The 72,089-nt window shown below is 42.5% G+C and overlaps 1 protein-coding gene and 1 long non-coding RNA gene across 3 annotated transcripts; one reads left to right on the forward strand and one right to left on the reverse strand.

Annotated features, from left to right (window-relative positions):
- Positions 1-2,635: 2,635 nt before the first annotated feature.
- On the reverse strand, positions 2,636-18,683 carry LOC143940313 (uncharacterized). Its single transcript, XR_013263849.1, has 3 exons — positions 18,513-18,683; positions 10,430-10,468; positions 2,636-2,774 (listed from the first exon to the last, which is right to left on the reverse strand). It is a non-coding gene; the product is annotated as an uncharacterized LOC143940313 (long non-coding RNA).
- Positions 17,383-39,144, forward strand: ADORA2A (adenosine A2a receptor). 2 transcript variants are annotated; one of them, XM_077461542.1, is made up of 3 exons: positions 17,383-17,528; positions 20,118-20,668; positions 38,188-39,144. In XM_077461542.1, the coding sequence occupies exons 2-3, from the start codon at positions 20,319-20,321 to the stop codon at positions 39,002-39,004; spliced, it is 1,167 nt and encodes a 388-aa protein (XP_077317668.1). In that variant the 5' UTR covers positions 17,383-17,528; positions 20,118-20,318; the 3' UTR covers positions 39,005-39,144. The 2 variants fall into 2 exon arrangements, with proteins under 2 accessions (XP_077317668.1, XP_077317669.1); XM_077461543.1 differs by having other exon boundaries at positions 17,429-17,592.
- The last annotated feature ends 32,945 nt before the right edge of the window (positions 39,145-72,089 follow it).

Consider the following 72,089-nt stretch of genomic DNA (forward strand, 5'->3'; position numbering starts at 1 on the left):
AAAAGGGAACTGCAAAGTACAGGGGAACTGTAATCATTACAGTCTGCTTTACAGTGCAGTCCCCTTTATATCCCAGTGCCCCATTACATTACAGTGCGGAGGACTGACTCTGTGATCATCCCGTCACCAACCGCCCTTGAGAATGGGCGGTTACTGGAAAATTGGCTGCTCAGTCTAAATTGCCTGGGCCTAATTTTTGTGCCAGTCCGGGCCTGGGCATAGTTGGCAATATGACGAGTGCCCGTGACTGGTTGGCTTTGTATAAAGTGAGGGAAAAAGTATTTGATCCCCTGATGATTTTGTACGTTTGCCCACTGACAAAGAAATTATAAATCTATAATTTTATTGGTAGGTTTATTTTAACAGTGAGAGACAGAAAAACCAACAACAATATATATAGAAAAATGCTTTTCAAAAAAGTTATGCATTGATTTGCATTTTAATGAGTGAAGTATTTGATCCCCTATCAATAAGCAAGATTTCTATCTCCCAGGTGTCTTCTATACAGGTAACAAACTGAGATTAGGAACACTCACTTAAAGGGAGTGCTTCTAATCTCTGCTTGTCATCTGTATAAAAGACACCTGTCCACAGAAGCAATCAATCAATCAGATTCCAATCTCTCCACCATGGCCAAGACCAAAGAGCTGTCCAAGGATGTCAGGGGCGAGATTGTAGACCTACACAACACTGGAATAGGCTACAAGACCATCTCCAAGCAACTTGGTGAGAGGATAACTTTCAATCTCTCTTGTTCTGGGGCTCCATGCAAGATCTCACCTCGTGGAGTTTCAATGATCATGAGAATGTTTATTTAAATTTATTTAATTTAAACGCACCCCGTCCTGCCGAGCTTGCGTGCAGAAGCGAACATATACATGAGTAGTGCCCGCACACGTGTGAGGTATCTCCGTGATCGGTAGAGCGAGAGCAATAATTCTAGCCCTAGATCTCCTCTGTAAACATGCAACCTGTATGATTTTTAAATGTCTCCTATGGAGATTTTTAAGGGTAAAAGTTTGTCGCCATTCCACGAGCGGGTGCAATTTTGAAGCATGACATGCTGGGTATCAATTTACTCGTAACATTATCTTTCACAATATAAAAAAAGAAAAATGAACTAACTTTACTGTTGTCTTATTTTTTAACTCAAATACATGTATTTTTTCCAAAAAAAAAGACCGCTACGCAAATACGGTGTGAATGAAAGTATTGCAACGACAGCCATTTTATTCTCTAGGGTGTTAGAACCCCCAACCATTATATATATTTTTTCTAGCAAAAGAAAAAAAAATGTTTTTAACTTGTAAACACCAAATCTCGGAAAGAGGCTTGGACCTTAAAGGGCCCTCCCAGCCAGGAAAATAAATAAATAAAAGTCAGCAGCTACAAACAATGTAGCTGCTGAATTTTAATAAGGACACTTACCTGTCCTGGGTGCCCGCGACGTCGGCCGCCCGATTCCGACCATCCCTCGGCTCTCGGGTCCCGGCGCCGCCATTCCAACTAAGGGACTGGCCATTTCCTACTGCACATACGTGAGTCGCGCAGTGCTATGTGAATGGGGCGCGCTGTGTTCTGGGACACACACAGTTCCCAGAACACACCGAGCCCCAGGGGGGAGAACACTGAAGATCACCGCGGAATAGGAAGAGGCAGATTAGGCCGATCTGCCTAGCAACAGGCATTTCTGGTAAGTTAATTTTTTTTTCCTCCAATTTTTTAGGAACATTTTTAGGCAATTTTTTTTTTTTTTTGAGTGGCCCTCATTTTTAAGTGGTTATGTTACAAAGGCAGCAGAAAGCGGTGATCACAAGCCTCAGGCATTATGCTTTGTTTCACATCTGTGGAAAAATCTATCCTCACTGCCATGTTCAGTGAGTAGTACTGCTGCTAAAAGACCTATTCAAGCAAATAGAGAAGCGACACAACTACTTTGCAACCGCATGCAATGTGGTGCAGCATTTACAGGGTTAAAACAAACAGTGAGGAAACCTCCTCATTCATGTCAAACGCAATTTAGCTACACATGTAAACTTTGCCTTAGTAATTCATCTTCACCAAGTTTTTTTAAATAGGCTACTATCAGCAAAGATACAAAGCTAATAATGAAAAGGAGACTAGAGCGCCCCCCGCTGGGGACACAAACGGAATGTAAAATATTGACATGCCAATATTTGATACTGACTGAAACATTTTACTTTGTTAGTAAGAAAATACTGTAGATAAAAAAAACATAATACTTTCCTTGTCTGTTGTTCTAATTCTGCTAAGTCTTCATATCCTTACTTCTGCTCTTACATTCTTTCTTTTTTCTTTTTTTTTTTTTTTTTGATATACCTCTTTACCCACTTCACTTTATTTATTTATTTTTTATTTATTTTTTGTGTTCCTCCACTTGTAAATAAAAACTTACCAATGCCTTGTAAGCAGAAGTTGCTTGATAGGAAGATAACCATATAAAGATATTCATTTTATGAGAATGAATTCAAATGTATCATTTACCATATTCTTCAAACCAGGCATTTGGTTATACACACACCAATATCCCATATTCCATGGCTCTTGGTTCTAGATGATCTGTCCCTGTTTCTGTTTAGAATAATAAATAAAAATAATGACACTAAAAAAGATCTTTCCATAAACATAAATGTTTATTTCCTGGGCAGACACCCATGTCTCAGACTTTAATTTAGGGAAACCAGATCAGTCGTTGGATAAATCCAGTTCAGATGATCGGTCTGTCCCCTGAGATCGTTCAGCAAAGGAGGGTACTGCAAAAAGATCATAGAGGGTTAAATAAGAGATCTTCCATAACTTAAGATAGACTTTTTTTTTTGTCAGATTGATTTTCGGAATGCAATCCAATGGGTAGCTGTAATATCCCTGATAACGGCAAGTGGTGTTCATAATTTCAAACATTGCATTATTTTTATTCTGCTCTGGTCTTGTCACGCGATCTGGCTTTCATGTGTTAGTCAGTGGCAGCCGTAGGGGAGAGGCAGGAGCGCCAGTCATGGCTGGGACATGGGAGCCTATGGGTAGCGGCACAGCTCCTGACATTCCCAGCTGTTGTCAAGCACTTTCTCTTCTCCCCTGCAGTCGCTGCTGACTAACACAGGGGATCATGTGACTGGACCTGAGCAGACTAAAAATAGGTAAACATACACATCTTACATATCCTCTTCTCCCCTGCAGCCGCCGCTGACTAACAAAGGGGATCATGTGACTGGACTCGAGCATACTAAAAATAGGTAAACATACATATCTGCACAAAGGTTAGGCAGGATAGGTAGCTAGAGGGTGGAGGAAGATTTTGAAGACTAGTTAGTGTAGGAACTCTACTTTAAGAGGGGGTAGTAAAAATTCAGCTCAACTGAGGCTTACTGCACTACTATCGCATGTGTAAACGAAGCCTTAGGCTGGGTTCACACAGAATTCGGATGCGGCTCACAGCAAGAGTCCGGCAGGTCCCTGTTTTCCATTTCAGGGACGAATTGGGCCCCAATTTTTGCATGAATTCAGAACTGAAACGGAGCCAAAGACGCACAGGACCCCTGTGCAATCCACTCCACAGCCACCCCGGAGATGTGTGAACCTGCTCCATTGAGAGCCAGTCACACTCCCCTGTCATGCAAATTGGATGCGGGGAAACCCACACCCAATTAGCATAAGTGTAAACTCCACCTAAAAGAATTCTATTATTAAAGCCTCACACACACAATTGGATTTTCCCAATTGGCCAGGAATTTGTCTTGCATACAAACGGCACATAACAAACACAAATGTAGTGACATACTTTTCAGCTCTTTAGCGCCACCCTTTGGGCACCTTCTGCTAATGTTGTGTTTGGTGAGCATTGATTCCGAGCATGCGTGTTTGTACTTTGGATTTTTGTCTCAGAGACTTGTGTACACACATTCGGAAAATCCGACAAGAGACGTTTGTCCACGGAAAATTTATAAGCCTGCCATCCAACATTTGTCTGCGAAAAATCTGACAATTGTCCGATGGAGCATACAAACGGTCGGATTTTTGGCCAACAGTCTGTCATCACACAATTCCCGCGGGAAAATCCAATCGTTTGTGCGAGGCTTTAGACTGCTCTATTCTTTAAGATTTATGAAGGAAGACAGAAGGAAATAATTGTTTGTATTAAATAATAACGATGTGAATGGAAAACTTAATGGAGCACATTTATTAATAGTGTCATAACTGTTGAATGCATTCGTTCTACGCAGACATTTGGCAGAAATTAAGAGGGAAATTTATGAAAGTCATGCAAATGAAGTGGTAAATATGGCACAGTGCAGACAAACAGATGCAATCCCTCCATTTTAGCTACCAGTAAACAAAAATGTGCAAACAGAACAGAGGAAAAACTGCCCACATATTAAATAAATAAATTTTACATCAATCTAAAGTGCTTAGTTTATGTTTGAAAATGAGTTTTCCTAAGAGTATTTCCCCAAAAAAGTGCAATTATAATTACTCCAATATAATACCCAGCTTTTATGCTGATCCCATTCAGACTTAAGACTTAAAAACAAAACTTTAACTTTAAAGTTGTGGAAATAATATAAAAAAAAAGTAGATGAAATTTAATGATGCCAACCTCTTTTTTTCTACTGAAATATAAAATGAAAATGTAAATGAGAAATTCCTCTTTTTTTTGTTTTATTAACTCAGAAATACTTTGCTATGGCATTTGGTTAATCAGAGAAGATTTTACTATTAATGCAATTATTCATATCAGAGGTTTGGGTGCTGAGAGATGCAGCAAGGCAAACACATTTTATTACATCAATTTATAAGTGATTGGGGTCATAATTTGCAAAAATTCTTTATGGCGTAAGTGTCCTTCGTAAACCAGAATAAATTACTGTAAAAAAAATAAAAAATAAAAAAAAAATAAAAAGAAGGTTCAATACTATTTTAATGCCTGGCTAGAAGTTTCATTTTCATTTTGGATAGGGTAAAGTAAATGTTTAAAATCCCTTACAGAATCACTATGCTGTCCTTGCCCTCTTGGTTGAAGTTTCCCTTCACTTCCTGTCTAAAAGACACAATAATATCTTAGAGGAAATTCCAAAGTGAGGGGAAATCCTCTTAAGCTGGCCATACATGGAATAAAATGTGGCTGGTTCAGCAGGAATCAGCCAAATTTCAATTCATCTATGGCTGTACCTGTTCATAGAAGTCAATCTACCGACTGACTTCCAATAAACAGTCCTATTGAAATTGTTCCATTCGATCAGTGCTTGCAGCTAGATAAATCGGTGGGGGAGTCCCACTGTCAGAATACAATGGCACAGTGGGAAGGATTCAGGCATTCACATGGAATGTATGGATGGAGGAATCAGCTCAGGTTTTTTTTTGCATTCATCCTGCTGGTTAAACGAAAAAACTGAACCACGTATGGCCTGCTTTAGAAAGTTATTACCACAACAGTTGTCCCCACTGGATGATTTCCCCTCACAACCTGCCCTGATGGCAACTGTAAAAATGTGAATTTTCCTTCTCTGCCACTTGGCAATGGACCCGAGACAAAAAGAGAATGTGGGTGTCCACAGCAGGTACAAAAACAGCTTTAGAAACCTCAAGTAGGCACTGGAGGTGCAAACAGTAAAGCAATAAAAGCAGAATGTATAAAACCCAAATTCAAATGTATTCAGGCTCTTACAAAAAAAAAACAGATCATGTGAGGTAAAAGAAGCAGAATATGTATTATTGCATCAATCAGTTAAAATAAATTATACAGAAATATTTTTTTTTATATAAAAAAAAAAATTATAAAGAATTTGTTTTATATAAATAAAAATTATTTATCATTTTTATTTTTTATATCATAAAAATCCAACACATTTCAGGGATTCAGAAGGTCCCCTTCATCTGGGTTAATAATGTACTGGATCGAGGGTTCCTGAGGGGTAATTAGTATGAAGACTAGATGCTTTTTTTTTTTTTTTTTTTTTTTGCAAAAGATGCAAATACAGAATTACAAAATACGGTCATTCTCAGGATCAGTTGAATAAAATACAACTGAACACAAAATATCATAGCATACTGTCTCACAACTGTAGAGAACAGTAAAACCGTAAATCAAACATAACAGTACCTTAAATTAGTGGCTACTTAAATATACATACACGGGGCTATAGCAATGTCAATAGCAAACACAGTATCCTGGAAGGAGAGAGATTGAATAGCTTTAAGTGGAGTTCTGCTCTTAAAAAAAAAAAAAAAAAAAAATTAAATACTCAGCAGTTACAAATACTGCATCTGCTGACTTTTAATAATCAGACATTTACCTGTCCCAGGGTCTAGCGATACGGGGGATCGAAGCCCCGCTCCTCTCCCCCTCCGTTTTGCAGCGCCGGCATTGTAACTGTGGGCGCCCGGCTGTGGCTTCACAGCCGGGCACCCACCGCACATGAGCACGCCGCTTGCCGTGACTGGCCGCGCAATCCTCTGGGACCTGTGACGTGTCACAGATGATTGCCTAGAGGGAGGGGGAGAGGTGATCTTCCTTAACGGCTCCGTGGGCGCACCAGAAGAAGTGGGAGCTGGAACCCTCTGAAAAGAGGGTATCTGCCCCCCCCCCAAACCCCCCCAAAAAAATGACACGCCAAATGTGGCATTTGAGGGTTATCTTCTCTTAAAGCGTGGAAGCGCGGAAGCAGATTTTTGGATTTAGATGCACTTTCATTTACTTTTACAAGTAGTGGGTTTAGCAGAGTCACTGCATTGAATTGTATTGGTTTTATTTGGATTGAATTGGTTTTCTATTTTTCGGTTTCAATCGTTTTTATTGGTTTTTCAAAAGAAAAATAACATAACATGTTTTATAGCAGAAAGTAAAAAAATACTTTTTTTTTTTTTTTTGTTTTGTTATGTGTTTGTTTATATAATAATAAAAAAAAAACCAGTGATGATCAAATACCACAAAAAGAAAGCTCTATTTTAGTGAAAAAAATATATAAATTGAATTTGAGTACAGTGTTGTATGCATGTCAAAGGAAAAGATCCATAAGCTGCACATCATGAAGCAGACCCATGTGCATGAAGTGAGAAGAATGGCAGCTTCAGCTGGGACTCCAGCCAGACCACGCCCCCAATACATTTTGCTCCACCCCTTGAAGCTTAATCATGGGGATCATCATCCCCATTATTAAGTTCTAAGGGGTGGGGCGAAACATGTTGGGGGTCTGGCCTGGCTGAAATCCACGCTGAGGCTGCCATTCATCTCACTTCATGCACATGGGTCTGCTTCATGATGTGCAGCTTATGGATCTTTGACATTGCTGCAGCTTGGAGCTAGGACGAGCTCCCTGGCCCTGCATGCAGTTACAGTGGTCTAGTTGGACTTTACTTCTATGTCTGAGTGGCACCTAAATTTGGTTATTTTTGCGTACAATGTTGCATGACTGTGCAATTGTCAGTTAAAGTAGAGCAGTGCTGAATAGCAGAATATTCCCTGGTCACGAAAGGGGTAAAATCTCAGGGAAAGCAAGCGGTAATGACAAGCTGTACACTGCAGCTGGGCTGCTTGGGTGGTGGTCGAAACGAGCAAAAGCCCTCATAGGATCAGCCCTGATCATTTTAGGGTCCGATTAAAGCAGGCAGGCCAAACTGATATTTTGGGACCGTATACAACCCTAGGCTGACTTAGGCCCCTTTCACACAGGCTTTCCGATTCTGTCCATGAAATCCAAACAGATGGTGACTCTATTTTCCATCTGTCTGTCGGATGGGAAGAGATCAAATAAAAACAGACATGTGATCCGTTTTCATCCGATCTCCCCATAGAGGAGAACGGGGCTCTGAGTGGTCTGTTTCAGCATATTGAGCAGAGATGGGCCTGTCATCCACCTGCTCAGCAGGGATCAGCAGATCGATCCCCCCGCTGATCAAGCGGACACCAGCCCGTGTAAAAGGACCCTTAAAGTCGCACTTAATGAAAAAAAAAAAACATGATCAAACAGGCAGGTGTTATAATATGATATGATATGCTATGCCTCTTCTGCATTAACCACTTGACATCCGTGCTATGGCCGAATGACGGCCACAGCGCGGATGTGAATTCCCGGGAGGCCGTCATATGACGGCCTCCCCTGTGCACGCTCCCTGCGCGTGCCCTGCAGGGAGCGCAAGGAGCACGGTTTGATCACCGAGTCACTGACACTCTGGTGATCATAAGATCCCTTACCATGTGATCAGCTGTCAGCGACAGCTGATCACATTATCAAAACAAAAGCTCAGTGATCTATTTTTTTTTCTCCTCACACTGACAGCGGAGGAGAAAAAAAAAGCTGATCATCGGCTCATCTTAAAGGGACATCAGTCCCGAAACGGAAGCGGCAATTATGCCATCTGAAAGTGCCCACAAGTGCCACCTATCAATGCCCACCAGTGGTGCCAATCAGTGCCACCTAGAAGTGCTGCCTATCAGTGTAACCGATCAGTGCCCATCACTGCATCCCATCAGTGCCGATCACTGCCACCTATCGGTGCCCATCAGTGCCGCCTCATCAGCGTACATCAATGACGGACAAAAATTACCCGTTTTAAAATTGTATAACAAAATAAAAAATCATTTTTTTTTTTTTTTTAAATGCTGTATTTTTACATTTTTTTTTAACAAAAAATAAAAATCGCACAGGTTATCAAATACCACCAATAGAAAGCTCTATTTGGGGGAAAAAATTCTAAAAATGTAATTTGGGTACAGGTTGTATGATCGCGCAAAGTCATTCAAAGTGCATCAGTGCTGAAAGCTGAAAATTGGTCTGGATAGGAGTGGGGTTTATGTGCCCAGTAAGCAAGTGGTTAAAGAGGAAGTAAACCCTGATGGGTTTACTTCCTCTTTTTTTCCCTGCAAAGGTAAAGCATAATGGACTACTATGCATCGCATAGTAGCTCATTATGTGTCACTTACCTGACACAGGAGCCAGCGAAGTCGCCGCTGATCCCTGTAGTCCGCCGCGTCCATCTTGCTGGTGGCGTCTCGCAGCTCCGACCAATGACAGCGGCGCAACCGCGATGACGTCACTCCCGCGCATGCGCACGGGAGTCGCGCCTCGCAGCTCCGTTGCTGTCATACGGCGAAGCCGCGATGACGTCACTCCCGCGCATGCGCATGGGAGTCGACAAATTTGGCAAATCCATTCTTGGATTTGCCGCATTTAGTGCGCCTGCGCGCCGCTGTCTACGGCGCATGCGCCGTAGACAGCGGTGCCCATTTTCGGGCAAATATCTCCTAAACCATATAGGTTTAGGAGATATTGCTTGGACCTACAGGTAAGCCTTAATCTAGGCTTACCTATAGGTCCAAGTTGTTTGGAAGGGTTTACTTCCTCTTTAAAGTTACTTACCTGCCTGTAAGCTTTGCTAAGTGGCACTGGACCCAGAACAACGCAAGCACCATTAGAGGGGAGATCAATGAGCCACAGCTCAAGGAAGGATTCCAGAGAACCCTGGCTGACCTACAGAAATTATTTATTGTCCTCTTTGGGGTTTTTTTTTGGGGGGGGGGGGGGGGGCAGGAGTGCTGTAACTGCAATTATTACTATATTTTAAATGTAAATAAATGGCTATGACTATTCAGTACACCTAATGTATCGATTCCCCCTCCCATCCACTCATTTTGGCCCCTGCTTCATGCCAGGTTGATCTGATTTATACCCGTGTTATCAAGCATTTGGCTGCATTAAATAGCAGGTAGATACATGAGCAAAAGTCCACTCCAATTAACGTATTACACTGAAAACAGCTCAGTGTAGTGCAGAGTTGCATTGACCCTAAACCCTCCTATTCAAGTGAACTAATTGGGGTCTTCTGTGCTATTTCATGCTCTTCTGGATTAAATGAGCCTTCAAAGTGTACACAATCTCCGATACCTATCAAAAGTAAATACATACAGCTAAAGCAAAATGTAACTATTTCCAATAATCAAACAATGTATTGTAAACGTCGCATACTGAAAATGGAAGTAAAGAATGACAATAGTGGGTGTATTAAAGAGCAAAATGTGCAGAACTGAGGATCATAATAACAAAAGTACATTTACAGTGATATCATTAATAGTTAACTAAAGCAGAAATCATTGCAAGCTTTCAAGGCAATCTGCCATATGAAGAGGACTTGTAACCTGAAAGCGTATAATGTTTTCCACCATAGTTAGTTATTAAAGGTAGACCCTTAAAGCAAACCTGCCATAAGAGCAATATGGGGGCTGCCATTGCTGATCTTCTTCTGAAAATACTAGTTGCCTGTTATAATCACCTGCTGATTTCAATGCTTGTAGTCACAAACCAAGAGCTATCATGCAGATTAGGGAAACAGAAGTGGAACTTAACTGTAACTGTATCTAAGCATCACAAACAGAAAATGCTATTTAATTCATTTTTAATATTCATCGCAAGCTCACCTATCCAGCCATGTCTCCAAGGGTTATTTTGTAGAATTTCTAAAAAAAGTTAAAAACAGTAATTATAATATACCTTTGTATCTAATTTCTAAGGTTAGCAGCAAGAGGATTCAAAATAATTCCACATTAAAGTGTATTACTAGGCAAAACAATTTTTTAGTGCGTGTCATGTTCTTTTTGCTCTTTGTGACTCCACTGGGGGGATTAACCCCAGTATTTGTACTGGCGACCATCTACAAAGGAAGTGAAATGAAAACCTACACCCACAATCCCCCTCACTTTTGGAGAATTTGGGAGCCTCCTGTTGTGTCTTTGGGACAGGAGGGAGTTTTCCCCCCAAAAAACAGCATAAAATAAACTGCCAGGCATTCTAACCCTTTTCTACGCTACCTACAGCACATCTTAAAAAAGGTAGACTTTTGTTTTAAAAGACAACATGTTAGCCAGACAACTAGAATTTTCAGAAGTTATAGATTTAGCAATAAATATTTTTCGATTTTCTCTCTGATATGAAAACAATTCTGTGCAATCTAATAATAATCAAATATGCATAAAATACATCAAATCAAACTAAAATATTAGTATTCATGTGTCCAATACATATATAAGTGAACCATAAACATATACATAAAAAATATAGGAGACCCTTTGAAAAAGTCATTATTGAATGACGAAACGCATCAGGGTGTGGCCGGATGATGTTATCCTATCAGGCGGAACTAGAAGTCAGCCATCTTGATATGGTATCTGAAGCCAAGGTTTATCTTTAAGGGGGAAACACATGTACTGTATTAGGCAATAGCTTTTATATTCACTAGGTAAAGTGCACTTATCTTGTAAGTGTCATTTCAACCCTGCTGCTTAATAAGTTTGGTTTGATGATATATTGCGCAATGAGGGCTATTTTCTTGAGCTGACTGATGATATGTTGCATGTGACAGGAGATAATATTGGGGTGAGGAGGAGTACTGGCCCTATTTCTAGGGCAAGGCGCAGATAAACCTCGCATTGCAGTGGGTCAATATCCTCAGGTAAGTAGTTTGTTTGGAAGGTGGCAGAGCACTTGTTTCTGGTGGTGATTAAATATTTATAACTTTAATAATAATAATCTGGCAATTGTTATGGTGCATGTGAAAGGAGATAATGTTCCTGGTGGTAATTCATTATTTATAACTTTATTAATAATCTGGCAATTCTTATGGTAGAGGGGCAACACGGTAATATATGAAGAATTGATATTCACAGAAGAAGTGATATTGGGACTTTTGAGTTAAATATTGTGACACTTGAGATTTTATATAATAATTATATAATATATATACATACATACATACATACATACATATACCATGGATGTGCAGTCAGGGGAGGCAGGTGCCTGTCAAGAACATACCTGCCGAGAACATAAAAAAAGTTTGAGGGTCGTAGCTCGGCAATCTAGGGGGAGGTAGCCGATGTCACCCCCCACCACTGGTCAAAAATTGGGGCTCCTAGCACCTATGGTTCCGGAGATACGGTCCTCCTTGCGCAGCCTGTCACACGCTAGATACAGCACAGCCAGTTTAAATACAAGCTGCCACATGCTGTTTGCAGCAGATGAGCTCACAGTGCCTCCCACTTCTTGTGAGAGGCACTGAGCTCAATGGACAGCTTGGAGCCTTGGACCAATGGTACAGCACTTTTGGTCTAAGTTGTCCAATAAAAATGCTGCAGTGGAGGCTCTAATCTCACTGCAGTGTCATAGAAGGGGCCATACTTCATATTCCCATTGCACACATTCCTGGATAAGCTCTCAAAGTTTGGGTGCTGGAGCAACAACCAGCTGGATACTGGTTCAAGTCACAAAGTAGATATTTGCCAGCACACCATGGTTTGACACAAAGTAGCGTCCAAACGGATTATTTATTGCATGATCACAACACAAGGAGAGTGCAACGTTTCAGAGTCACGCAGGACACCTTCGTCAAGCATGTCACGTGCCTGACAAAGGAGTCTTGCGTGACTGCAAAACGTTGCACTCTCCTTGTGTTGTGATCATGCAATAAATAATCTGTTTGGCTGCTACTTTGTGTCAATCCATGGTGTGCTGGCAAATATCTACTTTATAGAAGGGGGCTTTATAGAAGGGGTATAAGGTGTACCCATAATCCCATGTTTTTCTCCCACCGTTAAGAGGGAGAATCTGCTGCTGCTGAAAAGGTACTTTTTAAATCAAGCTAAATAATATATTATAATGCTATACGGTATGCTATAACATACCGTATTTATCGGGGTATAACACGCACCGGCTTATAATACGCACCCCAAGTTTAGGAGGGCATTTTAAGGAAAAAAGTTTTAGGAGGGAAGTTTAAGGGAAAAAAAACTTACATTTAAATGCCTGTCAATGCAGCCTTATCAGTGTGCATCTGCAGCCTTGTCCATCATTGCAGAATGATCAGTGTCATTTGCAGCTTGCCCAGCGCTGTTTGCAGCCTTGCAGAGTGTCATTTGCAGCTTGCCAGTGTCATTTCCAGTTTGCCCAGCGCCGTTTGCAGCCTTACCCATGTTTAAATATCCCACCGCCGAGACAGATCGAGCGAGCGCCACCAAAAAAGACCAAGCGCCGCTGAAAAAGACCGAGCCGTCTGCTACTGGGCGGGACTGCAAGCCGAGCCAAGCCGAGTACACAGTACAGTCGGCTCGGTCTTTTTCGGCAGCGCTCGCTCCAGAAACAGCAGGGAGGCGGGACTACGAGCGGAGCCCAGCAGACGGCTCGGTCTTTTTCAGCGTCGTTTGGTCTTTTAGACTCACAGACAGTGGGGATCGGCGTATAACACGCACCCACGACTTTCCCCCGATTTTAAGGGGGAAAAAGTGCGTGTTATACGCCGATAAATACGGTAATCATTTATTATTTATCTATTTACTGTGAAATTACTGGTTTTAAGTTATAACTTCAAATTTCAGTAATTTGTTCGTTAAGCCACCTACTTGAGTACAGTTTTCGAAAATATAGTAAATTACCTTAAAAAATTATTCATACCCCTTGAAATTTTACACATTTTGTCATGTTACCATCAAAAATGTAAATGTATTTTATTGGGATTTTATGTTATAGACCAACACAAAGTGGCACATAAATGTGAAGTGGAAAGAAAATGATAAACGGTTTTCCAGTTTTTTTACAAAGTGTGGCGTGCATGTGTTTTCATCTGGAAATAAAAAATGAAAAGAAAAGAAACACGTGAACACCCACAGGCTAATGCCTTGTACACATGATCGGACATTCCAACCACAAAATCCATCGGATTTTTTCCGACAGGTTTTATCCGAAACTGGTGTTGCATACACACAGTCAGACAAAGTTGTTGGAAAATCCAATCGTTCGGAACGTGGTGACATCCGTTGCGTATGACTATGTCCTTCAGAATTCTCTACAAATAATCTGAAAAAATCTGATCTGATTTTTTTGCCGGAAAATTTTAGATCCAGCTCTCAAATTTTTTTCTGTCGGAATTTCCGATGGAAAAAGTCCGATAGAGCCCACACACGATTGGATTTTCCGACAATATAATCCGATCGGACCTTTTGCGTCGGAATTTCCGACCGCGTGTACAGGGCATTACTCTCAAAATGAATTTATTAAAGAAACAGCATAGCGATGTGCATGTGGTGCATTATGGCCATCTCAATAAAGTGCACTGTCTTGCAATCTTGCCATAGTGATGTGTGTTTGAATCAGCTAATGAAGTACAGCTGGCTCCTTTTGCAGTTGCAAGGGGTATTTCACAGTCCCACTTCCCCTGATAAGGGCTTGCTAAGGGTTGTGCTGATACTGCTATCCAGCCAGTAGACACACGATCCTGGGACTGGAGGACTCCAATTCACATCTAGCCCTTATCGGAAGAAGCGGCACTGTGAAGACTATATCAATTGCAGACCGATCATATCGGCAGAAAAATTTGAGGTACCCGGTGTGCTGGGACCCAGCTGTGTACTGGCCAGGTCGGATACTTTTTTAACATCTTTAATATACAAATATTTCACCCACTGTGAGTTTTCAGCTTCAGCTTTTCAGTGACTGTGTGACTTGAAGTACTATGCCTTAATGATTGAATATCAGTGTTGATTTAGCCAGTGTGTGGACCGAGCTACCCAAATAGCAGTGTGTAGATATCTGATACCTCCAGAATGGCATAATCTATGCCCTGGTCTTCCATTGATATCCATATTTTGGGAAAGTCTGCATTATTCATATGGGAACAATTATACACATTGCCGACTGCCTTTCCCCTGGAAGACTTAGTACGGAGGTGCTCATTATATCCACCCATTGAGGTTCAGGATATAGAGCTCTCAGGGATCGGTTCATAGGGATACATGCTTCTGTTCCCATAATTAACTGGCCATTTTTTTTTCTGAATAATATGCATTGTGAATGCACCCTGCCCAAATGATGGGCGGCACTCCAATCTAAACAATATCAGATTCCCAGTTACATTTTTATTTTTATATGCATTTGTATTCAGCCCCCCAAGTCAATACTTTGTAGAACCACCTTTCACTGCAATTACAGCTGCCCTAAGATTGCCCTGTATTTGGCACCATCCATCTTCCTATCAACTCTGACCAGCTTCCCTGTCTCTGCTGAAGAAAAGTATCCCCGTTCCCCACAACATGATGCTGCCGCCACCATGTTTCACGGTGGGGATGGTGTGTTCAGGATGATGTGTAGTGTTAGTTTTTTCCGCCACACATAGCGTTTTGCTTTTAGGCCAAAAAGTTAAAGTGGAAGTAAACTCCCCTATCGTTTTCAGCCAAGGAAACTGCCATCTTTGCCTCTGTTTAATCTTTAACTGCTATGGTGCTGCACATGTGATTCGTTATGACACCAGCCATTGGATGGTTTGATAGTTTGGCTGAGAGCACAGCCAATGTGCAGTTAGCATTCCCGGCATGCCTTTTTTTTTTTTAACTGTTTTAAATCAATGGGTTAACTTTCACTTTAAATTTTGGTTTCATCTGACCTGAGCACCTTCTTTCACATGTTTGCTGTGTCCACCACAAGGCTTCTTGCCAAACTGAAAATGGGACTTCTTATGGCTTTCTTTAAACAATGGCTTTCTTCTTGCCACTCTTCCATAAAGGCCAGATTTGTGGAGTGCACAATTAATAGTTGTCCTGTGGTTAGAGTCTTCCACCTGAGCTGTGGATCTCTGCAGCTCCTCCAGATTTACCATGGGCCTCTTGGCTGGTGTGCTCTCCTGACCTGTCTGGTGTGTTCCTTGGCCTTCATGATGCGGTTTGCTCAATAAGGTTCTTTAACAAACCTCTGAGGGCTTCACAAAACAGCTGTATTCATACAGAAATTAAATTACACACAGGTGGACTCTATTTACTATTTAGGTGACTTCTGAGGGCAATTGGTTCCACTAGATTTTAGTTAGGGGTATCAGAGTAAGGGGGGCTGAATACAAATGCACGTCACACCTTTCAGATATTTATTTGTAAAACATTCGAAAAACCATTTAACATTTTGCTTCCACTTCACAATGAACTTTGTGTTAGTCTATCACATAATTTCCCAATAAAATACATTGACGTTTTTGGTTGTAACGTGACAAAATGTGGAAAATTTCAAGGGGTATAAATACTTTTTCAAGGCATTGTATAATAATTAATTAATAATAATTGTATAATAATTATTTGTATATTACTTACTTATGGTAATTAACCACTTGCCACCCAGGCCAATTCTGATACTTCTCTCCTACATGTAAAAATCATCATTTTATTTCCTAGAAAATTACTCAGAACCCCCAAACATTACATCTTCAAGGGACGGCATTTGTAAATATTTTTGGTGAATGAGTAGAACTGAAATCTCCTACATAATGATAATCAAATACGTAACTTGGGAAAATGTAACCTGTGTGTATCCGGCTCTGATACTAGCCAGTGCCTCACCAGCCACCAACCTCACCGCAGGTCCCTGGTATGTACAGACTCTCCTCATTTAATGACTTACCCGTTTAACGACTGCTCGGACTTACGACCAGCTCTTTTTGGGCACTGTACATAATTGTATTGTACAGTACAGGGTTTTTTGTGGTTTATATTTTTGTGTTCTGTACTTATGCAAATGAAAATTGAGCTGGAGTTTTGTGTTTAGACCTTTTTTTTCCAGAATACAGTACAGTAGTTGAATGCAGAATGCTTAAAGTATTGATTACTTGTGGCTCCTCGTTTAACGACCAATTTGTGTTTTCACAGTCAAAAACTTCAGTTTATTGTTGAAAAGAATATAGCACAACAATCAAGCTGATGGTCGTTGTTACAGTTCAATACCAGTTTGTGAACGACCAATTTGTTTAATGACCTAGTCGCTGGAACGGAACCTAGTCGTTAAGTGAGGAGAGCCTGTATATATAAAGTTTCATATATATTTTTATGTATATGCTTATGGTTCACTTATATATAAATTAGACACATAAGTACTATTATTTTGGTTTAATTTGATGTATTTTATGCATATTTGAGTATTATTAGATTGGTCGCGGAGTGTTTTTTAAAGATTTTAATTGGTGTGGGAATGCCCAACAGCAGCTGCTGCAACAAGATTGTATATATTTCAATTTGCACAGATCGTTTTACACACTTTTGGTAGCGCAGATGATTTATTTATTTTTTTGTTTTGTTTTCATATCCTTATATTTTCTTATGACACATTTCCTTATGCATTACTCAGTTTGGTGTATGACAGTCTGATAAAAAGGAAGTGTCTAATCAGAGCGCTAGTCTGCATCCGCTAGTAAAAATAAAGTTTTTAGAGAGAAGTATTGTATGTTTCGAAGGAAACCATGCATCTTCACAGTAATGAGAAACCCTGTCTGTGTGTATTACTATGAGAAACGAGGTGTGTGAGCGGGACTGGTAGGAGAGACAATGTCAACCAAGAGAGGGAGGGAGAAGAAAGGAGGAGGAGGAGAGACAGTCTCACACAGCAGTTTGGGGAAAGCAAAGCAGAGGGGACAACAGAACAGCCAAGTGCATGGGACTGATCACTACAGAGCGGAGCTGTCACATTGCTTGGAAAGAAGCAAGCTATAACTAGCAGGTGAGACACTGCTTGTTATTTCAAAGCAAACCTACCATCACAAGGGTCTGGAAATATTGGTTAGGTACACACTTTTTTTCTTTTTTTCTTTTTTCTAAATAGAAAATGCTTTTCTAGATTTTTATTATTATACAGGATTTATATAGCGCCAACAGTTTGCACAGCGCTTTACAAAATAAAGGGAGACTGTACATTTAAAATACAATGACAAGACAAGAAGGTTAGGTTGATTAAAATAAACAAATCTCTTAGATACCCAATGTCACGCGGGCATGCTTAGCGCAGAAGGATTATGTTGTAGTTTAATGAATAATAGATGCGGAGTTGATAATTATATTTTATTTATATATATATATATATATATATATATATATATATATATATATATATATATATCTTTTTTTTTTTTTTTTTTAAGTATGATGATGTGTTGACGGTCTATATATTTCATATAGATATATCTATATATATAGATATATCTATATATATATATATATATATATATATATATATATCTATATATCTTCTAGATAGTAAGCTCTAAGGAGCAGGGCCCTCTGATCCCTCCTGTATTGATTTGTATTGTAAGTGTACTGTCTGCCCTCATGTTGTAGAGCTCTGCGCAAACTGTTGGCGCTATATAAATCCTGTATAATAATAATAATTATACAATATCATTTTGTATTGTATATAATATATAATTATATAATATAAGTATGACGATGTGTTGACGGTCTGAATAAAAAAAAACAATAAATGAAGCATTGTAGAAAAAAAAAAAAAAAAAAAGCAGTGTTCTAGATAAGGAAAAGCGTTGAATTTGCTCAAGCAAAAATGAAATATAGACATGAGCTAAATGTTCTAGTAGTGGCAACTGTTGTAGGAGGTGTACGTTACATATATAATGTTGTTTTTCTCCAATATAGAAATTAATTTCTATAGCGTTTAAGCTGATGTAGGTGAAGTATACCTTACTCTACTCACCTTTTACCACAGCGGCAATTTGTTTCAAACAGGGGTTGGCGTCTAGTGAGGAATAAAGTTAAAGTGCGAGAGACTTGGGTTGCTAAGGCAGCTTTGTCCTCCAGGCATTCAAGTGCATGGACATATAGCACCTAATTATAACTGACGCTCTGCTGGTTATAGGGAGGTAGGTGGATGGCTGGCTTTTTAGTGTTATGCACAATGAGATGCCATGGAGAGGTGTACTTACTGGCAGCTTAGTGTTGGTGTTTAGATATGGAAATAGTTTGCTTGTATAAGATAATGCTTTGCTTTGAATACATCTGCATTCATGCATGTTTGTGTTCAGTGTACGTATGTGGTGTGAGTTAGGGTTGGGTGTGTCAGTGGGGACAGAGCTGTGTGTACAGACAAGTGTTTTGGTGCATGCTCCTCGCTTACTCATAGTGTATCTGTGTTGTGCACCTGTCACAGAACTGGGGGCGTTTGATTCCTGCTGTGAGCTGATAAACTTTGGCCAAGTCTAGCAGGAATGTGAACGCAGAAAACACAAGTCTGTCACTTCTCGCCCTCTGTCGCTGCTCCTACATGCAACCTCTGGCACATAATCAATACCTTCCAGTAACTAGAATTGACAGCTGCAACTCCAGTAGTATGAAACCAATGCCTCATACTTGTGCAGATTCCAGCCTGCAAAGCCTTGTATGTGTAATATCTTCTTATGTACATATTAGAAGGCTTCATCTATATCTCTGGTCCTTCATCAGGACCAATATTTCTTATATTTCTTCTACGTGAATCATGTTAGAATCTATGTAAAGCTGGCCATACGTCTTTAGAATTTCTTTGAAAAATGTTCAGATTTTCTAATAGTGAATGAGGTCAAACTGACATTGATTTTTGACCATAATGACAAAAAAAAAAGAAGAAGCAGGGTGTAAAATTTTTCACAAAGGAAATTCAAAGCCCTTGTACACACGGTCGGACATTCCGACGGAAAATGTCAGATCGGACCGTGTTGTCGGATAATCCGACTGTGTGTGGGCTCCACCGGACTGTTTCCGTCTGAATATCCGACCGACGTTTTAGAGCTGGACTATAAAATTTTCCGACAACGTGAACCGATCGGACTTTGTCCAATCGTTTGTAGAGAATTCCGATCGGACAAAGTGCCACGCATGCTCAGATCAGATTCCTAGACCAAAGCTATTGGCTACTAGCCTGAACGTAGTCCCGTCGTAACGAAATAACGTCATCACGTTACGTACGATCGGATTTTCCGACAACTTTGTCCGACCGTGTGTATGCAACACCAGTTTCGGACAAAATCCGATGGATTTTGTTGTCGGAATGTCCGACCGTGTGTACAAGGGCTAGGAGTAGATATGGTTTTTGTTTGGGAAATCCCATTAATTACAAAATTGAATATTAAAAGCAAATACAATTTTGAACTACTTTTGAATGACATTCGCCAAGTCTCTGTTGGCAATGTCAAATGTACTGGTGAGATTTTTTCCCTACGAATGTTTGTACAAAAGTCTTCCAGTGAATGACCAGCTTTACTGTAGGTTGAGGTCAATGTTGGTGACATTGTGCAGAGTCATTGATTGTTTATCTCTGTGGCAGGAGCTGAGAGGCAGTTTACATATGAAGATGGACAGCTTGGGAATATTAAATGGAGGAATACCTGAGTAGTGTGAAGAGTTCCATTCCTGAATCAATGAAGGGAGCATTTTACAAGACATGTGATATACCACTTAGAGGGCGCGCTACGGCAGCAACGACCAATGAGGCACCATCACTCTTTTACCCCATGTCATCATCACCATGTTAAAGGAGGGGAGCGAGACATACACAGAGGACATCATTTATATAGTCCTAGAAGTGTTAATTGCCATCTTGGCCATTCTTGGCAACGTTTTGGTGTGCTGGGCTGTGTACATTAACAGTAACCTTCAAAACGCAACCAATTATTTTGTGGTATCCTTGGCTGCGGCAGATATTGCGGTGGGTATCCTCGCCATCCCATTTGCTATCTCAATAAGCACTGGATTTTGCACCACCTTTCATGCCTGCCTCTTCATTGCCTGCTTTGTTCTGGTGCTGACACAGAGCTCCATCTTCAGCCTCCTCGCCATTGCTTGTGACCGCTACATTGCTATCCGCATCCCACTCAGGTGAGTGATTACACTTATTTTTGTCATTCTGATCAATCTGAGCCTGAATAACATTGCGTCATGTTATGCCGATCTCTTGCTGATTGGTGCTTTTCAGCTATTGACATCCCAAAAAATGACAATGGGACATTAACAATGCTCATTTCTGAATTTAAATAGAGTATCTTGGGGTAGTGTCCACACTGCTAAATTGCGAGTGTATGTTTATATATATATACACTATATTACCAAAAGCATTGGGACACCTGCCTTTACACGTAAACTTTAATGGCAACCCAGTCTTAGTCCATAGGCTTCAATATGGAGTTGGTCCACCCTTTGCAGCTATAACAGCTTCGAATCTTCTGGGAAGGCTGCCCACAAGGTTTAGGAGTGTGTATATGGGAATGTTTGACCATTCTTCCAGAAGTGCATTTGTGAGGTCAGGCACTGATGTGGATGAGAAGGACTGGCTCACAGTCTCCACTCTAATTCATCCCAAAGTTGTTCTATCGGGTTGAGGTCAGGACTCTGTGCAGGCCAGTCAAGTTCCTCCACCCCAAACTCACTCATCCATCTCTTTATGGACCTTGCTTTGTGCACTGGTGCGCAGTCATGTAGGAAAAGGAAGGGGTTTTCCCCAAACTGTTCAAAGGTGTTCTAGCGGGTTGAGGTGAGTCAAGTTCCTCCACCCTAAACTCGCTCATCCATGTCTTTATGAACCATGCTTTGTGCACTGGCACAAATCATTTGGTGGGAAGGGGATTATGGTGTGAGGTTGTTTTTCAGGGGTTAGGCTTGGGAACGCTTAAGGCTTCAGCACATGAAGACATTTTGGACAATTTCATGCTCCCAACTTTGTGGGAACAGTTTGGGGATGGCCCCTTCCTTTTCCAACATGACTGCGCACCAGTGCACAAAGCAAGGTCCATAAAGAAATGGATGAGTGAGTTTGGGGTGGAGGAGCTTGACTGGCCTGCACAGAGTCCTGACCTCAACCCGATAGAACACCTTTGGGATGAATTAGAGTGGAGACTGTGAGACAGTCCTATTCGTCCACATCAGTGCCTGACCTCACAAATGCGCTTCTGGAAGAATGGTCAAACATTCCCATAGACACACTCAGTGGCGGTGTGTCCATAAGGGCACATGGGTGCCGCCCCCTCTCTCCAGCCACCCCCTCTATGACCAATGCATTGCATGAATCTATCCATGACCGCCGCTGCCACCCCGTATTCAGGCCCCTGGCCCCTTTTCAGGCACCGGGCACCTGAATTACAGTGGTGGGGGTGAACTGCGAGCGCCATGCTTTGCGCTCTCAGTTCACCCAGGTGTGTTAGAAAAGCAAATGAAAATTCGCTTTCCTAACACTGAACAGCCTCTCTGCCAATCAGGTGCTCAAGTCTGTTACCCGTCACCTGATTGGCTGAAACGAAAGGCGCTGTGTTTGGACACCTATCAGGCATCCAATTGCCTATAGGAGAGGACAGGAGAAGACGTGGAGGACATGTCCATGGAGGACACCACTCGCCGCCCTCACCCCCTGCCCCACTGAGACAGGGTAATTACCGGGCAGACTGTGTGGGGGGGGGGGGGGGTCACAGTGGCAGCTTTCGATGTGCACAATGGCAGCATTTTATGGCACAGTGGGAGCATTTGATGGGCACAGTGGTAGCATTTGATGGGCACAGTGGGAGCATTTGATGGCGCAGTGGCAGCGTTTGATGGGCACAGTGGCTGTGTTTGATGGGCACAGTGGCTGCATTTGATGGCACAGTGAGGCTACAATCGATGTTTTTTTTTTCGACCTCCCAAACATTTTGAGCACCAGCCGCCACTGGACACACTCCTAAACTTTGTGGACAGGCTTTCCAGAAGAGTTGAAGCTGTTATAGGTGCAAAGGGTGGGCCAACTCAATTTTGAACCCTACAGACTGAGACTAGGATGCTATTAAAGTTTATGTGCATGTAAAGGCAGGAGTCACAATACTTTTGGTTAAATACTGTGTGTGTGTGTGTGTGTGTGTGTGTGTGTGTGTGTGTGTGTGTGTGTATATATATATATATATATATATACAGTGGTGTGAAAAAGTGTTTGCCCCCTTCCTCATTTCCTGTTCCTTTGCATGTTTGTCACACTTAAGTGTTTCGGAACATCAAACCAATTTAAACAATAGTCAAGGACAACACAAGTAAACACAAAATGCAATTTGTAATAGAAGGTGTTTATTATTAAAGGTGAAAAAAAATCCAAACCATCATGGCCCTGTGTGAAAAAGTGATTGCCCCCTAAACCTAATAACTGGTTGGGCCACCCTTAGCAGCAACAACTGCAACCAAGCGTTTGCGATAACGTGCAATGAGGCTTTTACAGCGTCCTGGAGGAATTTTGGCCCACTCATCTTTGCAGAATTATCCTAATTCAGTTACATTAGAGGGTTTTCGAGCATGAACGGCCTTTTTAAGGTCATACCACAACATCTCAATAGGATTCAGGTCAGGACTTTGGCTAGGCCACTCCAAAGTCTTCATTTTGTTTTTCTTCAGCCATTCGGTGGTGGACTCGCTGGTGTGTTTAGGATCATTGTCCTGCTGCAGAACCCAAGTTCGTTTCAGCTTGAGTACACGAACAGATGGTCGGACATTCTCCTTCAGGATCTCTTGGTAGACAGCAGAATTCATAGTTCCTTTTATCACGGCAAGTCTTCCAGGTCCTGAAGCAGCAAAACAGCCCCAGACCATCACACTACCACCACCATATTTTACTGTTGGTATAATGTTCTTTTTATGAAATGCAGTGTTCCTTCTACGCCAGATATACTTGGACACACACCTTCCAAAGAGTTCCACTTTTGTCTCATCGGTCCACAGAATGTTGTCCCAAAAGTCTTGGGGATCATCAAGATGTGTTGTGGAGAAATTGAGACGAGCTTTGATGTTCTTTTTGCTCAGCAGTGGTTTTCTCCTTGGAACTCTGCCATGCAGGCCATTTTTGCCCAGTCTTTTCCTGATGGTGGAGGCATGAACGTTGACCTTAACTGAGGCAAGTGAGGCCTGCAGTTCCTTGGACGTTGTTGTGGGGTCTTTTGTGACCTCTTGGATGAGTCGTCGCTGCGCTCTTGGGGTAATTTTGGGCGGCCGGCCACTCCTGGGAAGCTTCACCACTGTTCCATGTCTTCGCCATTTGTGGATAATGGCTCTCACTGTGGTTTGCTGGATTCCCAAAGCTTTGGAAATGGCTTTATAACCCTTTCCAGACTGATAGATCTCAATTACTTTCTTTCTCAATTGTTCCTGAATTTCTTTGGGTCTCGGCATGATGTGTAGCTTTTAAGGATCTTCTGGTGGACCTTACTGTGTCAAGCAGCTCCTATTTAAGTGATGCCTTGATTGTGAACAAGTGTGGCAATAATCAGGCCTGGGTGTGGCTAGAGAAATTGAACTCAGGTGTGGACAACCACAGTTATAGTATGTTTTAACAAGGGGGGCAATCACTTTTTCACACAGGGCCATGATGGTTTGGATTTTTTTTCACCTTTAATAATAAACACCTTCATTTACAAATTGCATTTTGTGTTTACTTGTGTTGTCCTTGACTATTGTTTAAATTGGTTTGATGTTCCGAAACACTTAAATGTGACAAACATGCAAAGGAACAGGAAATGAGGAAGGGGGCAAACACTTTTTCACACCACTGTATATAAATATATATATATATATATATATATATATATATATATATATATATATATATATATATATATATATACACACACAGTATCTCACAAAAGTGAATACACCCCTCACATTTTTGTAAATATTTTATTATATCTTTTCATGTGACAACACTGAAGAAATGACACTTGTCTACAATGTAAAGTAGTGAGTGTACAGCTTGTATAACAGTGGAAATTTGCTGTCCCCTCAAAATAACTCAACACAGCCATTAATGTCTAAACTGCTGACAACAAAAGTGAGTACACCCCTAAGTGAAAATGTCCAAATTGGGCCTAAAGTGTCAATATTTTGTATGGCCATCATTATTTTTCATCACTGCCTTAACCCTTTTGGGCATGGAGTTCACCAGAGCTTCACAGGTTGCCACTGGTTTCCTCTTCCACTCATCCATGATGACATCACGGAGCTGGTGGATGTTAGAGACCTTGCGCTCCCCGCCTTCCTTTTGAGGATGCCCCAATACAGTTTAGGTTTGTAGACATGCTTGGCCAGCCCATCACCTTTACCCTCAGCTTCTTTAGCAAGGCAGTGGTCATCTTGGATGTCTGTGTTTGGGGGTCGTTATCATGTTGGAATACTGCTCGGTGGCCCAGTCTCCGAAGCGAGGGGATCATACTCTGCTTCAGTAGGTCACAGAACATGTTGGCATTCATGGTTCCCTCAATGAACTGCTGTAGCTCCCCAGTGCCGGCAGAACTCATGCAGCCCCAGACCATGACACTGCCACCACCATGCAAGACACACTTGTCTTTGTACTCCTCACCTGGTTGCCGCCACAAACACTTGACACCATCTGAATCAAATAAATGTATCTTGTTCTCATCAGACCACAGGACATGGTTCCAGCAATCCATGTCCTTAGTCTGCTTGTCTTCAGCAAACTGGTTGTGGGCTTTCTTGTGCATCATCTTTAGAAGATGCTTCCTTCTGGGAAGACAGCCATGCAGACCAATTTGATGCAGTGTACAGCTTATGGTCTGAGCACTGACAGGCTGACCCCCCAGGGCCCCAACCCTTCAACCTCTACAGCAATGCTGGCAGTACTCATATGTCTATTTCCCAAAGTCAACCTCTGGATATGACGCTGAGCACATACACTCAACTTCTTTGGTCAACTATGGGGAGGCCTGTTCTGGGTGGAACCTGCCCTGTTAAACCGCAGTATGGTCTTGGCCACCGTGGTGCAGCTCAGTTTCACGTTCTTGACAATCTTCTTATAGCCTACGCCATCTTTATGTAGAGCAACAATTATTTTTTTCAGATCCTCAGAGAGCTCTTTCCCATGAGGTGCCATGTTGAACTTCCAGTGACCAGTATGAGAGAGTGAGAGCGGTAACGCCGAATTTAACACACCTGCTCCCCATTCACACCTGAGACCTTCTAACACTAACGAGTCACATGACACCGGGGAGGCCAAATAGCTAATTGGGCCCAATTTGGACATTTTCACTTAGAGGTGTACTCACTTTTGTTGCCAGCGGTTTAGATGTTAATGATTGTGTTGAGTTATTTTGAGGGGACAGCAAATTTACACTGTTATACTTGCTGTACACTGACTACTTTACATTGTAGCAAAGTGTAATTTCTTCAGTGCTGTCACGTGAAAAGATATACGGTAATAAAATATTTACAAAAATGGGAGGGGTGTACTCAGAGATACTGTATATATACACATTGAGAAAGCCGACAGTGACTATCTGAAGCCTAGATGCAATAATGCCATTATATCATCCCTCCTATTCACCTAAGGAAGCCCCTCGAGTGCCTACAATACTCGCTGCTACATTATTTGCTGTATGTAGAGCACCAAAGCATATGTTTTTTTGGATAGAGGGCTCATACCAATATATACTGTATATATAGACACTTTTTCCAGGAACTTGGGAGCTCCAGGTTTTTTTGCAGATAGTACCCTGGTGGCAATCAAACCTACCAGGTTTTATAACGCAGGTCTTCCACAAACATCTCATGCAGTTTATGCAAATGTTTTATACCGATCTACATTTCATGGTTCAGTTGCCAATGTCCTTGTGTAAACCCTCAATTCAACAGATTGCAACTACTCTTTATATGAAATCTTTATTGCTCATCACCACACCTTCCCTTTGTCCAATATCAAATCTTCTGTACTATTTATATAATATCTGTTATTGAACTGTATGTAAGTATACCACCTCTTAGCTGTGACCTAGCGCAGAGAAAAGGTCCTGCACCTTTTTAAAATCGCAGCCACATAGAAAACGCATGATACTTTTGCACCATGTGATTTCTCGCAGCTGAAAACGCAGTCGATTTTCAGATGTGTGAGGAAGCCATTAAGAATGAATGGCACCCCATGTGTCTGCCAAACAGCAGTGCGTTTCGGCTGGGGGGTGCTTGAGGATACTGGAACATGTGTGATTTACACACTGTCCCGCACCAGCAACCACCCGCAACAGTGTGAACCTAACATTAAAGCCTACCCAGAAAAAGTCATAACTTAATAAGATTTAACAAATCCATTCTCTAACCGGTTCACTTTGTAAATATTTATATTCCCCTTTATTACAGTATCTAGAATAAATACATATACTAGTACATGCATAGTTGTATTTGCCGTAAAAATACCAACCACATAATATGTTTCTGAACTTGATATTAATTCTTTTTATTTACATCATCCATTGTGCTATGCTATGCTGGGTCTTCAGGTACCATATACTTCAAAGACACTATCTGCTTGGAGTTGGTATGTTTTACTTTGTATGTGTGGGTGTCCTTGGCTTCTGCAATCAAAAAACAAAAAAGGAATAAAACAATCTGATAAATGAAGGCTTTATGCACAGTATGCAGAGTCTGCGTATTTACTGTTCAGGGATCTGCAGCTGGTGCATACTGCTGACCATTAAGATGCATTAGAAGATGCGACTGTACACAGCTGTGTAGTGAGGCTTGCATAAATCAGTGCCTGGAAAAAGTATTCACACCCCTTGAAATTTTCCACATTTTTTCATGCTACAACCAAAAAGGTAAATGTATTTTATTGGGATTTTATGTGATAGACCAACACAACGTGGCACATAATTGTGAAGTGGAAGGAAAATGATAAATGGTTTTCAAATTTTTTACAAATAAATATCTGAAAAGTGTGCCGTGCATTTGTATTCAGCCCCCTTTACTCTGATACCCCAAACTAAAATCTAGTGGAATCAATGGCCTCCAGGAGTCACCAAATTGGTAAATAGAGTCCACCTGTGTGTAATTTAATCTCAGTATAAATACAGCTGTTTTGTGAAGCCCTCAGATGTTTGTTAGAGAACCTTAGTGAACAAACAGCATCATGACAGCCAAGGAACACAGCAGACAGGTCAGGGATAAAGTTGTGGAGAAGCTTAAAGCAGGGTTAGGTTATAAAAAAAATCCCAAGCTTTGAACATCTCACGGAGCACTGTTCAATCCATTATCCAAAAATGGAAAGAGTATGGCACAACTGCAAACCTACCAAGACATGGCCGTCTACCTAAACTGACAGGTCGGGCAAGGAGAGCATTAATTAGACAAGCAGCCAAGAGGCCCATGGTAACTCTGGAGGAGCTGTAGAGATGCCCAGTTCAGGTGGGAGAATCTGTACACAGTACGACTATTAGTTGTGCACTCCACAAATTTGGTCTTTATGGAAGAGTGGCAAGAAGAAAGCCATTGTTGAAAGAAAGCCATAAAAAGTCCTGTTTGCAGTTTGTGAGAAGCCATGTGGGGGACACAGCAAATGTGTGGAAGAAGGTCAGATGAGACCAAAATGTAACTTTTTGACCTAAAAACAAAATGCTATGTGTGATGGAAAACTAACACTGCACATCACCCTGAACACACCATTTTCTTCACCAGGGACAGTGACGCTAATCAGAGTTGATGGATGGAGCCAAATACTGGGCTATCTTAGAAGAAAACCTGCTGCGTACACACGATCTGAGTTTTTCGTTGGAAAAATCTTGGATGGTTTTTCCTACGGAATTCCGCTCAAGCTTGGCTTGCATACACACGTTCACACAAAAGTTCTCTGAACTTTCGACCGTCAAGAACATGGTGACGTACAACACTACGACAAGCCGAGAATATTAAGTTCAATGCTTCAGAGCATGTGTCGAATTGTTTCCGAGCATGCATAGGAATTTTGCATGTTGGGATTGGTACAGACGATCAGAATTTCCAATCAGAACAGTTTCCGTCAGAAAAAATAGAGAACCTGCTCTCAATCTTTTGCTGGTGGGAATTCGGCCAGCAAAAGTCAGATGGCGTATACACAGTCACAATTTCCGACCAAAACCTCACATCGGACTTTTGCTGGCAGAATTTCCGATCGTGTGTACGGGGCATAAGAGTCTACAAAAGACTTGAGACTGGGGCAGAGGTTCACCTTAAAGCAGGACAACGACCCTAAACATACAGCCAGAGCTATAATGGAATGGTTTAGATCAAAGCCAATTCATGTGTTAGAATGGCCCAGTCAAAGTCCAGACCTAAATCCAATTGAGAATCTGTGGCAAGACTTGAAAACTGCTGTTCACAGACATGCTCCATCCAATCTGACAGAGCTTAAGCTATTTTGCAAAGAAGAGTGGGCAAAAATGTCACGCTCTAGGTGTGCAAAGCTGGTAGAGACATACCCAAAAAGACTGGCAGCTGTAATTGCAGCAAAAGGTGGTTCCACAAAGTATTGATTCAGGGGGGCTGAATGTATGCCAAACTTTTCAGATATTTATTTGTAAAAAAATTTTAAAACCATTTACAATTTTTCCTTCCACATCACAATTATGTGTCACTTTGTGTTGATCTATCACATAAAATCCAAATGATATTCATTTATGTTTTTGGTTGTAATATGACAAAATGTGGAAAATGTCAAGGGGTGTGAATACTTTTTCAAAGCACTGTAAGTCTGCATGGATGCTTTGTGCAAAAAAACTAAAACGTTCCCCCCTGACATGCAAATGCCTCTTAATGGCCATCTAAAGCATTGCAATGGTTAACTCTATGCAGCGACTGCGGTTCCCGGGAGATGTAATTACGCAGGCCTTCCATGCTACTTGGCTGTGTGCATGAGCCCTAATAGTCTGCAACTCAAAATGGGCCCCTATTTTGTGTACTTTTTTGGGGCATTTTATGCATGCTTGGGGTATAGAGGCAGATCAGTAGTTTTTGATATTATTATAATAATTATAATACAGGATTATAGCGCCAACAGTTTGCGCAGCACTTTACAATGTTATCAAATGGCTCTGTAAACCTCTGCGGAAACATTTGAAGTTCTAATTAAATGAGTAAAGACAATTTCTGTATATTCTATTGCATGTAGATTTATCTGGATTTACAAAACTATGAACCATAAAAGTGTAAATTTAGTAGTAGCTCACAATCCATTTCTATGGTTGTCAATGGGCAAAAAGTGAGGGAAAGTCTGATTAGTAACAACAGGTATCACTTGGAAAGCAGGTGAAGGGAAAACTCCCAGTAAAGGCGCCTGTTCTATGTGACGGCTGTCAGAGAGGGGTTTTCCCTTCACCTTGGGGAGATTGCTTCTCACTTCCTTCTCTGTCACTGATAGAGAAAGCGAAGGGTATCAACTCTAGTGGGGACACATACAGCAACAAAATATTGTCATATGGCCTAAATCTGTCCCATTTTATACAAAAAAAAGGAAATGTTTCTGACTGTTCCCATTAAAACATATCTAAACCCAAAAATACAAGTTTTCTATACTGCAGAACAGCATTCCTTATTTGTGGTGGCTGCATGTTTTCTTTTTTTTGTCAGGCATTTTCACTTTGTTTCCCCCCACACACTTCTTGTCCTAAGGTGGATATGTGTCCTCACTCCACTAAATCTTAAGAGACAGGCATGGTTGTCACCAGGGCTGCTGTTAGAAATCACAGGGCCACGTACAGCCGACCTGACAGGATTGCTATTTTCGGTAAAAATAAACTAAAATTATTTGTGGACGTAAACAACAAAATTCCCGCTAAAGCTCTGTGTGTGTGAATGAGAAATTGCAGCTCATTCATGTGCGCATTGTGGCCTGTACAGTGTAAATCAGTGGTTTGTTTATGTGTCTGGAGCCGATTGGAGCTGTGCGCAGGCAACCTATGTTACCTTACAGGGACGCAGCAGCTATATAAACACAGCTGCCAGGTCCTAATTTGACAGGTATGTGGGTGCAGGTGTACAGCCCCAGACAAAGTGTGCATTCAGGGCCACTCGCCCGCACAGACAAATTGAGGCCTCTGGTTGTGTTCATACAGCCGCTGCATTCCCTTAGGCTACTTTCACACTGGGGTGGTGCCGGTGACCTGTCAAATAGTGTCTCCCGTCGGATAGTGTCCGCTGTGCACACATGACAAGCAGATTCCGAAAATATCCAAAGATGAACGGCGCCTGCGCCGTGAGTCCAGGTTCAAGCCCCACCATCCAAGTGAGTTAGAATAAAAAGAGCCGAGGGAGGCCGTGCCCGAAGTGTGGCGAACGACCCTTTAATATGTGCAGCCCTATGTCCACTTGGATGGTGGGGCTTGCACCTCGACTTACGGCGCAGGCGCCGTTCATCTTCAGAGGTTTTCCGAGTCTCCTTCTGCTCCGTACTGCACAAGCGATGCACCTGCGCAGTTCAGAGTGGACACTTTTCGATAGGTGGACTGTATCTGTAACAACACTGGCGTTAGTGGTAAAGTGGCACTCATTTTAGTGGCGCTTTACCGCTGTTATAGTGGTGCATTGGCACCACTTTTCGGGTGGTAGCAGGGCACATTTAACCCTCAAGAAGGGGTTAAAAGCGCCCATGATGCAGCACTTCGGAAGCAGGTGCCCTTTCTTTGTATACACTGCTCCCACACTGCCCCATAGATGCGGCTTGCAGGACTTTTCAAACGCACCTCCCCAGTGTGAAAGCACTCAGGCTTTCACACTGGGGTGGCTTGAGAGGCAGTTTACAGGCGCCATTTTTAACGTTAGAACGCCTGAAAACTGCCTCAGTGTGAAAGGAGTCTTAGAACTCCAGCCTCATGAACAGTCCACTCATTCACATGGCCTGAGTACCTGCGTAAATTAATCTTTAGGGTTCATTTACACAAGAGGTTGGGTGGCAGTAAAACACCATGGTTGATCTGAACTTTTACCACCCACCAACCACTAACCCTGTAGCAACAGAACAGAGGCAATGGCTAGGGGTGTATACATGCCATGGCCATGATGCTATGCTTAGCAGCCATGGCAGAGAGCAAAGCCCATGTGAATCCTTAATTATTATTTTTTTATGTATTTTAGATTTTTTTTTAATAAATTTATTTAGTTATTAACATTTTTTTTAACTGTCCTGTTGGGGGGGGGGGGGTTTGGTGAAAAATCAAGGGTCTAAGCAGACCCTTGATGTCTCACATTTGAAACTGAAAAAGACTGAGGTCCTAGGTTCATCAAGTACTAGAGCTGCACGATTCTGGCCAAAATGAGAATCATGATTTTTTTGCTTAGAATAAAAATCACAATTCTCGCGGAGTAAAATCTTTCACATTATAAAAAAAAAAATTCTAAGTAATGTCTAGCAATTTCTAGCAAAAAAATAAAAAATGTAACTATCAGAAAAAGGTTTAGTGTTTAAGTGGTTAAACGTTCCTAATTTACATACAGAAGTCTATTCCTTTGATGTAAAAGACAAATTGATACAATGTTTAGACTTAACATTCCACATAGAATGTATTAAAACTTGGCAGACTGCCCAGACTTTGACTTTTGAGGGCTGAGAGCAGAGAGAAAATTCTCTACATACCAAAGATCGAGAAGATCGGGAAACCCTTTGTCAAGATAGCAATGGGGAAAAAATTGCGATAGCAATTCTTGACAATTTAATCGTGTAGCTCTATCAAGTACCTTTCTTTGCAGCCTCAGCTGCACAAATTAATAAATAGGAAGTGCTCTGGGGCTTCCTGTTCATTCACAAACTGAAGCATAGTAAACACCGGTACCAATCACTCACCGTGTTCATTCAGGAGAGAAAGGGGCCGGTACAAATTACATATTTAACAGCCCCTTTCCGAGTTCTCCATCCTGAAGATACCCCTATTTGTCCACAGTAGCTGCCGGCAGGAAAGGAGGGAAGCCGCCAGCGCTGGGGGGAGGCACACGGGGGGCCCGGACAGCATGGAGGTGGAGACACTTAGAGGTATCTTCATGATGGAGAACTCAGAAAGGCACTGTTAAATATGTCATATTTACCAGCCCAGATGCTAGAAGTGATCCCTCTGCAGTGCAGCCGTAAGGAGAAAGAGGTAGAGCAGCCAGCAGCACTGCAAGGGGAGGCAGAAGAGGATCTTGTCTGCTATAAGGCAGTACAACCATCTCCTGCTCAGCAGGTTCCCCAGCCCCCCTTTTGAACTGATGGGGCCGGGGCCTGGTACTGGAGGTCCAGCTGTACAGCCTTATCAGTGGCTCTGGTTGTCACTCAGGCTGGACTTCAAACGTCTTCCTCTCTCCATCTCTATTGTATTGGGGTGGGGAGACATTTTTTAAAAGGAAGATAACATTGTTTGCATTGTTTGTGCTTTCAGTTCAGCTTATAGGAAGTGACAAAGACACATCTGGCAAGATCAACAGGCATTTTTTGTATTTGCTGAAAATGTTCTTAGCCTGAAAAATAAAAATGAACGCAGCCACCACATCTAAGGACTGGTAAGCTGCAATATATACATTTTTTTGGTTATCCTTTCATTTTAAAAAGTGATGTTTCATCTGCTTACAGTATATTTGTCCATCTCTGGTTCCTCCTTCCCCCCTCTCTTTACCATGCAAAAAAAAATTGAAATAAAACTTCAGTTTACATCACATACCCTATTTTAGATTCAGTGATGTCATCTTTGGGTCTCTGCTTTTCTATGCAATGCAGGCAGATCATGACGGGTGGGAAGGTCTGACAAGGTGCTGTACATAGCTTGCTAAAAGTAACACAACACCCTGCTTAAAGTGAAGGGCCACCCCATAAAACAAAACTACATTAAAATGTTGCAAAAAATCTTTAAAAAAAAATATTAAAAAAAAAAAAAAAAACTTACCAGAAATGCCCATTGCTAGGCAGATCGTCCTAATGTGCCTCATCCTACACTGCGGTGATCTTCAGTCTTCTCTCCTCCTCACGTTGTCTTTTGGGTAATGGGGCGCTGTGTGTTCTGGGAACTGTGTGTCCCAGAACACAGCGCGCCCCATTCACAAAGCACTGAGTGACTCGCAGTAGTAGGAAACGGGCAGTGAAGCCACAAGGCTCCACTGCCTGTTTCCCTTGGATAGAACGGCATTGCCGGGACCTGAGAGCCGAGGGACGGGTCGGCCTTGGGTGGTCGACATCGCAGGTGCCCTGGACAGGTAAGTCTACTTATTAAAAGTCAGCAGCTACAGTGTTTGTAGCTGCTGACCTCCCCTTTAAGCTTCGCTCAAGAGCCCTCAGTCCTGGTGCAAGCAGTTGATAGTCTAGCTCCCAACTGTCCCTGATTTTGAGGGACTGTCTTTGATTTGGAGCAATGTCCCTCATTTTGGTCTGATCTATATAGTTGTATATAAAATACACTTTTTGATCTTTAAAAAAGTGTTTCCCAGTGCTAAACTTTTTATCTAAATTCTAAATTGCTGCATTTGTAAATTTTAAAAGCCAATATAAAGGAAAAGTAGTGGTAAAAAAAAAAAAACCCTTGTGGATTTAATTAATCTTTGGTTTTTGGTTAATTCTCTTTTAAGGGTGTGTGGCAGGGGGCGTGTCCTATGCCTACCTACATTTGCTAGTAGGTGTCCTTCATGCCCATCTCAAAATGTTGGGAGGTATGGTTGATAGTGGTACACAAATATCAAAATGCCTTTATGGCTGCACTACCCTAGGTAATACCCTCATATGATGCCGCACCAGAATTGATAGAACTGAAATCTGATGATAAATGGACAGGCTAGGGACAGTCAGGCTGGGGAAGAAGATTATGAAGGACATTCTTCAGCCAGGAAATGAGGCAGGCTCTATCTGACTTGCTGCAGCTTATAATGCATACTATGAAAAGCTCACATTGTGCACTAAAATCAGAGTTAACACTATAAGTAAAAGAGAGGAGCCTGTACAACTGTGCAAGACTAGACTGGAATTCAGGTTTTAAGTTACCTTGCCTATAGAACAGTAAACAGCTTAGTCATCTGAGTGTGCTGGCATCAGAAAACCAGTAATTCTTGACACTGGCAGCTTCATTGGCTCCTCTCCGACCTAGGATCACCTTATTTCCTGGCTGCCAGGAGTGGAGGGGCACAATATGACCCTTCCAGAAATTATGAAATTAGTTATAATATAGGAAAAACATATTTTATAGATGCTTTGCTCACATATAGAGCTGTTTACATGTGTACATTCTAGCGTAAAATTTATAGTGGTTTTATACCTCTGAAGTCCAAGCCGCTGTCTACTGTTTATGACACACACCTACAACTAGTACAAATGTTCCATTTGTAGAAATGTAGTAAAAATCCCTCTATTGCTCTTTACAGCCATGTATACCAATGATCCACATCATTTGCCTTTATAGCTGCCGTTGCTGGTCATATGACTGTCCTTTATTTAACTACCTGAATTTTTATGGCAACTCCTTCTACTGTATGTTCACATTCAGATTGTCACATTCTACAAATTTAAAGTTTTACGTTTTTCATGTAACCAACACTGCAATGGCTCTTACTAAGCGGGAAGTGCTATACACTTTACATACACTCATTCCAGCATTAAGATTTAAATGGCAGATGTCATTTCATGTAGAAAAAAAAAACAATTATTGAACACACAAGTTTAATGGTATATATGTACAATATACAACATATATTTTAGAAGCCAGTTTGCTGCTTTTTGGGCTATTTGCAGCAGTTGGTTTGTAAAAAGCAAACTGGCAACAGTAATATTAGATTATGGCTATTATTCCTCAAGTATATAAAAGAAGCAGCCATATTCATGGCTGCAGTGGATCTTTTTTATGTAAAACTTGCATTTAAAGAAAACATATGGCTCCGCAATTTTACAGCTAAACACATCAGACCCCTGCTCCAGGGAGCTTTATAATCCAAAGATCAGGGAACCCTTTATTAACTCAATGAGCAGGGAACTTTATAATCCGTCGACCAGGAAACCTCAGGGAAATTTATAATCCAATAATCAGGGAACCTTATAATCCAATGTCCAGGGAACTTTATAATCCAATGACCAGGGAACCTTATAATCCAATGTCCAGGGAACCTTATAATCTAATGTCCAGGGAAACTAATAATTTAATGTCCAGGGAACTTTATAATCCACAGACCAGGAAAACCTTATAATCCAATGTCCAGGGAACCTTATAATCCAGTGACCAAAGAACCTTATAATCCAGTGTCCAGGGAACCTTATTGTCCAATGACCAGGGAAGTTTATAATCCAATGCCCAGGGAACGTTATAATCCAATGACCGAGGAACCCTATAACCCAAAGACCAGGGAACCCTGTAATCCAAAAAAACAGGGAACCCTATAATCCAATGACCAGGGAACCTTATAATCCAATGACCAGGAAACCCTATAATCCAATGTCCTAACACACTATAGCAGCCTTTCTCAGCCTCATTTACCCCAGAGGAACCCTTAAAATAATTTTCAGGTCTCAGGGAACCCCAGCTAAAAAAAATTATAATCAGGACTCAAGGGAAAGAATCTGGTCAGTGACTGCAGCTGCTGATCCATGGTAAATTTTCCATCACGTCCCTTCAACAGAAGTTGATTAAACAATCGACTTTTGTCAAGTGAGGGAGCCCCCTGCTAGACTGGCCAAATTTCAATCAGTACATGGCCAACTTTAGAGACAGTTAAAAATGATGGTGTCGTTCTGCTGGGTCTATCAAGTGACGTTGGCCCCAGAACTATGCAGATACCATCAGATGGGAGGTCAATCAGCCACAGCTCAGGGTACCTCTAGCAACCTCTGCAGGAACCCTATAGGTCTATAGAACCCTGTTTGAAAAAAAGCGCATCATAGGGACAATAGGCTCCATTCTCACCATTGTAGGGCAGTCCATTGATTTCAATAGGTTGTCTTACAAGTGGAAAATGCACAAAAGAAGTAACTAAAACCTTTTGCAAATTTGCACTGTATCGGAACACACAATGTTGCGCTTCCCTGCTTAGCGCTGTGCGTCTGCTAAAGGGCAACAAATTTCTCTGCTTGTTGGGAAAGCGCAAGATTTTGAACGCATTCCTGAATCTGCTAATACATTCGTGGGTTGTTTGAAGAGATTTAAACATTCCCTACAAACATGAAGGATACACTTAAACTCCATGCAGATAGTGTCCTAGTGTAAGGATAGTGTCCTAGTGTAAGGACTGAACTCTGGACTGCAGTTCTACAAGTCCTCTATGGTAACCATTGAGAAAGCATTTAAATGTTCTCATTGTGTGTCAGATACTACATAGCTGAAATCATCACTGTAATTTATGCTTGTGAGCTATGCTGGTCCCTGGTGACTGCATGCCAGATGCTATAGTATCCGTGATCTTGCTATTCTCTCAGACTTAGTCACCATCACCTCTGCTTGGATAGAGAAGTCTTCCAGCTGTTATCCCACGCACAGCAAGACCTTGCCATTTCTCCAGAACATAGACAAAATTCCCAGGTTGTCGCTCCCTTGACCTAGCTTCCACATTTCTATTTTTTTCTGTATTTATATTGGGCTCCCCCAGTCACATGCTACTGTAATTAAACTTTACCTCTTTTGTGATGATTAAATAACAACATCTTGAAACCTATCAGTCATTGGATATGGTAGTTGCATTTGTTTTATTTTTCAGGCTACGAATATTTCAGAAAATACATAAAATACCAGTTGATCCTGCCAGAAATACAGTGGCGTCACATCCTGTGGGCTGAAAAGATAGCACAACCATCTAATGTAAACTACTAATTCTAAAAGCGGACCTCCACCCAAAAGGGGAAGTTCCGCTTTAAGTACTCCTCCCCTCCCTCATTAGGCATGTAATTTTTTTTGGAGGGGAACGGGTATCTGGTTTAGACAGGTACCTGCTCATACTTTCACTTGAAGCGCGATCTGAGCAGTAGTTCCCCTCTCTCCCTCCCTCTCGCTCTGCATTCTTCTGGGACTTGACACAGGTCTCAGAAGACTGCTGGACCATTCAGGAGGCGTAGCACGACTCATGCATGCGCAGTGGGCACCCAGCTGTGAAGCTGCAAGCTATTGCAGCAGGGTACCCACAATTGAGATGTCAGCACCGAGGAGAGAACACAGGGAGAATGGAGGGCTTGGATGAGCACATTGCTGGATCGTGGGACAGGTGAGTGTCTGTTTATTAAAAGTCAGCAGCTACAGTTTTTGTAGATGCTGATTTTTAATAAGCACAAAAATAAATGGAGCTCCGATTAAAGTAATATTGATGAACAAAGGCAGGCACGTTTGGAGTCCAGCCTCGGTGGCGACCATGGCTTCTTCCAAAGCTAAAGTAAGGTGAATGAGCATAGCCACCCAGGGACAGAAAGTGTGTTAATGGCAGGATCACCAGGTGAAAATAAAGGGGAAAAAGCCTGAAATAGAAAACAAATGCAGCTGCCACATCTAACACCTATATACTAATGAGTGAAAGGACCACATCTAATTAAATATATTAAACATTTGCCTTTGCGGTCAGAAGGCACCTGACTGGTGGAGAATATTCTCCACCAGTCAGTGAATCTGGCTTTTAATTAAGACTACTGTGTTAGCTTAATTCTTTGTTTTCTCTCTTTTCAGGTACAACAGCCTTGTGACTAGTCGAAGAGCCAATGTGACTATTGGAGTATGCTGGCTGTTGTCTTTTGTGATTGGCCTTACCCCCATGTTGGGCTGGCACGCGAAGGACGCCAAGTCTCAAAACTCATCATGTAGTACTCCTTTGGTAGAGTGCCTGTTTGAAAAAGTTGTGACAATGGATTATATGGTGTACTACAATTTCTTTGCCTGTGTCTTGGTGCCTCTTTTACTCATGCTTGGCATTTATTTGCACATTTTTATGGCAGCACGACGGCAGTTAAAACAGATAGAGCTAAAAATAACTTGTGGGGAACGCACAAGATCAACTCTGCAACGTGAAGTCCATGCCGCCAAGTCTTTAGCCATCATTGTGGGTTTGTTTGCCATTTGCTGGTTGCCCCTGCATATCATTAACTGCTTCACTCTCTTCTGTGAGGCTTGTGATCGTCCTCCAGTTTTAGTCATGTACTTTGCCATCCTGTTTTCTCATGCCAATTCAGTGGTGAATCCACTCATTTATGCCTATCGTATACGTGAGTTCCGCCTTACTTTTCGGAAGATCTTACGACAATACTTGTTTGGTCGGGTGCAGCGTCCTAAGACACGCACCGCCAGTGGCAAATCAATGACATATGCAGATGAGGAGTTGAATGGCGCCACCAGGATTAGTTATAATGGCTGCACTGAAAACCATGGGAGTAGTTGTGACCGGAAAGGGGCTTGGCATCAAAATGGCTTTCCTTCTAGTGTGAAATTTGAACAGACGACAATTCACGAGGCTGAGAGACAACAAAAAGAGAAACTTATAAACTCCTGAAGAAAGCTGTGGACCGCTCAAATAGCTGACTATCGTGTTATGAACTGGACAGCTTGGCATGAGGGTCCTGTATTATGTGACTTTCACTTTGTTTAGATTTTTTGAGACTTATTTTATTTATTAAAACAAGTTGAAAAATCTTTGTGTTTTTTACATACATATATTTCTCTATCAACTATGCTTTGCAGGGAAGTATAAGGGCTCGTTCACATGTGTGTTGATTATGAAGAATGCTCATTAATGTTCCTGTGGCATTTATTATGTGTTTATGATGTATTTTGGTTGTGTTTATGAAGGGCTTAATAAGCTTCAAGAATGCCTGATAAATGCCCATAGAAGTGTTGCTTTTCTAGTGGGAAATGCTTAAAGAGGAAGTGATATAGAGGAAATGATCTGCTGCAAGGTGTGTTTAGGTTGTGGTGTGGTAGCAGACGTTTTTGTGAATTCTCTGCAAGATGGATTTGTATTAAGGATGGGCTCGGGCGTGTTCGCAGCTCCACATGCCCCAGAGCCTGCCAGGAAGCTTACACTGCGCAGCGCTAATCACAGGCAGTGAGATATTTCCCGATCCGTGGCTGCAGAGATCAGGAAATGATCAGGAAACTAGTGTTGCGCAGTGTAAACTTCCTGGAGGGCTCGGGCATGTGGAGCTGCAAACACGCCTGAACTCATCCTTAATTTGTATACGTTGATCTTTTTGGCACTTGGCTTGGTCCAGCTCAACTTTTCTGACATAAAAAGCTTAATAATAATGCTCAATGCCTCTGCTCCTGCCTGGCACTGGCAGTATTGCTGGCTGACCTGAAGATCTTGTAAATGGAGTTACCACCCGGCTGCTTTGTACAAACAGAAAGTGACTAGAGCTGCTCTGTCCTAATTCTCTATTATTTACCAGTGCATTCTGGGATACAGGAACCCACACTGCCTCTCCTCCAGGGCCCAGGATTCCTCTCCTCCAGGATTCACCCAGACAGTCCGGGTCTTCAATTATGTGCGTGAGTTTTGTACTGCCTGTAACCCAGGCACATGATTCTGCCCAGACCAAGGACAGACCATTCGGGCAGGAAGGACCATTAGCACACCTGCCACTGTGGTGACAGCAGCAGTGGCATTGCTTGCAAATAAATACACTGTGCCTGTGGTGTATGTTGGGAATCCGAAGCTCCTTTCTGGCCCCTGTCCCCCCCTCCAATCTCCTGCAGAGTCTCTGTTATCTCTGACTCAACCCTCCCGCCCTCCAATCACTAGAGCCGTGTGCTGAGAGAACTGGGAGTTGGAGCTCACTGTAGCTACTATCGGGCTGGCTGCTGCTCACACTACAAGCAGGGAGGAGGTGAGCTGTATTTGTTTCTAAAAAAAAAAAAAGTCTCCTTGGGTGGAAAATGTCAAACTTTCAGTAGGATTTGTTCTTTAAGAGATGCAGTGAAGGGTTAAGGTGACAGGAGAATCTGACAGGATAGTGAGTGTGAGTGTGGGGGAGGGGGGAGCCTGATCACATTTGACAGATAACTCCTAAGCAGCACACAAGTCTGTCTATGCAAACATCCCCCAATTGTTTAGACTAGATAATGTGAAGGTAATGTATGTTCATTTATGTAACCCTGTGTTTATGTGGTGCGTTTACACTTCTGATTGTACAGACTCAGAGCTTGGATGATATGGGGTTATACGAATGGTCATAAATTACCTTCACATAATCTGGGCATACAGAGTGCTAGGCTTATAATAGATATGTACTTGCATCTTATAACAGATTGTTTCCATCGAGTAGTACTGTTGTATGATTTACTGTTGTATATATTAGTAGATGAGCACAAGAGCTTTTTTTGATAATAGACATCACTGTCTGACCACTTCTCAGCCCCCAATGCCCCCCAGCTTGCATCACCCCCAGGACACTTCATACATCCAGTTGACAGACATCTCTTAGAGCTGCTTCCTACCACCCAGCTGAGGGACATCATTCCATGGTCACGTTCCTTCCCTTATCTTCCCAACATTGCTCCGTGGTCACCCCATAGACACTGCAAGAAACCCCTCCCCACTCCTCTCCTGTACATACTGCCCTCATCATCAGGGCCGCTGTTAGAAATCATGGGGCCCCATACAGCCTACCTGACGGGGCCCCCTTGACCCTGCCCACAACCCACCTGGCTCCGCCCACAACCCCACCCCTCATTCCGCCCCTACTGTCAGGGTGGGGGGGGGGTGTCTGGAGGCAGGAGCTGGAACATGTAACATTTATAGCGCCCCAACATTCAGAACTGCATCTGAATGGGAGAGATGTCAGTGTTTTGACATCTGTGCCCTTTCAGTTTGTGTCTTCATACACCACCGACTTGTGTCCATTTACATCAGGCTACCTCTGATCTGTCACATTTAGGTCTGGAAAAATAGAAAAGGATATTCTTTTCCAATTTTTTTTTTTTCCTACCTGAATTTTTTTTTTTCCTACCTGAATGGACACGAAGGTGGATCTAAATGCACAAAAGTCAGTTCATACCTGTAAACCTACATGGAGCTTTCAATCAGGTCTGCATGAAAAAGGACCTAATTGCAAAGCTTGGGTGAAAGGTTATCAAAGGGGAGTGGTTTGGGGGTGGTAAAAATGCAGCTTGGCTATGTGTTTTTACTGTCCCTTCCCCCCATCACATGTGTAAAAGTAGCATCTCACTATGTGCTCATGGTCATTATCATTATGATGATCAGAGCACAGCAGGTTCTCTATGGCTCTGTCAGAGTAACATGACTGTGTGGTGCTGACTTTGTTATGGCTGTGCTGAGTTATAGTCTGTAACACACAGTACAGTCATATATCAGGAAAGTCAGCACCACACAGCCATGTTACACTGACAGAGCCATACAGCACCTGCTGTGCTCTGATCATCATAATGATAATAACCATGAGCACACAGAGTCTGGGGATTGCACATGCTACAATAGTGTGACCTGTCAGTGTGTGTTTGTGTGTGCAGGGGACTGCTTGCCTGTGTACCACTGCCGTTGGCCAGATTACTCCTGCTGCTCTGTCTGTCTCAGCCGCCTCAGTGATAAATCCCTCAAGCTGCAGTACTTACTGAATGAAGGGAGCCGTATAACAGTAATATCCATCCGCCAGAGAGGCATACAGTGAGCAGGAAGAACTTTAGTTTGTGCAGGTATACTGAGAACAGCATGCAATTGTATCCCTGCACCCGAAAATGGAAAAAAAGTCCCTCTTCTGCTTTCACCTCCTGGGCCCCTCTGGTAACCTGATGGGGCCCAGGAAATGAATATATATTCCTTATATACCTTAGTAATCAAGTGGGTGCGGGTTAATATAGTTATTTAGCTTCTTTTTTTTTTTTTAACTAGAGGTTAAAAGCTGCTCGGGCCCCCCCTGCTGGCCAGGCCCGGTACAACAGGGCTGGTTGTACTGCCCTATCAGCGGCCCTGCTCATCATACCCTCTACAACCCTCTCCTGTACATACTGCCCCCATCACACCCTCCACACTCCTCTCCTGTACATACTGCCCCCACCATACCCTCCACATTCCTCTCTTGTACATACTGCCCCGATCATTCCCCCCACACTCTTCTCCTGTACATACTGTCCCCATCATACCCTCCACACTCCTCTCCTGTACATCCTGCCCCCATCATACCCTCCACACTCCTCTCCTGTACATACTGCCCCCATCATACCCTCTGCACTCTTCTCCTGTACATACTGCCCCCATCATACTCTCTGCACTCCTCTCCTGTCCATACTCTCACCATCATACCTTCCGCACACCTCTTCTGTACATACTGTCTCCATTATACCCTCCACACTCCTCTCCTGTACATTCTGCCCCCATCATATGCTCTGTACTCCTCTCCTGTACATACTGCCCCATAATACCCTCCACAACCCTCTCCTGTACATATTGCCCCCATCACACCCTCCACACTCCTCTCCTGTACATACTACCCCCATCATACCGTCCACACTCCTCTCCTACCCATTTATACCTGTGGAAAACGAAATTTGATTATTGGAAAAGTGCCAATAGGAACGTATGGGAGACAGGAGGGGGTAGGCAAGCTTTAACACTACCACAAAGTGCTGAAGCTTTGCCCAACCAGATCAGCCAATATTTGGGCAGACCAAGGGGACTGAAAGTTTCTCCAGGTATATGTAGGCACTCCTAGGTAGTTGCACTTTTTGTAAAGGAATGGCAGCGAATATATTTAATGTTTCAGGAAACGTATTATTACACAAAAATGTAGGCTGCCACTGCTGACCCCTCTTGAAAATGCTAGTCACCTGGCTTTCATGCTGCTCTGGCTTCAATACTTTCCATGTCACTGAAGCACAACATATACAGCGATAAAAAAAAATGTTCCCCGCGGGGTCATCTTTAGAAGAAGTAATATACTTACTTTTCATTTTGAATAAAAAGGAATACACTTGCCTTTCTGGTAGCAAGTGTGTTGAAGAGCTGCATCTCTATTCCCCAACCTCTACATGCATTTTACAGTCATACGAGTCTAATACTTGTGACCCCCCTCCCCCCCCCCACCAACTACTGTGGTTCCTCCCTCTAGTTTGCACATCTTGTAGAGATGTATGAGCCAATGGGATGAACCACTGTAGCCAGTGGGAGCATACTACATGCAATGGTTGGGAAGCGAAGAAGCATCTGCTTTTCAATATATTGGTCACCAAAAAGAGTAACTCCACTTTTGTTGAGAACATTTCAAGGATTTTATCAAACTGTGTTAAAGATTCCTACCTTTTGTTATTGTGAAGAAATCACTGTTTGCCTGTGTCCCTGTGGAAAATGAATCGAATGGGAGTGGTTTCATAATTATCAACCAGCTGCTGCATCTGCAGGGCTCTAATGAGGAAAATTGCAGGGTCTGCAGCCCTTTAGATGTGATTTCCTATTGGGAGTATCTCACTAAAAATTATATTTTTGTTGCAGCGGATGCCTGAAATCTGATTTGTATCTTAGTGCTGACTTCTGGGAAAATCGGTGAGCCAATCACACAAGCAGGAAATTATGTTTTTGGGGGCGTTCTGTACACATTCTGTGTACAGAACACCTCCAGGTAGCCATATTGCATTGCATTTTACAGAACTTTAAAGAGCTGCAGATTTAAAAGGAAAGGTCATTTTGAACAACATTACAATATGACTTGTGTCGCAATTGTATATGCTATATTATTATTTTTTATTTTCTATTTGTTTCACTGCTCGAAAGTGGAGTTATACTTTAAGTACATTACATTTTTATGTGTGGTCTATTGAGCAAAAAGTCACTCTGTGGTGGCAGGGTCAATTTAATGAAGGGTGGCACATCCTCAGCTTTGGTCGTTTAAATGAAAATGTTAACTTATGCCGCGTACACGTGTTCGGACTTTCCAGCGGCAAATGATTGTTGTCGGAAATTCCGACTGTGTGTAGGCTCCATCGGACATTTTCCATCGGAATTTCTGTCGCACAAAATTGTTCGGACTTTCCGTCAGCAAATGATTGTTGTCGGAAATTCCGACCGTGTGTAGGCTCCATCGGACATTTTTCATCGGAATTTCCGTTGCACAAAATTTGAGATCTGGTTCTCAAATTTTCTGACAACAAAATCTGTTGTCGGAAATTTCCGATCGCATGTACACAATTCTGACGCACAAAGTTCCACGCATGCACGGAATCAAGCAGAAGAGCCGCGCTAGCTATTGAACTTCAATTTTCTCGGCTCGTCGTACGTCACAACGTTCTTGACATTTGGAAATTCCGACAAATTTGTGCGACCGTGTGTATGCAAGACAAGTTTGAGCCAACATCCGATGGAAAAAATCCCATGGATCTTGTTGTCGGAATCTGTGATCGTGTGTACGCGGCATTATTAAGACTCATTTTTTTAGACTGTGAAGTAATGAATGCAACATGTTCACAACGGGTCTTTATAAAGTACAATTAAACAGATACAAATCTCTTAGTTTTCAGCAAACAAGAAGAAATCTTAACATTGGTCTACATTTAAATGTTAAAATTATAGCTATATTAACAGTCTTGTTGGCATAGCTAAATAAGGAGTAAGAGAAACAGTTCTGAATACTTGGGCTCCTTCCACTGCTGGCCACATGACAAAATCTTAGGCAGAATGCGAAGATAAACCAATCTTAAATCGAATCCAACACACCAGAAGAGATCACATAACTAAATATTCCTTTATTTTTTTTTTGCTTTTGGCTGTGTAACCAACACTGGAGGGAGCCTGGAACAGCATTTTCCCAGGAAAGGTTAGAACTCCAACCTTTCTTTGTTTATCTGTCTGGGGAAAATGACTATGTTAAAATAACTTAATTTCAAAGTCCTACATTGTTTAACAGGTTTGACCATAGATGTGTGTATGGGCAGTTCTTTAAGTGGGAGCAGTTGGCTCCTATGTCAAAGGTAATAGTATACAGAACACAATGTACAGTAAGTAGCCATTAAAATTTGAATTTTTCATTGCTTCCATTTGAGTTACAAGCAGATATGGATTTTGTGATAGAGTGGTTTATGCGTTTTTATATAGACCAATGAATAGCAGCCTGTAATGCGTCTATACCAAAAATTGAAATGAATGTTCAATGTGTGAACTCCTGGCATGATTACATATAATAGGCAATGACTAGGTGTATGGCCATGCCTTTTGGCTTTCAGACATAGCAGCTTCTACAGGTTGGGCTATGGTTTGGCCAAGTGGTTCCAACAATTGCTGGAGGTTCCCCAACACATATCAGTGAAATGGCTCTGCTGAGAACCTGGAATTATGTTTTCATCAGTGCTGTGTAGCGGTGAATCAAGCTGATCTAATACTGAAAAAAGAGCGCTTGGACATGCAGCTGTTAACTAATTCGATAAGGTAATAGGTTCTTTGAATTACATTGTCTGCAAGCACAAACAATTTGAACAAATATCTGAAGGTCCAGAGCAGTGTGCAGAGCTAGGCTCTGTGCAGTAGTGTTAAAAAAGGTGCCATAATGGCTGTTTTTCCACTGCTAAATACCCAGCATGACAAAAAAGTAAGTTATTGGGGGTTATTTAAGAAAGGCAAATCCACTTTGCACTACAAGTGCAAAGTGTACTTGAAATTGCACTGCAAGTGCACTTGGAAGTGCAGTCGTAAATCTAAGGAGTAGATCTGAAATGAGGGGAAGCTCTGCTGATTTTCTCATCCAATTATGTACAAGCTAAAATGCTGTTTTTTATTTTCCTTGCATGTCCCCCTCGGATCTACAGCGACTTTACTTCCAAGTGCACTTTCAGTGCAATTTCAAGTGCACTTGTAGTGCAAAGTGGATTTGCCTTTCGTAAATAACCCCCCTTGTTTCAATTCTCTCTACAACAAAATGCATGGCAGATTTGCTTGAAACCTAGCATCAGATGATACCCAAAGTATGAATACCTTGTTTAGAACATATGGTGGCCTCTCCAAAATTGGAATCTATACTAAGGCTGGGTTCACACCTAATGCCAATGCGTCTCCCAGCAGGAGTCCGGTGCGTCCTGGTCCTAGTGTGAACCTTGGGCCTCTGCTTCTGAAAACTCTGGTTGCCTGGCTAATACCAGGAAAATGTTCTAAGTCATTGACCATGGACAACTATCAGAAGTTCTGTGTTCACTTGCTGCATATTTGTTCCAGAAAATGATTGAAGCCAGAGACAGACAGGTAGCTATATTTCTCTCATCACAGAACAAACGTATCTCGATGTTTATTATACCAACTAGAAAACATCTAAATAATAGGGAGAAGGATAAACTGTATTGTTTTATGCTTGTCGTGGAAAGACAGAACATCTGCATACTGTCTATCTGTCATTTTATTGCGAGAACCAACATTTGTTCAATCTGCCAGCGATTACCTTGATCCAATGTGTACACATATTTCTTCGTTCCTACTGTGCTCGTCAAATCGATTTCTAATTTCAGATGTCATTTGCTTAAAGTTTATTTACATACAATATATGTTTTTCGTTTTTGCTAGAGTAGGGCATTATTAAGACCCCTATAGATTTTAGGTTGAATATATTTGCATTCACAAATTTTCAAGATTTGAAAAATTACAACATTAAGAGGGTACATGAAATAGAAAAAGGGGAAGGGGAAAAGGGGATTAACAAATTCAAAGTAACACAAAACGGCAGCACAAGCATTGTAATTGACAACAGAACAAGTCAACATAATGGCGGGTAAGTAAAATCAGATAAAAAGGAAGAGTAATGCCCTGTACACACAGTCGGACTTTCCGACGACAAAATCCATCAGATTTTTTCCGACGGATTTTGGCCCAAACTCGTCTTGCATACACACGGTCGCACAAAGTTGTCGGAAAAGCCGATCTTTCCGAACGCGGTGACGTACAACGCGTACGACAGGACTATAAACAGGCCAGTAGCCACTAGCTTTTGGTCTCGTAATTTATTGTGAGCATGCGTGCCACTTTGTCTACACACTATTGGAATTTAAACGATCGGATTTTGATATCGGAAAATTTTAGATCCAGCTCTCAAACTTTGTGTGTCGGAAATTCAGACGGAAAAAGTCTGATGGAGCCCACACACAATCGGATTTTCCGACAGCACGATCCAATCGCACATTTTACGTCGAAAAGTCTGACCATGTGTACAGGGCATAAGAGCACAGAAAAGTAGAAAGAGAAAGTAGAAGGAAAAGAGGTAAGAAGGTAGATACAGCATCTGTTATTGCAATACCATAGAGCATGTAAAGGCTATAGCATCACGATAAATGGCAGTCCAAACTGAAGCACCTGTAATGAATATGAGTCCATAATGGGATGGAGAGGTCCAGGGAAGCATTGTAGTGGGGCAGGACCTCTATAGGTTTTAATTGTGGTCCTATTGGGCAAATCTTCCTTCCCTTCAAGACAGCAGGAAGCTGTCACAAAGACACGTGTCTCCACTATAAGATTCCCCCCTAATTTCCAGTTCCATTGACAGCCATAAGATTATGGATTTTTCATCATTTTCTGTCCTGATGACACTCGTCACCAGGATAGGGAGGGTTTCAGCAGGGACACAGGCAGCATTAGAAACCTGAGTTTCTAACTCTTCACTACCCTATCCAAAACGAAAGAAATAATATGCTAGCAGAGATAATCTTTAAAGCGTTAGTAAACTCCCCTTGGACACTTGTACCTGCAGGTAAGCTTATAATAAAGCTTACCTGCAGGTACAAGGAAAGTCTAATCATGCACTGTTTAGGAGATATTCAGTGTCTTTGCAGCCAGTGATGTCACTGGAGCATGCAATCTGTGCCGTTCTTTCAGAGCTCTGTCGCGTGCCCTAGACCTGCAGGAGTGACATCATGGCGGCTTGGCAATTCATGTGGCCAGAGCCCGTGAACCCGAAAGGAAGACCAGGTGAAGATTGAAGTCCTATCAGTGGTGACAGTGTGCCACTGAAGGGCTTCATTTCAAGGTAAGTCTCTCATAATGTGCTAGTATGCGCTAGTATGACATTACCTTGCACAGAGAAGATTTTTAATTTTTTTTGTAAAGTTTACTACCGCTTTAAAGTGAAGCTGTGAGGATAGCAATCTGGGAGCAGCCATTGAGGGGTTGATGCGGACTTCAGAGTATCCACCATGTTTTCACTAGCTAGTGACTCGCTGTCCCCAAAAAAGCATGAAGCTAATCCTCCATGTTTCATCTGGGTCAGTGACTCACCAGGAAGTGTAGCCTAAACCAGGATGACAGCGCCAAAGCTTTTTTGCACTTTAAAAGCAATTCAGCCATGGCAACTTCCAGATTTTTATGATCACAGGATTGATAGAGGTGTAGAGAAATGCTCACACGGCTGAGTCTTCATATAAATGGTTGAAGAAGGGAAGAAGAAGGGGGGGTGGGAGAGCAAGTACCTTTCTTTGATGGCAAGGATGACTTTGCTCATCACATTTCCCCACCCACAGCCTCCTGGCATACATCATAGGTCCCAGTAGGCTGCAGGACCCCTACACCAGTCAAGCTTGCACAAGTGATCACATGTGCAGCACCATAGCAATTGAAGATAAAAGAGGATAAGATAGGATAGGGCTAAGATGGCAGCTTCCTTGGCTCTAAGGAATAGAAGGGTTTAGTTCTGTTTTAAAGCATTTCTCAATTCAAAGCAACTGCCTGTCATGCAGGCTTTCTTCTACATCCAGCAACCCTGCTTTTTTTATATGCCAGGATTAGTGGAGCTCCTCTGTACTTCTGGGCCAATTGGATGTAAGGGTTGAAGGTCTCATAGATCCCAACGCTATGGTCATGTTTCCACTTCCCTCTCACAAAACGAAGGCCAAAGCTGTGTCACAAGACTGTTTGAACAGAATGACAGATCTTTTGGCGGGTAAAACAGTTCCTATATATGTATTTCCACTCTGTATTTTAGTTGTGTGTTTGGAATTGAGCTCTAGCACCCGTTATTTTAGGAATATTTTTAGACATACCTCTGTTGTTTCACCTGTTGAGGAGCACCATCCATAGGCTATAATACTGTACTTTACGTGAAGATATACCCCAAGAGAAAGTCAGTTCCTATATATAACCTATTATGAGAATGCTGAACACTGACTTTACTGTGTTCTATTGCTTCCTGTTAGAGTCCATCAACCCCAATGGTCAGTTGTCACCACCTCTCCCAACAGTAAAGAAGGCACATGGACAACAGCTGCCAAAGTACTGAATGGTGTTTCCCAAAATAGGCTTATTCCCATATTTCCCTTGGGAAAGCCCTGATCCAGTGAGGCTCATCATTATATCCAGCTGTGTGGGCATTAGACATAACAGGTCATTAAACAGCACAATCATTGGATTAATGCCAGTTAGGATTTAACTTTCATTTCATCAAAAAATTCAACAAGAATTATGACTGGTCACTATGGGAAACTGCTCCCCACTCGCTACGCTTATCTTTAGTTTCTTCAGTTGTAAAGAATTGGCACCACGGTCTTTATATCCAGTTATAGAGGTAATAATACCCAGTCAAGGTCAGTCTTACTGACTGTGTGTCCATGATCAAAAGAGCATGAAAATGTCCTTCCTGTGTGTAGTAGTTTGTCTTAATTGGTCTATGTTAACAATACAAAGAATAACATATTCTTGTCTGGGTTAATCCTGCCTCTTATCTTCTCATTTGTGCACTCTCTGTATCCCCTTTGAGGTTATGGATTTTTTTTTATCTGGAATTGTAATTGATTACAAGTCTTAAACAAAGCAGTTAATGAAGAAAAGAAAAAAAATTAAAGGAGAACCCCTATCGATACAAAAATGACATCTGACTATCCTTTTCCCCCATTCCCAGTGTTTTTTTTCTTATTTTTTTTTTCTTTTGACCTTGTAGGTTTATGTTGAGCTATGAATACCTAACGTCATTGCTCACTTTTGCTTTTCCTGACTGCATTTTTTTATAGGCACTCTTCGGGAGGGTGGGGAAGAGCTTCACGGGGTGTCTTATTATAGTGGATGTCTGGGTGCTCTCTCTATTTCGACCTCCCCCTTTACTATAGTTGGAAACCTTCCGATGTAGCACGGGATTGTTAGGGTTATGCAACCTATGTCTCTTGTGCCTGGGCTTTTGGGTCTTTTATTTTATTTTACTTTTACCCTTTTTTTTTCTCTTTGTACTTGTTTTGTATAACTTCTTATTTTTAGTTAAATTTTTTTCTTAACCTTTTACAGTACATCATAATATTGCACATTGTGATGCTGTATAACCTTTTTTTCTTCAATAAGAATACCTTATGGAAGAAAAATAAAATGCCAGCTGAATATACGAGGGGTCTTCAAAAAGTTTTTATATTTCCATTGAAAACAGTGAGGGGTATTAATTGGTCATGTCTGAGAGTGTCATGTGACTAGTTTGTCTGGCAAGCTGGTTACCTTGCGGTTTAGTATAAGAGTTGTCACACTGTGGTAAAGGTGGCTGCGAAACATATAATTAAAAAGTGTGGAAAGTTTTTGAAGAACCCTTGTATAAAAAAAAAAAAAAAATAAATATATATATATATACACACACACACACACACACACACACACACACACACACACACACACACACACACACACACACACACACACACACACACAGTGTATATATGTGTGAAGAACCCTATAAAAAAAAATATATATATATATATATATATATATATATATATATATATACACACATATATATATATATATAATATATATATATATATATATATACATAGTGCATATATGTGTATGTGTGTATATATATATATATACGCAGTGTATATATGTGTATATTTTTTTTAAAGAGAGAAAGAAAGAGATATAGTCCAATCTGCAGCATCTTGTAGATTTATTTAGAGAGTTCTAATGCCGCGAACATACGACTAAACAGAATAAACTCTGATGGTCTTTCCAAAGGAGTTCCGACCGAATGGTCTTGCCTACACACAATCACACCAAAGTCCATTGGTTTCAAACGTGATGACATACGATGGGACTAGGAAAGGAAGTTCAATAGACAGTAGCCAATAGCTGCCCTTGCATCATATTTGGTCCGTCGGAGCAGCATACAGACAAACGGTTTTCCCAATAGGCATTGATTCCGTCGGAAAGATTTAAAACATGTTCTATTTCTAGGTCTGTCAGACTTTTTGAAAAAAAAAAAAGTCCACTGAAGCCCACACACGATCAGAATATCCGATGAAATGATTCCGCCGGACCTTTTCTGCCGGAAAGTTTGGTTGTGTACACGCGGCATAACTCTCAAAGGCTGGCCATACACGTTGCAAATTTCTTTCCTGCAACCACGGTTTGCAGGAAAGAAATGTGCTTGTTTCCTCCATAAACACAGACAGTGTTGATGTGAGAACCGCTCCTGCTGGCCCATTGTCTTCTCCCAGCGGGTGGGGGAAGCCGTCCCCACCGGGAGAAGACAGTGATTATTGCTAGTGGCTATAACAGCTGCTACCGATAATCCCAAGAGAGTCCGGCACGCTGGTTGTACCCAAGTTGATTGATCGATCAACTTGGTACATTCAGCCTGCCCATTAACATGTATGGCTGGCCTAAGTAAATCTATAAGGTGCTGTAGATTGAACTATACAGGGCTTTTTTTTCAGAAAATAGGTGTAGGAACTCAACCATGACCCCCCCCCCAACAAAAACCCCTCCCCCCACACTCACACCTTTCAATGTGAGGGGGTCTTAAAGGGCCATTAAATATCAAGAGTGCACTATCTACAGAGTGCAGAGTTCTGGGGGGGGGGTTACACAGAGAGTGCAGAGTTCAGGGGTGCGCTGTTCATAGTGTGCAGAGTTCAGTCTTCTTCCACAACTGCTTACCTCTGCATCCCCATCCACCTCTCACTTTTACTCCTCTTCTGCTGACCTCGGCATGCAATCCCTCCACTGCACTCACCCCATCATCTCCCCCCTCCTTAAAGTGGTTGTAAACCCTTACAAACCACTTTGACCTACAGGTAAGCCTATATTTACAAAAAGACAGGCACCGCTGTCTACGGCGCATGCACCATAGACAGCGGCGCGCAGGCGCACTGGGCATGCCACTGCTAGTGTGAGTGGCTGGAGCAGCGATACCCGGAAGAAGATAGACACTCCGTGCTACAGGGGACAGCAGTGACGTCGCTGGCTCCTGTGTCAGGAAAGTGACACATAATGGGCTAGTATGCAATGCATAGTAGCCCATTATGCTATACCTTTGCAGGGAGACAAAGAGGAAGTAAACCCATCACGGTTTACAAGAAGGCCTAGCTTGTAGTCTAATTATTCTCAAAGTTGTTCTATCAGGTTGAGGTCAGGACTCTGTGCAGGCCCCTCAAGTTCCTCCACCCCAAATTTGCTCATCCATGTCTTTATGGACCTTGCTTTATGCACTGATGCGCAGTCATGTTGGAACAGGAAGGGGCCATCCCCAAACTGTTCCCACAAAGTTGGGAGCATGAAATTGTCCAAAATGTCTTGGTATGCTGACGCTTTAAGAGTTCCCTTCACTGGAACTAAGGGGCCAAGCCCAACCCCTGAAAATCAACCCCACACCATAGGACCCCCTCCACCAAATGACTTGGACCAGTCCCCAACCAAGGTCCATAAAGACATGGATGAGGGAGTTTGGGGTGGAGGAACTTCACTGTCTTGAACTTAACCCAATAAAACACCTTTGGGATGAATTAGACTGCGAGCCAGGTCTTCTCATCCACATCAGTGCCTAACTTCACAAATGCACTTCTGGAAAAATGGTCAAACATTCCCATAGACCCACTCCTAAACCTTGTGGACAGCCTTCCCAGAAGTTGAAGCGGTTATAACTGCAAAGGCTGGGCCAACTCAACATTGAACTCAACATTGAACCCTTCGGACTAATGCTAGCCATACACTATACGAAAAATCGGGCGTATCCATTTTCGAAAAAAAAAAAACATTCGGCCGTGAGAGCAAACGATAGTGCCATCATGTAATGACCGATAAATCGTTCAGTGGACATAAATTAATCAATTTTTTGTTAGTTTATTTACATATACCTAGTGCAAACCGTTTGGACAGGAAACACATTAACCTTTCAATTTATCATTCACTTGGCAGAAAATTTCCAAACTTGTCCTCAGTTTTTTCGGCGCAAAAACGTCCCAACGATTATCGATTTTGTGCCCATTAACTGGCCAAAAAATAAACAACCTGTCTAAATGACCCAGTTTTGGATGATTTTCGAATATTATATGGCCAGCATAAGACTGGGATGCTGTTAAGATTCATGTGCATGTAAAGGCAGGCGCCCCAATAAATTTGGTAATATAGTGGGCATAGGGCATTTCTCAAATTCATTTCTCTTTACAAATATTAATTTCTAATCTTGGGTATGCCCCCTTATTTTGGTACACTGTCCATCAGACCAGGACACACTTGAGGTCCATTTCATGTTGTTAGTCTTATGACGTGTACACACGTCCGGACTTTCTGGCAGACTAGGTCCGACGGTCTTCCCAACAGACTTTTCAGCAGAGTTCCAACGGATTTTCCGAACGAATGGACTTGGCCACACACTATCACACCAAAGTCTGATGGATTTGAACGTGATGACGTACGACCGGACTAAAATAAGGAAGTTCATAGCCAGTAGCCAATAGCTGCCCTAGCGTCGGTTTTCTTTGGGAATAGCATACAGACGAACAGATTTTTCGACCGGACTCGAGTCCGTCGGAAAGATTTGAAACATGTTCTAAATCTAAAGTCCCATCTGATTTTTCGACAGCAAAGGTCAGATGAAGCCCACACACGGTCGAATTGTGCGGCAGATTCGTTCCGTCGGACCTTTGCTGTCGAAAAGTCCAGTCGTGTGTACACGGCATTGTGTTAAAGCGGGAGTAAACTCGCTGAAGTTTTTTTTTTTGACCTGCAAAGGAAAAGGCATAATGAGCTAGCATGCACCGCATACTAGCTCATTATGAAATACTTACCTTAGAATGAGGCCCTGACATCTGGCCCGATCCACCCTGAGGGAGCTGACATGTTCCCTCGGCGTGTCTTCCGGGTATTGCGGCTCCGGCGCTGTGAGTGGCCGGAGCCGCGATATCGTCACTCCCACGAATGCGCGCATGAGATTTCTTTCCGGCAGGGTCCGGCGTCCGACGGACTTTCAGCTGAGAATCACCTGTGCGCCTGCACCGCTGCAGTCAGCGGCGCATTGCGAGGGGAATATCTCCTAAACCGTACAGGTTTATGAGATTTTTTTTTACCTACAGGTAAGCCTTATAGGCTTCCCTGTAGGTTAAACTTATAAAAATGACTTTACTACCACTTTAAGTTTATGTTGTTCATATCTGTATCAGCCATAGGGCTTCAACCTTAAATATTTTTTTTTTTCCAGAAGTGCCTATAACGAAGAATAGAATCTGACCATACACTAGTAGAATTTTATTAAAAATGTTTTATTTTTAGAACATTTGTTCAATTTTGAAATCATTGGTGGGGTCAAATCAACAGTCATTTTTAAATGAAGCGTCGAGTAGATTTGAAGGAGGAAATGTGGTTTTCGGTCAGGATATTACATTCCTTTCAAAACATAATGTCTAAAGCAAACACAATTTTAAAATTCTCATAATACATTTGGCAAGTTGTCAAATGTATTGATATTTTGGTACAATTGTGTGTCTGAACATTCGTTCAAAATGTATTTGTGTATGGCCAGCTTTATTTAGACAACTGATGTTGAATGGCTAGCCATGTCCGCAATTAGATCAATGGCGCTCTGAAAACAATAACAGATTTTTGGAGTTGAGACAATGTGCAAACTGTTTCTCCAAAATACAACGTGAATACATGTAATGATTTTTTTAATAAGCATAGTTTGTCTTGAATAAAAAATGGGCTTCTTTTGGAGATCTCGTTGGCGGTACAGGGCTTTTGGCACCTGTATCAGTCGAGACAAGCCTGTGTAATGCAACTATTAAAGCTTGCTACGGTAGTTACTAGCTGACATTTGAATAAAGTTCAGAATCTGATTTTTAAAAAGCTGTTTTATGAAGATGGGCGGCTTCCAGGAATGGAACAAAAGACAGAGCAAAGTTTTTCTCAGATCTGGAAATGATGAATTGCAGCTCCAGCTGTGTTAGTCACAATATTGACAAAGCCCAGACTGGTCACATGCAGCTTCCAGCCCTTCTGCCTAGAACTTTATTACATTAGCGGTGAGAGCTTCCTGCGGAGACATCAACTTTGACATAAGTAGTGACAAGGAGCGGGGAGAGTGTAGAGGGGCAGAGTGTAGCTGCACATCAGGACATGAGAGACGCAGACCGCTGATAAACACTATATTATTCTAGTTTTATATATAGAGTTATGTTCACCATAAGGGACTCGTGGTCGGTGCCTACAAAAGCAACATTTCATGGAAAGCATGCCAGTCCTAACATTTACATACTGTGGTTACTTTTTCATTTTTTACCATATTCCTGTGTAATTGTGGATTGATCTAGAAAGAAATGTAAAAGGATGTGCAATTTAATTATAGTGCTTGTGTACAAAGGTGACCCTCAAGTGTCCCTTTACATGTCATATGCCACAAAGATTATTGATTTATATTTTACATATATATTTATTATTAATATATATTTATATACATGGTGTGAACTTTACATGGTCGGTCATAAAGTCTTGTTTAAAAAAACAAATAAAAAATAACAAATATATCATACTTACCTGTGCACAGAGTGACCCTGATCCTCCTCTTCGTGGCGTTCCAGGCTCCTCTTTTTCTCAAGTGCCCCGACAGAAGTGCTTTCCCTGGGGGCACTTGTGTCCTGCTCCTGTGTCCATTGACACAGACAGCAGGACCCGGCTCCCGTGTCGATTTGATTGACAGCCATTGGCTCCTGCTGCTATCAATCTATCCAGTGAGGACCCGGAACTCTGGCTGGAGCTGGTGTGCTCGTCCCCGTCACTGGAAAGACCAGGTTCAGGTAAGTAAAAGGGGGGATCTGGGGGGCAGCTGCAGCACAGGAAGTTTTTCCCCTTAATGCATAGAATGCATTAAGGTGAAAAACCACGAGGGTTTACAACTCCTTTAATCTATATAAAGATTGACCATACATACCAGAAATACATTCCTGATATTGTTAATACTATATCATGATTGTCATCCTTGCAAGGGACAAACAACTTTATCCCTGTCCTGTCTGGTGTGTTCCTTGGCCTTTTTGATGCTGTTTGTTCACTAAGGTTTTCTTAGCCCCTGTACACACGGTCAGAAATTCTGATGGAAAAGGTCCGATCGGACCATGTTGTCGGATAATCCGACTGTGTGTGGGCTACATCGGACTTTTTCCGTCAGAACGTCCGACCAACAAAGTTTGAGAGCTGGATATAAAATTTTCTGAAACCAAAAAAGTAATTGGCGCACAAATGAACGTTCCTTTTAAATATAAAATTTTCTGACAACAGGATCCGATCGGACTTTGTCCGATTGTAGAGAATTCCAATCGGACAAAATGACACACATGTTCAGATCAAATTACGAGACCAAAGCTATTGGCTACTAGCCGCAACGTAGTCCCGTCGCAGAGAACGAACGTCATCACGTTCTGAACGATTGGATTTTCCGACAATTTTGTCCAACCGTGTGTATGCAACACCAGTTTCGGACAAAATCCGTCAGAAAAAATCCAATGGATTTTGTTGTCGGAATGTCCAACCGTGTGTACGAGGGCTAACAAACCTCTGAGCGCTTCACAGAACAGCTGTATTTATACTGAGATTAAAGAGGAAGTAAACCCCGATGAGTTTACTTCCTCTTTCATTCCCTGCAAAGGTAAAGCATAATGGACTACTTTGCATTGCATAGTAGTCCATTATGTGTCACTTACCTGACACATGAGCCAGCGAAGTCACCGCTGTCCCCTGTAGTTCGGCGCATCCATCTTCTCGGTGGGTCTCGCTGCTCCGCCGCTGTCATTCGGCGAAGCCACAATGATGTCACTACCGCGTATGCGCACGGGAGCCGCCACTCGCGGCATATCGCCGTTGACCGCGGCGCGCTCAGTGCGCATGCGCGGCGCTGTCTACGGCAGCGGTGCCTATCTTTCGGCAAATATCTCCTAAACCGTGTAGGTTTAGGAGATATTTCTTGGACCTACAGGTAAGCCTTAATCTATAATCTCTTACCTGTAGGTCAAAGTTGGTTGTAAGGGTTTACAACCACTTTAAATTACACACAGGTGGACTTTTTACTAATTACGGTAGATGATTTCTAAAGGCAATTGGTTCCACTAGATTTTAGTGGGGGGTATCAGAGTAAAGTAGGGTTGAATTCAAATGAACGTCACACTTTTCAGATATTTATTTGTAAAAAAATTAGAAAACCATTTATCATTTTCCTTCCACTTTACAATTATGTGCCACTTTTTGTTGGTCTATCAAATAAAATCCCAATAAAATTAATTTATGTTTTTGGTTGTAACAATCACAAAATGTGGAAAATTTCAAGGGGTATCAATACTTTTACAAGTCACTCTATATGGGACAATCTAGACATCAATGCTTACCAGACATTATTGCCTTACATTCCATTTACATTTATTTATGGCTTATGGGGAAAACTATTGACTGGCAACAGATAAAGATCACCACTGTGGCTGGATATGATCAATACTGGATCGATATGCTAGATGCCAGTATCCTTAAAATAACTGGGAATGGTTTTAAAGTGTTACTTATAGCAGCTGTATACTGTTTTTTTTTTTTTTTTTTTACTTTTACCTACAGGTAAGCCTATAATAAGGCTAACCTGTAGGTAAAAAAAAAAAAAAAAAAAATCTAAACCTGTACGGTTTAGGAGATATTTCCCTCGCAATGAGCGGCGCATGCACACAGGGGATTTTCGGCTGAAAGCCCGGCAGACGCCAGACTTTGCCGGAAAGAAATCTCCCGCGTGCATGCGCAGGAGTGACAATATCATGGCTCCGGCCACTCACAGCGCCGGAGCCGCGATACCCGTAAGACACGCCAAGGGAACATGTAAGCTCCCTCGGCGTGGATCGTCTAAAATATTGGGGCTTCGTTCTAAGGTAAGCATTTCATAATGAGCTAGTATGCAGTGCGGGACTCCATGGTGCACCCAGTGGTACGCTTAGGGCAGTATGGGCACAGGGAGAGATGCCTGGAACACAAGAGGTCTGTGCTTTTTGCTCACATGAAAACACTGTAAACTCATACTTAGTGGTCATTACGCCTTAAACAGGTTTTCCTGGTGCCAACATGGCAGCATACTACCACAAGTATTTGATACAATTTTCCCTATTCCAACATGACAGCATACATGTGGTAGTATGTTGTCATTGATTGGCACCAGGAAAGGAAAGTTACAGTAGGTAATTGATACAATTTTCAGTTTTGTTTTTATTTGTTCTCCACTAGAGAGAGGTTCCCATCACTTCCTGTTCTGACAGGAAGTGACGAGAAATCAACAAAATAGGGATACAGATGGTAAGACAAATCTAACAGATTTTTAGGGTCTAACTCCTGCTGTTCCAAAGAAAAAAGAAAAGTAAAAGCAAAAGCTTGGCTATAGTTAGTTTTGAGATATTTAAATAAATGTCATTCATCAACATTTTGAACCCTAGGCAGATATTTTTTCTCTCACTTCTTTCCATTGTGCCATGCCCATAGAAAACTAAAAGACAGAGACATTTTTGTAATATTACATTTCTTGGTTGTCGGCCTCATACCAATTGTTTAATTCAGTTTCATGTCTCCTATGTAATGCTGGGTTACACTCCAACCCTTGTGTCTGCTCCCTGGGCATCTGCCTCTGCTGCCCATCCTTAATTACAGTTACGCCCTTTGCTTGCCCGCAATTAAAGATTCCTTCTTTCACCTTTCATGTTCATTTACAAATATGGGTGTTACTACACGCATGATCTAATCTGTAAATAAGTAAATATTTGAAATATCTTCTATTCCTCTATAATGAGAGAAAAAGAAAAAAAACTTTGGCTGACAGTATGTAAATTCTATAAATGGGAGGATGAACGTGACCATTTTAGAAAATCCCTTGTCACATGAAGATATGATAGAACCCATCTGTGAGAAAAGTCATGCATCCCAAGACTATTGTGAGAACATTAGAACAATTTTACAGTCATGGGGCAGAGGGTGAGTGTCGTAGAACACAAGTCCCACTGGGAGGACTTCCAGAGGAAAGACAGCTGGCGGCATGCTTGACTCCTAGAGACCATTCGCTGGCTTAACCAGAGATGTTTGGGATTATGTACAGGCTTAAACATGCAAGGTTTGTCCCTCAGTGTACCAAGGAGGTTTAGCACTAACAAGATTCTTCCACATCTCCATATACTGTACATTATTGCATGTTCCAAGTCTATCGCATAACTAGTTTTAGATATGCCCGCTATTGTGCGTGCAACATTTCCCACACTGACACGAAGCAGAGAGTAAAGCCCAACTAAACTTAAACTTAAAATTTTATCACTTGTAGTAGGGCTGTGCCTGCACTACAAGGGTTAATTGTTTAAATAGATAACTCCCGCGCTGTCAAAAAATATGGGAATATAAAGATCTAGGGGATACTGCAGCAAACACCTAATAAACTGATCCTTGACAGAAAAGAAGGGAAATGAATAAATAATGATGTGTAAATGTAGATTACAAAATGCACAAAAGTGCGATAATTAATAAATAAAAAGTGACATTAACAGTGTACTGATAATAATAAAAAATATAGCATAAATCATCAAATTAACAAGTATAAAAAACAAAGTGACATAGATCCATGTGCAAAGTCAAGCAAAACTAAATCAAAATGGTGAAGAATCAGATGATGTGATCCAGAGAAAGTCTGTGACAGTTTAAAAATATATTGCATACAAAGTGAACCCCGAACAAATCTTCTGTGATTACACCTGTGTATATGCAAGCCTCTCACCTTACTACCGTAAGGTATACAGCATGGATCAATCACAGGTGATAGTCTTCAGTGATTCCCTCTTGATTTAATAGCTTAATCCTTCTCCTGATAAAGTCACGTGATGTGACGACACGCGTCGGGATTGGAGCAATAGGTATCATAAATATCTGATGGAAGGATACCAGCGGGGTGCTCGTGGTTTGTTGCAGGTTCCTTGTTTACTAAACATGAGCTTGTCTACCTTGCTATTGCTATAATAAATTACCCTTTAAACAGGCTCACACTATGGGCATCTCTCTTTCCCATGTTTAAACCCCACACACTGAGACACTTCATTTTGGACAATAGGAGTTCCCAAGATTAAATCAAGAGGGAATCACTGAAGACTGTGATTGATTCATGCTGTAAACCTTACAGCACTTTTTATTTATTAAATATCGCACTTGTGCATTTTGTAATCTACATTTACACAGCACAACATCATTATTTATTAATGAATTGCTCGTTTAGGTTTAGGAGACACAGAAAAAAAAGATTTACTTACCTGATCCTCTGCGCTGCTAGACCAGTCCCCACGGTGTTTTCTTTCCTACACACAAGAGGTCCTGTTGCATGCAGAGTCCATCCCCTGGAGCATAGGGGAGCACTGCATGCCAGGGGAGCGGAAGATCAGATAAGTTAGAACGCTTATCTCCACTGGACAAAATTAGCTTAAATGTGTTTAAAGTTTCCTAGATTGGGCTTTTTTTTACTGTCATGAAGTCTCCCTCATAACATTCCTGTAAAGAAGACCTCCCAGAAATTAATACTTTACTAATATTGTACAGGAGACATTAGCAATATGTTAACATTTTTGCGTTTTGGATAGAGTAGGGAATGGTTAAAGTGGTTGTAAATCTCAGACATGAAATATGAACAAAGCATATCCTTCTATAGTGTGTACTTGTACTCAATCCAGTGTCATTTCTGTCTGCTACTTTTTTCCAGGGGAGGGACCTAGAGCAGATTGACATCCTCAGCTCTGTTCCTGTGAGCTGTGTGGAGGGGGCGTGTCTCTTCCCTCCAATCAACTTTCAGAGCTCTCCTCACTGAGCTCTGCAGAGTGTAACTTCAACTCCCTCACACACACTTTTTTTCCTGACAGCTCAGACAAGCTTATAAATTCTGCACTTTGAATGGATGTAGATTAGAGAAAACTGCAGATAGACAGTTTCAACACATGAAGGAGGATTTATTTAATCTCTGTGTATCACCTGAGACCAGTTGATTCACTGGGTATATGTAAGGGTTTAAGGCCACTGTCAGGATTTTTTTGTTTTCTTCAGAGAGATTTCCCTTCACTTCCTGTCTCAGTGACAAAAAAAACATCTCTTTAAAGTGACTGAATATTTCCTGTTAGACACTTAAAAAATTAAGCATGTATAGATACCTAGATACCTATTTTCTTGGTGCCATAACATTTACATCTCCTTCTTCTTAGTCCAGCAGTGGGCAGATCCTAACTGCTAAAGTCAGTGTAATGATGTGGCACCACTCTCTGCAGAATTCTCCCATGAGGCCAGGGTAGGGTATGCCCTGAGCTCATAGGAAGTGTGTTTAATGATCCTAGACGTCATTCACTCTGAAAGATGACAGATCTTTGAGGGAGTCTGTGGTGGACAATACCAGAGAGGTGGTGAGAATAGAATTTGGAGCTGTATTTTATTTTTTATTTTTAAAGTGCTGGGAAATTATTATTTTTTTTCTTCAAGCTGAACTTGTACTTTATGATGCAACTCTGGCCAAATCTTTTTATTTTGTTTTGGACAGGAAAGGGTTAGAGCCTCTGTAAGCGTTTTTACCATTGGTGTCCACCTTGGGGAGAGTAAGAACAGACAAAACAAAACAGAAACTGAGTAGAGTGCGGAAAAGTTAAAATGTATTCAAATTTTTCCCCAATAAACTAAGGGACATAGCTGAATTTAGGTCTTGATGACTGCTTTTACAGTATTCACTTGTTACTTATGAGTATAATAGTTGTTTTAATAAATTACTTTATAAGAAAGTATCACGCTATGTGAGAATTTTCCTTATGTGGGTGATGAACCATTCTCCTTTGGTATCTAGAACAGCCATCCAGAGAATGATTCCTTGAGAGACAACTTGAGCCAACTTTCACTCTATTGCGGAGGGGAGACACTGCAGTCTGGATCTCCAAGCAACCATCCATCCTGAGATAGGACGATTCCTTGTGAGACATCTTGAGCTTGTGTACCTTTTCTTGACAAAGAAAGGCATTTTAGTGTGGTGAGTGCAAATCTGAGCTTTATGCCGAAAGGGATCATTGTAGATTGTTCTAATCTAGAGCGTGCATTTATCACAGGGTGGAAAGTTTTTTCTTGCAAGATGCATGATATTTGTTTACAGCAGTGTTAATTTCTGCGACTAAAATAGTTTAGTCAACTGTGTTGCTTTAAATAACAATTGTGTGGTCGTAAGATGTTGTACCCAAACAAAATGAATGTCCTTTTTTCCCACAAATAGAGCTTTCTTTTGGTGGTATTTGATCACCTCTGCTTTTTTTATTTTTTGCGCTATAAACAAAAAAAGAACGACACTTTTTAAAAAAAAATATATTTTTTACTTTTTGCTATAATAAATATCCAAAAAAAAGTAAAAAAACAAATTTCTTCATCAATTTAGGTCAATATGTATTTTACTACATATTTTTGGTAAAGAAAAACAATAATCATATATTGATTGGATTGCGCTAAAGTTATAGCGTCTACAAAAAAGGGGATAGATTTATGGCATTTTTATGATTATTATTATTTTTTTTACTAGTAATGGTGGCGATCTGTGATCTTTTGTGGGACTGCAACATTGCGGCGGACAGATCGAACACTTTTACACTTTTTGTGTGACTACTGACACTCGTACAGCGATCAGTGCTATAAAAATGCACTGTTTACTGTGTAAATGTCACTGGCAGGGAAGGGATTAACGTGAGGGGGTGATCAAGAGGTTAAATGTGTGTTTCTAACTGTGGGGGATGGGACTGACTAGAGGAGACAGATCGCTGTTCCCAATTACTAGGAACAGCAGATCTGTCTCTCCTGCCCTGTCAGAACGGATTTGTGTATTTACACACACAGATCCCCGTTCTGGCTCTTGTGCCCGCAAGACAATGCAACGGGCTCCCCTGCTATGGCTCTTAAAGGAGCCGACTTACAGGTATGGCGATTCGCAGGTATGAGCCAACCTGCCGCCGTATAAAGACGGCGGCTGGTCGGCAAGTGGTTAATGCTATTTTAGTTGAGCCTCTGTGAACAGAGTCTTGCCACAGATTCTCAATTGGACTTAGAATAGCCCAGTCACAGTCCAGACCTAACACATGAATATTCTTTGATCTAAACCATTCCCTTGTAGCTCTGGCTGTATGTTTAGGGTTGTTTTCCTGCTGGAAGGTAAACCTCCACCCCAATCTCAAGTTTTTTGCAGACTCTAACAGGTTTTCTTCTAAGATTGCCCGGTATTTGGCTCCATCCATCTTCCCATCAACTCTGACCAGCTTCCCTGTCCCTGCTGAAGAAAAGCATCCCCACAACATGATGTTGCCACCACCTTGTTTCACAGTGGGGATGCTGTGTTCAGGCTGATGTGCAGTGTTCGTTTTCTGCCACACATAGCGCTTTGCTTTTAGGCTAATAAGTTCAATTTTGTTCTCATCTGACCAGAGCACCTTCTTTCACATGTTTGCTGTGTCCCCCACATGGCTTCTCTCAAACTGCAAACGAGGACTTCTCATGGCTTTCTTTCAACAATGGCTTTCATCTTACCACTCTTCCATAAAGGACAGATTTGTGGAGTGCACCACTAATAGTTCTCATATGAACAGCTTCTCCTACCTGAGTTGTGGATCTCTGCAGCTCCTCCAGAGTTACCATGGGCCTCTTGGCTGCTTCTTTGATGAATGCTCTCCTTGCCTGGCCTGTCAGTTTAGGTGGATGGCCAGGTCTCTGTAGGACTGCAGTTGTGCCATACTCTTTTTTCATTTTCGGATTGGATTGAACAGTGCTCCGTGAGCTGTTCAAAGCTTGGGATATTTTTTTATAACCTAACCCTGCTTTAACCACTTCAATACAGGGCACTTAAACACCTTCCTGCCCAGACCAATTTTGAGCTTTCAGCGCTGTCGCACTTTGAATGACAATTGCGCGGTCATGCTACACTGTACCCAAATGAAATTTTTATCATTTTTTTCCCACAAATAGAGCTTTCTTTTGGTGGTATTTGATCACCTCTACGGTTTTTATTTTTTGCGCTACAAATAAAAAAAATACCGAAAATTTTGAAAAAAAAATGTTTTTTTTTTGTTTCAGTTTCAAAACTTTGTAAATAAGTATGTTCTCTCCTTCACTGATGGGCACTGATGGGGCTACACTGATGGGCACTGATAAGATGGCACTGATGGGCACCAATGTGGCAACAATGAAGTGGCACTGATAGGCGGCACTGATGAGCGACACGGATGGGCGACACGGATGGGCGACACGGACGGACACTGATAGGTGGCACAAATTGGCACTGATAGCTGGCACGGATGGGCGGCACGGATGGGCATGGATAGGCGGCACAGGTGGGCATGGATAGGCGGCACAGGTGGGCATAGATAGGCGGCACAGGTGGGCATGGATAGGCGGCACAGGTGGGCATGGATAGGCGGAACAGGTGGGCACTCATAGGCGGCACAGGTGGGCACTCAGGCGGCACAGGTGGGCACTCAGGCGGCACAGGTGGGCACTCATAGGCGGCACAGGTGGGCACTCATAGGCGGCATCGGTGTTATAGTAATGGATGCCAATCAGTGCCAAACAATAATGCATGCCAATCAGTGATGCCCATTGTGGCCACTGATTGGCATCCATTATGGGCACTGATTGGCACCCATTGTGCTGACTGGCACCCTGGTGGTCTAGGGAGGATTATGGATTTTTATTACCTTTTCCCTGGTGGTCTAGTGGTGTCCCTGGTGGTCCAGTGTGGGCATCCTTGGGGGGGCTGTGCTGATAATCGATCAGCACAGACCCCCCCCTGTCAGAGGAGCAGCCGATCGGCTCTCCTCTACTCGCGTCTGACAGACGCGAGTGAGGGAAAGCCGATCACCGGCTCTTCCCATTTACACTGTGATCAGCCGTGATTGGACACGGCTGATCACATGGTAAAGAGTCTCCGTCGGAGACTCTTTACCGAGATCGTAGTTGCCGGGTGTCAGACTGACACCCCGCAACAACGATCGCCGCGATGCGCGCCCCCGGGGGCGCGCAGCGGCTCATTATCCTAATCACGTCATATGACGTCCGGTTAGGATAATGAAACCACTTTGCCGCCGTCAATTTGTAATAGGGCGGGCGGCAAGTGGTTAAACTTCTCCAAAACTTTATTCCTGACCTGTCTGGTGAATTCCTTGGCCTTCATGATGCTGTTTGTTTACTTAGGTTCTTTAACAAAAACTCTGAGGGCTTCAAAGAACAGCTGTATTTATACTGAAATTAAATTACACACAGGTGAACTCTATTTACTAATTAGGTGACTTCTGAAGGCAATTGGCTCCACTAGATTTTAGAGTTAGAATTTGAAAACCATTTATAATTTTCTCTGCACTTTGTGTTGGTCTACCACATAAAATCCCAATTCCCAATAAAATACATTTACGCTTTTGGTTGTAACATGACAAAACGTGGAAAATTTCAAGGGTTATGAATACTTTTTTAAGGCACTGTATCTATATGTATAGTTATGTATATGTATAGTTCAGATTATTCAGAAAGCAAGCTAAAACAAATACATCAAACTGTGAGTGCGCCCTAGTGAAAGAGTTAGCGTGGAACTTCACCCAAAATGGGAATATTTCTCTCTGTCTCCTCCTTCACATCTGGCACTTTATATTTTTTTGGAGGGGGGGTAGAACAGGTACCCGCTCCCCCACTTTGGGTTAGATCACCCTGGTGATCTGAGCGGAAGTTCGCCACCCCTCCTCTACAGCCTTCGGACACATCACAGGTCACAGACTGCAGCCTGGCTCGGCTTGCATTTCCCTTAGTTAAGATGCCAGTGCCCGGACGTAAAGCCAACTGAAGAATTGGCTTGTGCGAGGACAGCGCTGGATCACTGGACAGGTGAGTGTCCTTATAATAAGTCAGCAGCTACAGTATTTGTAGCTGCTGACTTTTATTTTTTTGGAAGGAGACTGGTGCTCCTCTTTAAAGCGGAGTTCCACCCAAAAATGGAACTTCTGCTTTAAGTGCTGGTGACCCCCTGACATGCCACATTTGGCATGTTATTTTTATGCGGGGGGGGAGTGGGTACCCTGTTTTTAGAGGCACCCAGCTCCCACTACCTCCCCTTGCGCCGCGGTGCCAGAAGGAAGATGGCCTCTCCCGCCTCCCTCCCTGCAATCTTCTGAGACATGTCACAGGTCCCAGAAGATTGCCCGGCCATTCACAGCACAAAGCGTGGCTCGCGCCCATCTGTGAAGCCACAGCCCAGCGCCCACAGTTAGAACGCAGGTCACCGCAGAGAGGAGGGGGAGAGGATCGGGGCTTTGTTGGCCACATTGCTGGACTGTGGGACAGGTGAGTGTCTGATTATTAAAAGTCAACAGCTACACTTTTTGTAGCTGTTGACTTTTAAATGGGTGGAACTCCACTTCAAGTGTGATCTTGTTTGCTCATATAGACATTGCTGGTTAAGTAGATGTCAAGAGAAATATAAAAGCGTTAATTTGCCAGTTGGGATTGTAAAGCAGAACACTGGCTGATGAGAAATGAATAAATGTTTCTGCTGCTGAAACACAGGGTGCTAAGAAAAAAAAGTGATGTGACAGGATGGCAGTGTAAATGAGTGGTATGTACATTTCCTGTGGTTTTCAACATTCTTTTTCACACACTTGAAAGTTTTTATATTTGACTGATGTGCTCTTTTAAAACATAGGTGAAAGCTCCTCTATAATAACATTCACAGATGAGTATGGTGAAAAGTCAGATATACTCCAACACACGGATCGTGTCTGTCCAGTAATCATGAAGACTTATAACTTTCTGCTGTCTCTGATGAGCCTCCTTAAATCTAAAATGGTTGTGCACTGACGTTCTAAGCATTGCCAGATAGCTACAGAAGATGCATATGCAGGTACAAGTGCTTTGATAGGTACACCTGTTCAATTGCTTGGTAACACAAATTGCTAATCAGCCAATCGCATGGCAGCAACTGAATGCATTTAGGCATTTAGACGTGGTAAAGACGACTTGCTGAAGTTCAAATCCGGTATCAGTATGGGGAAGAAAGGGGATTTTCAGTGGGTCTAAAGGCAGAAGTGTTTTTTTATCTTAATGCATTATATGCATTAAGATAAAAAATCTTTGGTGTGCAGCAGCCCCCCTAATACTTACCTGAGTCCCATCTCGATCCAGCGATGTTGCACGAGAGCCTCTTTAGGGTTTAAAGAGAGTCCAGGGAGTTTATAAAGGGTGTGGTAGTAACCCCTTAGAATTCCATCAAGGCTTAACAACAAGACTCACAGACAGGTACATGAATCTGTTCGTATCTGCACTGAGGAAGGATTGTTTAACATTGGACCTTCTCCTGCAGAACCTGCCCCCCTCTCCCCCTGCCCACAGTGCCCATCACAACAGAACAGCAGATGTAAATTTGAGTTGTTGGTTGGGTAGAGAATGATGGGGAACACTGAGACCAGTTCCCCATCAGACCTGCATTACGTTTGATTGACAGGGGATGATAGTGGGCAGATTCCAGAGCCACTATTGAACTAAAGAGTGCCTTGCGCTGTCATGTACAAGAAAGATGGATCTGATGGGGAACTGGTTTCTCAAGGTCAAGCACTGCCCACTGTCAGTTCAAAGTGAACGGTCTTCCTTGGTTGCTAGGATGTGGGTGACCTTTGTCCTAGCAACCAATGAAGTAATTGTAAAACACATTTAGGTTTTTTAATAAGGTAATGAACACACAACCTATGTGCTAGGGAAATGCATGAACTACATTATTAGGTCCCTCTGCAGTCTGTTACCACATTTTCTTAACAGTATTTAGAGCAGTGATGGCGAACCTTGGCACCCCAGATGTTTTGGAACTACATTTCCCATGATGCTCAACTACACTGCAGAAGGCACAAGCATCATGGGAAATGTAGTTCCAAAACATCTGGGGTGCCAAGGTTCGCCATCACTGATTTAGAGCATTAACATGTTTGAGTTAACAGGTAACTCCACTGTCATGGGAGAAAAAAATATATAGCAAATAAAATAACATATATAATTGCTACACAAGCCATATTGTGGTTTACTGTTATGAAAAATTACTTTTTCATTTTAATCTGCAGCTGCTGTAATTTTCTGTAAATTCCCGTGCAGTATGGCAACTAGGGATGAGCTTGGGCGTGTTTGGATCCTAGGCTGAACCCACCTAAGCGAGCCCACCAAGAAGCGGTCATCTGTATAGGGCCAAACCATTGGTGTACATAACACTTACAATATTTTTATTTCCTGTTGGTGCGATTTGCTTACTAATTTCCCAGAAGGAGATGAGATACCCTTTAAGGATTAATTGCTTCTCAAGGAAGGCAGAAACTGCAGAACACCTGAAGTGTGGCAGGTGACTATAATGAACCAGCCCAATCCATTCAGAATCAGCATCCAAAGGGCATGGTGAAACAAACAGCTTATTTCTTCAGAGCAGAAACAGGTAGAAATCTGCAACAAAGTTTGGTAAAATCCTTGTAAGGAACATTGATCACCAAGAGGGGAATGTTTTTTTCTTAACAAAGTGGAGTTAGGCCGCGTACACACGCGGGGACTGTCTGCCGAAACTAAGTTCGTCAAACAGTCCGCTCAAACTTTTGAATGAACGAACACGCCCACACACGGCACTTTTTGAGCGGACAAATACGGCAAACTTTGTTCGTCGTACTAAGTCCGCGCAACTTTTGAAATGAGCGGACTCGCCCACACACGAGGCAACAGTCCGCTCATTTCGAGCGCGTGTGCAGGTAGGCGGGGCCCGCGACGGAGACGTCGCGGGCTCCGCCGCCTGGAATGGACTTAAAGGGGAACCCCAACGCCGAAAAAAATCGGCGTGGGGGTCCCCCCAAAGTGCACAACAGACCCTTGTCCGAGCACGCTACCCGGCCGGCCAGGAAAGGGGGGCGAGCGAGCGCGCCCCCCCTCCTGAGCCGTACCAGGCCGCGTGCCCTCAACATGGGGGGTGCCTTGGGGAAGGGGGGGCCGCGCGGCCCCCCCACCCCAAAGCACCTTGTCCCCATGTTGATGAGGACAAGGGCCTCTTCCCGACAACCCTGGCCGTTGGTTGTTGGGGTCTGCGGGCGGGGGGCTTATCGGAATCCGGGAGCCCCCTTTAATAAGGGGGCCCCCGGATACCGGCCCCCCACCCTATGTGAATGAGTATGGGGTACAATGTACCCCTACCCATTCACCTGTAAAATAAAAGTACCCAAAAAAAAAACACAACACACGAGATAAAATATTTTATTGCACAGCTCCGGGGGTCTTCCGTCTTCGGGGGTCTTCTCGCCGGACTCCTCCGCTATTTTCTTGTAGCTCTTTTGCTAGCGGAGGAGTCCGGCTTTCTTCCTCCCCGCCGCCGGCCTCTTCTCCCGACTTCGGGGGTCTTGTCCCCCTCTTCGGTTCTTCTGCCGGGCCACCGCGCCTTCTTATAGCTCTTTTGCAGGCGGTGGCCCGGTCTTCTGTCGCCGCTGTCGCCGCCGCCTTCCGTTCTTGTTCTTCTTCTTGTTCTTCTTGTTCTTCTCCAGGAGATGTTGACACGTCGCTCTCTCCGGCCGGAATGCCAGAGCCGCGCTGAGCGGCCACTTATATAGTGACAATGGGGCGGTGTCACATGGTATATGTCACATGGGTTGGTCACATGGGTTGATGTCACATGGGGACTATGACATCGTAAGGGGCGGGGTCACCATGTGACCAACCCATGTGACATATACCATGTGACACCGCCCCATTGTCACTATATAAGTGGCCGCTCAGCGCGGCTCTGGCATTCCGGCCGGAGAGAGCGACGTGTCAACATCTCCTGGAGAAGAACAAGAAGAACAAGAAGCAGAACAAGAACGGAAGGCGGCGGCGACAGCGGCGACAGCGGCGACAGAAGACCGGGCCACCGCCTGCAAAAGAGCTATAAGAAGGCGCGGTGGCCCGGCAGAAGAACCGAAGAGGGGGACAAGACCCCCGAAGTCGGGAGAAGAGGCCGGCGGCGGGGAGGAAGAAAGCCGGACTCCTCCGCTAGCAAAAGAGCTACAAGAAAATAGCGGAGGAGTCCGGCGAGAAGACCCCCGAAGACGGAAGACCCCCGGAGCTGTGCAATAAAATATTTTATCTCGTGTGTTGTGTTTTTTTTTGGGTACTTTTATTTTACAGGTGAATGGGTAGGGGTACATTGTACCCCATACTCATTCACATAGGGTGGGGGGCCGGTATCCGGGGGCCCCCTTATTAAAGGGGGCTCCCGGATTCCGATAAGCCCCCCGCCCGCAGACCCCGACAACCAACGGCCAGGGTTGTCGGGAAGAGGCCCTTGTCCTCATCAACATGGGGACAAGGTGCTTTGGGGTGGGGGGCTCGCTCGCCCCCCTTTCCTGGCCGGCCGGGTAGCGTGCTCGGACAAGGGTCTGTTGTGGACTTTGGGGGACCCCCACGCCGATTTTTTTCGGCGTTGGGGTTCCCCTTTAAGTCCATTCCAGGCGGCGGAGCCCGCAACGTCTCCGTCGCGGGCCCCGCCTACCTGCACACGCGCTCGAAATGAGCAGACTTCCCTCCGAGCGGGAACAGTTTGCTCATTTCGAAAGTAGCCTACACACGGGCGGACTGTTCGCTCAAACCAAGTTTCAGCGGACAGCTTTTCGGAATTTCCGAAAAACTTTGTTCGTCAAACTGTCCGCTGAAACTGTCCGCTGAAGCCCCACACACGAGCGGACTGTCCGCTGAAACACTGTTCAGCGGACAAAGTTGAGCCAACAGTCCGCCCGTGTGTACGCGGCCTCACTCTTTAAGGCAGCCTGTTCATTTTGAACAGGCTGACAATGCAACAAAGATCGAGATAGCATCATTTTTTTATTGCAGTGAAAGAACATTAGTCCCAACTGTACTTTTATTTATGTAAAGCCCAAAATATTCCAAAATGTAAAAAAACTGTTGCTGTAAGTAACTGCTTATAAAGTGTTAGCTGGAGTTTGGCTTTCATTTCTTACTGAAGCTTATTGAAATATGCTAGTGCACATACCGTGGGGAAAATAATTATTTGATCCCCTGCAGATTTTTAAGTTTGCCCACTTACAGAGTAATGAAGGGTCTATAATTTTTTTATCATAGGTGTATTTTAAATGATAAAGACAGGATATCAGACAAAAATCCAGAAAAAAAACACATGATACAAATGTTATAAATTCAAGTTGCAGTTCAGTGAGTAAAATAATTATTTGATCCTCTACCAACCAACAATAATTCTGGCTCCCACAGACTGGCTACTGAAATAATGCAGCACCCACAAGCTCCCCTTCCTCAAAAAGGCATATGCACAGGCCCATATAAAGTTTGACAATGAACATCTAAATGATTCAGAGGTTTGGGAGAAAGTGCTGTG

The sequence above is a fragment of the Lithobates pipiens genome, unplaced genomic scaffold (assembly GCF_037356315.1).
Source record: "Lithobates pipiens isolate NorthernLeopardFrog02 unplaced genomic scaffold, aLitPip1_a1.2 Scaffold_3, whole genome shotgun sequence".
Taxonomy (NCBI): domain Eukaryota; kingdom Metazoa; phylum Chordata; class Amphibia; order Anura; family Ranidae; genus Lithobates; species Lithobates pipiens.

Bases quoted from the DNA above. Each gene is read 5' to 3' on its own strand.
- ADORA2A (XM_077461542.1), top strand. From the start codon at position 20,319: ATGTTAAAGGAGGGGAGCGAGACATACACAGAGGACATCATTTATATA. The intron at 20,669-38,187 runs GTGAGTGATTAC...CTCTCTTTTCAG, and splicing joins GCTATCCGCATCCCACTCAG to GTACAACAGCCTTGTGACTA.